At 28.1% G+C, this 71,092-nt stretch overlaps 1 protein-coding gene across 10 annotated transcripts; it reads left to right on the top strand.

Moving 5' to 3' along the window:
- The first annotated feature begins 11,896 nt into the window (after nt 1-11,896).
- bbx (bobby sox) lies at nt 11,897-51,134 on the top strand. 10 transcript variants are annotated; one of them, XM_016049001.4, is made up of 9 exons: nt 11,897-12,025; nt 14,702-14,817; nt 19,773-19,994; nt 22,577-22,733; nt 27,700-27,944; nt 33,680-34,911; nt 37,875-38,090; nt 43,369-43,453; nt 49,533-51,134. In XM_016049001.4, the coding sequence occupies exons 2-8, from the start codon at nt 14,815-14,817 to the stop codon at nt 43,448-43,450; spliced, it is 2,157 nt and encodes a 718-aa protein (XP_015904487.1). In that variant the 5' UTR covers nt 11,897-12,025; nt 14,702-14,814; the 3' UTR covers nt 43,451-43,453; nt 49,533-51,134. The 10 variants fall into 10 exon arrangements, with proteins under 10 accessions (XP_015904487.1, XP_015904492.1, XP_015904491.1 ...); XM_016049006.4 differs by having other exon boundaries at nt 19,773-20,007; XM_016049005.4 differs by having other exon boundaries at nt 19,773-20,031.
- Nucleotides 51,135-71,092: the final 19,958 nt, after the last annotated feature.

Here is a 71,092-nt window from a genome sequence, read left to right as displayed (position 1 = left end):
TTCAGAAGTAATTTTTAAACTTACAATGAGTGGTAGATTGCACCATACAGTACAAAATACATCGATAACAGGAAAAAAATGTGATTTAGATTTATATTATAATGAATCTGCACATAATGGTATCATAATAAGCGATTTTAGCTTCTTACAAGGGAAACTAGGGAAGTGTGACTCGCCAATTTTGAAATAAACTAGTGGGATGTATGCCTTATGAGGAATAATTTTAGGGGGTAACATTCGTTTTGGCCCATAGAAGGTCCTGTGAGAGATAAAAAATAATTCAACATATGAAAAAATCGGTATTTTATTACTTCAATGCAGACTATTAGTCATTTTAATTATCTCATACTCCAATTAATTTTGTGGTACTCTCACGTACTATATAATGCATATTTATTGTCAAAATTGATTTCGAAAATTTTTATATGTCTGTAGTTTTTCAGAAAAACCTGTTAGGTTAATTTAAAAAAAAAAAATTGACATCCAACTTTTTAAAATTTAAAAAATTTTTTTTTTTTCCAAAACTATTGGAGTATGTAATTACAAATCAATTAATTAATTAATTAATAATTAATTAATACATAATTAATTATTAATTAATTAATAATTACGTAATTAATAATTAGTTAATAAATTTGCCAATTAATTTATTAATTAGAAAAGTAATTAATTAACCAATTAATTGCAAATTAATTGGAGTATGAGACAATTGCAATAACTAATAGTCTGCATTGAAGTAATAAAATGCTCGACTTCGCGTGCAGGTCGTCGGGCTACCGAAGCGGGGGTGCCATCACCTCAGCAGAGGATCAAAATTGTGATGGCATGTCTTCGGATCATCCTCAGGGATGTTTCCCAGACCGTCGCCAACAGTCCATTGTACAGCTCTAGTGCGACGTAAATTAACTACAACAACAACAAGTAATAAAATACCGATTTTTCTACATATTGAATTATTTTTTATCTCTCATAGGACCTTCTATGGGCCAAAACGAATGTTGCCCCCTAAAATTATTCCTCATAAGGCATACATCCCACTAGTTTATTTCAAAATTTGCGAGTCACACTTCCCTAGTTTCCTTTGTTAGAAACACACCTCAAAAAATGATGTGAGAAAAAAATGTGAAAGTACAAAAGGCGTTTTAATTTAAATATTTTGTATTAATTTGTTGGTGCCCCCCTCTCTGGCAAAGTCTAATGATATTCTTGATCGTGTGAAAAAGATTCAAGCGCTTAGAAATCCTGAAGCCTGGTCACATTTTTCTGGCCTGGTCACTTAACATCACTAACATTCTTACTAATGTGTTAGTGCAGAAGTTCTAAAATATGAAGCCTAGTGGTCAAGTTTCGAGATTTAAGAAAAAATGAGGTTTCAGTGTTTGAGTGCGCCAATTCTAATCCCAAAAAAATCTTACCTTTTAAATATAAAAGGCAGTCCTCTGTTGAAGGGGATAAGTGTTTTGCCTAATAATCAAAATGTTATGTTTCATAACAGCTTTCTTGCATTTACAAATAATTTTTCTAAACTTTTTCGTATAGTGTCAGATATTTTTAGAATCCAAAGTATTAGAGAGGTAAGTCAAGAGTTCAAGAATTAAGAGGTCAAGAAGCAAACAATTCTAATTCTCTTCTTTCAAAATTTGTTCAAGGTGAATACTTTGAAGAATTGACTGTTTTAATGAAAGGTGAGAATGTGATAGTAAAAGGTAAAAGTAAATTGTCTTCTCTAAATTGTTTTATTGATAAAAAAAAGTCTCATGCGTGTTGGAGGTCATATTGTAAATCATAATGTTATACAGTCTATTGTCTTTCCCGCAAAACATCTCTTTTTATATTATTGTACCGAACGAAAAAAAAGAGGCGAGAGAGAGAGAGAGAGAGATTTGATTTTCACGTACTAAAGTGTCCATTTCAATAGTTCTGGGAGTGTCTGCAAATATGCTAATTAATTAGTACTAACAATTAATTAAGTTACAAAATAAGACTCAAAACTTACTTCATCTAAAAAAAAACACCGAATATTTGTTGCATAATTGAGCTGCAAAAAAAATGATATTTTCTGAAAAAGACCAGGCTGGCTAATTTTCATTAAAAAGACCCGCCTTTATTTCTTTTTTTAAAAACCCAGTCTTTATTGGCTTTTTTTATATATTATTATTCCAATGCATCCCATATATATTTAAATTTATATTATTGATGACTTTTCAATAAAAATAATGAAAGTAAAGTATGTTATGATATTATGTATCAGATGCCTAATATTACAGCAAAATGGAGTATTTTTTTTAATTTTTATAGCTAGTATGATGAAAACAATCAATGACTTTGATAATAGTGGTATTCAGAGATCTTTTCATGTATTTAAAATGCAGAAGTTTGACATATAATTTCTTAAAATAAAACTTGGTATACAGAAATGTCGTGAACAATTTAAGTTTTTATTTATGTACTTCATATATTACTTACTACTACTACTAATACTAAAAAAGTACATATGAGGTAGTTTTGAGTTGTTAAATATATTATTCTTTTTAAAAAAATAACAGAAACAGAAAAATATAAGCTGAAAATTTGAATAGTGTTTATACATCCAATGTAGTTTGGACATAAAAAAATAGAACTTCATCCTATATTTTTCATTAATAGTTTAATAAGACATCAGTAATTTTTCATCTGTATATTACATAATCTCAGTTTTAAAGAAAATTTAAAAATGAATACAATTATAGTAGTTAATTACAGAGATTTGTAAATTTTTTATAACATCAAAAATAAAATTATATTTGTGCTAGTTTTAATTTTTACTGTGTAGATTAAATTTACTATTAAGAATATTTCTCATCTCAAATTTGTTTCCTCTTTGAATGTTTATGAAGTTGAAATTTATTTGTTACTTTTTCTTTAGGGTATCTTTTCCATAAATATGGGCACTGACATGTAGTGTGAATGCTCCTTAGGTGGTACGTTAGTTTCTGTTTTAATTTTTAAACCGATAATAATATTTTAAGTTTGGAAGCTGTGTGGAACTCGAAATTGATTTAAACATAATACTAATAAGTAAGCATCGTGAAAATTTAAAAATAATATATTTGATGATGTAAATACGAAAAGTAGTAGGAAAGGGGAAAACATCGCAATACATTTCCATCCATCTGAGCAAAGAAGGGGAGGCCCAAAGGCATGAAATCCGTTTTGTCCACAGATGGCCATATTCGAGCGTTGCGATCACGAATTGTTTTGGTAATTAAGTCGAAATTAAAAAAATAATAATAAAAGCTTTATATAGGTATGGTTGACAGAGTGTAAGAAATAACGAGGTTCCTAAAACCGAAAGAAACGTAGAAAATTTGATGCTTTTCTTTCAGCTAATGTACGATTAACGAGTAAAGCTGGGTGATATATCATGGAATATCGATACTTTCTGAATATCTTAGTAACGATATTTTAAATAGGTTTCTTAATTACGATAAATATTGATGATTATCACCAATATAGCACAAAGTTATCCGCTGGATGTCAATTAGCCGTCATTCTTAACATTCACAGTGGTCCATGTGGTTCCCGCTTGGACGTTTAGTAAGCAACTAAACCAAATCAGAGGAAGATCCAGAGAAAAGTGAATATCGTACTGTAGACGAACAAAGTCTGACCGAGAATAGTTAGTAGACGCAATGGCACAATGCACATTTTGAATTGGCTATGTTACGCTTAATTAATAAAATTATAATAATTAAGTTTAAAAAAAAGTTTTTCCTCCATGTAAATAAAAGTAATCTAAGCCGACATTGAGAATCGGTTTGGAAGCATTTCGAAATTGAATGCAAATATTGGCTTAGGAAGGTGGGGGTGTGGAGACGATCTGCTCCAGGTTCCAACTCTGAGGGGGTGACACAAAATGCTATGATATGTTATATATAACTTGAATTTTTTACTTAGATTACGCTAAACTTTGATTTATGATGAATTAAATTTAATTGTAATTTATTCCCAGGATCCCCCCAAATCTTAGGGTGGGGTGATAAATACTTTTATTATATTTTTGTATTTAATTTGTATTTATTACTTATATTTAAATTCGAAATAATTTTTTTGAACTTAACTTAGGAGTGATGGGATGGGATAGGGTGAGGGCAGAAAAATACCCGCCAAATTTTAATTTATGCAGTACAGCTAGAAATTCTTTGCTTTAGGAGAGGAGTAATTAAGGTAATTTGCTTTTATTTCGACATTTTATTCGTCTTACTTTTAAAACTTTCAGTTTGATTTAAATATATAAATTAGCTATTTGTTACAAAAATTTAATAATATTTTATATCGTTCTGATACAATTATAACAATTCCGTCGAGCAGTTACATATTTTTTGGGGGAACAGAGGGAATATATTTTGAGTTGTCTGTCGAGAAGATATGAAGCCTAAAGATCTTTTTAAAAGACAAATGAAATGATCTAGATCCAACACTGAAATTCTCCAAAGATCGTATGGACAAATATTGACTTCAGACCAAAAAACAAAATGGTCAATGAGAATTAGACACACGTTACGTAGCTAAGGAAATAATTAACAAACAGATTTCCCCTTTAAGAGCCAAAAAATCTTAAGGAAACATTAGCACATGAACTCTGTATGAAACAAATTAGTGTTACCCAATTAGTGTTACCCAGCAAACCAAAAACACATGAAGGAGTTTTCAGAAAAAAATCAAAATTTCGAAAGAAAAGCACTTCATTCATATTCATACAGTTTGTAATTGAATAAAAAGTTTTTGATTTCCTTAATCTCAATTAGGGTATTAGATTTTTTTTATTCATTGTGTTTCAGTGGAGTCTTGTGAATGCCTTGGTTTAACTATGAGCTAAGCACGATTTTCAAAGTTGGCCATTGCTATTTTAACCATTGAAAGTATTGATCTTGATAAAACCGTTTCAAAATTTGCAAGTCTAAAAATTAGAAGAAATTGATTCTAAGCTTTCTTTCACATGACGTTACATTTATTTGAATCAATAGAAAACAAAATTTCCTTATAATTTATTTTTCAAAGTTTAAAATGTTAAGTAAAGCAATTAATTACATAAAAGCATTTCCAGGTTGCGAAAAGCAACTTCATTAAGTAATATATTTTCAAATGTTTGTTTTATTTCTTTCACTTTCTTGCATACGTAAAAATACATAAATTAATATAACAATGTCAAATTTGAGTTACAAATCTAAGTTTCTGATTATAAATAAAAGTTGAGTCTGGAGAAAGCATCGTCAAAATTTTGAAATATATATTTTACAATTTAAATGCGAAGAGTATTATAGAAGTTTTTTTTTATTATTTCCAATGGCAAGGCATATTACATTTATAAAAACAAGCCAATGCGAAACAATGAGCAAGCAATTACAAATATTGACCGAATTCATTGAAGCCTCAGGCGTTCTCCAGCTCCCCAATACAGGACGATCTCGGAGTCGGCAGAGCCACAAAGTGCCCCGCATCGACGCAGATGAGCTCTATTCAGAGGTTCTCCCAGATCGCATAATGAATAAAGAGGGGAGTCGAAAATACCAATTTTATGGAGATGTTCACTCACGCAGTCGTGTCCCGTAGCCAGCTAGAACAATGCCACTGCCTCACGTCTTGGACAGTCGGGTATATTAGCAAGATCTTCACTACTCCAGGTCTTGGATTTAATCCCATCCTTTATTTGTGTTTTGAATTTCGATTTCAAAGCTTGTTTCCAGAAGAGCTTTTTCGTGTGAAAAGACAGCCCAGAGTCATTTGTTTGGAGGCAGAAGAGTACCTTTTAGTGCGAGAAGATCTGCTTGATCATTCCCATAAATGCCGCAGTGCCCAGGGATCCGTTGTAACTTGATGCGTTTGTTTCCTTGACTAATATGACGAATTAACTCCCGGCACTGCAGGACCTCAACAGATGTAGGAGTCCCAGCAGAACCAATGGCCTGTATGACTGCCTGCGAGTACGAGAGTATAACAACCTTTTCAAATTCGTGTAGAAGGTCCAGAAGTTGCACCAATGCAATACGGATGGCTTCCACTTTCCATCTGCGATTTTGTCCCCTTTGAGTTTGTCCGTTTCTGTGATGCTTCTTTTAGTTTAATGAATAATTATTAAATAATAATAATTAGTTTAATAAATAATTATTGTTAAATTTTTTAAATAAATTTCTATTAGAAGTAAACTGAGACTGAAAAAATTTAATTCAGCTATAAAAAAAATAAATATGTGATAAAATTTTGTTATGCATACTGACTTTTAAAGAACGCTATGTAAAAATATTTGGAGGGAGGAGCAAAATATATTTAATATATATATATATATTACAACTTTGAAATATGTGAATTGTTAAGGAATTATCCGTCTACATGATTTTTTTCAACCATGAATTGTAATTTGGAATTCTCATAGTATCTTTTTGCATTGACAAACTTTTACATTAAACGATTTTTAAAAGAAGCAATTGCTTATTTAATACTTTACAGCACTTTTTTTGTAGACTTGCCACATAACAAGTAGTTATTTTCAGGTCTAATAAAAGGGGTTAAAGGGTTTTGCAATTTTAAATTTAAAAAAAAGGAAATATGTTATAGTTTGCTTGGGGAGATTTCCGTATCGTAGTGGCAGAATAATCGCCAAGTCATGGCAACTTCCGGGCAGCGGCCAGCAAGAAACTTAAAAAAACATGACAGAAAGGGACCAATTGGAAAAGTATAACTCGTAACCATCCCCGGGAAAATATCTGCACGTTTTTTTTATTTTTATTTTTTTAATTTTTTTTTATTTTTAAATTTGCAAGTTTCAAATCTATTTGGTCCCTTTGGCGATTGTAGTTGGCGCGACAGATCACGATACGGAATACAAATTTTTAAAAACATTTTCAAATTAAATAATTCAAGTTTCAAATAAATATTCAATGTTTAATAGTTTTAAACTTGTTTATTTTCATTTTAAAATCTAATTTATTTTCTTTTTCAATTTTGATGTAGCTCTTCATCTTCAAGAAAATCTCCTATGAAGATACTGTTGGTTTTCAAATGGCACTTCCAATGAAACTTCTTCTTGGAGCCGATTCAATTTTGCAGAGAACTGTTGGATACTATAAATGGAAATTGTTCATGTCACATTTACACTTAATGTAAAGTGACAAATTAATTTCTAATTTTACTTAAGCCTTTAATTTTTCTTTAAACGTTATTCCTTTTTTCAATTTGGCAATTTTATTTTTAACTTTCTTGTTGACCTTTCTCATGGTCGTTGCGGTCATCGCACTTCCTGTGGGGAAAGTCAACCAACCCCTCTATTCACGCCTTTCTTTTTCTTCCCTTTAATTTTAGGGGGGCTACCTAACCAATCTCTTTCCTTTAAATTTCAAACTCTCCGCCTCTTTACATTTTAATTGGTCGTAGTTTTTCTGGTCTACCCCAGTTAAGGAATTTTTTAAGTCATTTAAAATTACATTCTCTCTTTCTCGAGCCTTCGGGCAGGTTAGCTTTTTTTTTCTCCGAGATGCGGACTTTGGTCCGTATCGAGGGATTCCTTTTTTTTACATTTTTCTTTTCTTAACCTTTATTTTAAATTAAATCCGTAACTGTAATAAATTTCTGTAAAATTTAAAATCAATATTTTATACCTTTAATTTTCTTTAACATTAAAAGCCCTCTCAAATTTAAGTCTTCTTTTCATATTTATTTTTTTACGGTTAAATTACTCGTTCTTTTATATTTAACTTTATGCATGACGCCTTTGGTTTCGTTAAATTCTCTTGTCACCCATTTCTATTAAAGGTGTTTCTACTGTTAAAAATGGTTTTAAAGACGTATTTCCACTAGTTATGTTGTTAGTTATTCTTTTTAAATAAATCTTAAACGCAAGTTAAAAATGTGTGTTTCCTTTGGTTGTCTTTTAAAATGTCCTATGTGTACTGGGTGAGTACCTTTCAATTATTGTTATGGGCATGCATAAATGTGAATTTATTAGTTTTTCCTATTGGAAACATCAGCTTACTGTTTAAATCATATATATATATATATATATATATTGGATATAGCATGACTTTACCTTATTTATCTTTAATATTTAATTTATTTTAGTTTCGCCTTTTTTCCAAATTTGGTGATACCAAATCATCAAATTTGTTCAAACCTCACACTTTGTGACTCTTTGAACCTATTGGGTTAATGTTATCCCACATTAGCATTGTACTACCACTTTCCTTAACGATCACATTCCCCTTTAATTTAATTTAATTACCCTTTCATATGTTTCGGCCCTTAATTTATTCATCATGACATTTCGATCTTTTAACTATTTTTAATCATGACTATATCCAATTACTAGTACATATACCAAATATTTCAATATATTAATTATAATTCATAAATAACTTTGCTTTATACGCACCAAATATCATATTTTTTAATGTAACTCTTACAGTTCACTCTGATGGAAAGCTGGGAGTTCTAAGTTCAATCCTTACTGCGAATGAAGCAACCAGTGTGGATATTCAGCAAGGACCACTTTAAATCTGCCGTGGCGGAATGTCCTCATGTTGAAGAAAGATGTTGTCATGTTGAAGTTTGAAGAAGGAGGAAAGCTTGTGAGGTTCATCCTTGTTTTGTGTTTTACATACATTATTAATTGTTGCTGAATTACATTATTAACTGTTGCATAAAAGCATTTAATGACTGCTTGTAAATATATTTTTAAGAAAATAAAGACTTATAAATGGAAGGACAAACTCAAACTGTATCAAACATTTCTAAAGTTATGATTTGGTTGTTGTTGTTGTTAATTTACGTCGCACTAGAGCTGCGCAATGGGCTATTGGCGACGGTCTGGGAAACATCGAGGAGGATGATCCGAAGACATGCCATCACAATTTTGATCCTGTGCAGAGGGGGTGGCCCCTCCGCTTCGGTAGCCCGTCGACCTGCACTTTACGGTAGCACAGTTTAACGAGGACCAATACCGCACACCCTCGGTCCCTAAGCAGACTGATCCAAGTGGTCACCCACTCGCACACTGACAGTAGCCAGTGATGCTTGACTTCGGTGATCTGCTGGGAACCGTGTCTTAACGATCAGTCCACTGCGGGACTCTAAAGTTATGAAAAAAATTATTTTATTTAATAACAATGATGTATTTTTAACTTGTGTTTTAGCGAAAGATTATTAACGGTAATTTCAAACAATGAAGGTAATGTATTGCATTTACAATTGGATGAATTTTTTTTTTACAAGTGTGTTTTGTTTTTAAATAAAATTATTATGCTATGAAATAGTTATGTTTATTATGGATTTCTTCTTAATTACTGCATTGTGTAATTTATTTTCCACTTTGTTAATAAATCTTCAACATTTTAAAGGAATTTGATTTGCCAGGTATAATATTTGCATTGATAAAATTTTATGAAATATAACGTTAAAAAAATCTTTTTAGTAGATCGTGCTTTAAGTGTCATGAAAACAGTTGAATATATTTAAAATTTGGTTATTTTTAATCTTTCGGTGTGATATCGGAAGCAATTTTCCTTAAACACTGATTTTAAAGTATAGCTCAAACTCGTGAGAGTTTTTAATATCAACATTGTATTTATTATTTTAATTTTAGAAATTGTCAAATGATTATTCATTTGAAATTTGAGGCAAAGAGATGCCTTTTTATTTTAATCATTTTTAAAATATTATAATTGTAAAATAATTATAATCGTAAAAAGTTCTTTTGACTTAAAGCTGAATAACATTCACATTATGATAAAAATTCCTAATCATAACTTTCATAAACTTTCATTCACTTAGCAAAAACTTTCATCTGAAAGGTTCTGTATATTCTTTGAAAACATATGTGTGATTGCATCTTTTTTTTAAAAAGTCCCATTCAAGATGTTTACCTATAATGTCATGTTTGTTTTTACTATGTTCGTAATGCATAAACTCTTATCAGCAAAATACAAACAATGGAATTGATTGATTTTAAACAAAAATTTTGTGATGGCAAGGTTTTCAAAAAATAACTGATGGTATAGTCAAGTATGGATCAATACAAACTTCAGCTTAAAGTAAGAAAATATGTTATGTTTTTTCGTATCATTCTTTCATGATATTAAATGTTTGTGCAAATTTAATTCTGATAAAATTCAATATTTACTTCCTTTTTTTGGTTTCCAGATTTAAATGTTACCTAAATTTTAAGGAAATAAAAGTAAATAGTGCATTTAACTAATTATTGAATATTGAATCGGTAAAAATTTCTGATGTGCCAATGTAAAATTATTTTCACATTTACGAAAAATTATTGGCAAATTTTTTCAATTAAAATTCATAATGGCTTTTCTTTTGTTTTACTCCCTGTAAATATTTCTACAGGTACCTTTGGGTTTTGTTTAAAGTGTTTTGTAAGTAAAATTTAAGATTCTGAAAGGATAAAGTTACGTAAGTACTTTTCCGTTTAATTTCAGTGAAAAAAGAAGTTAAAAAATTTATGCAAGTAAGTAATTTGAATATTTTTAAATTTTCCTTATTATCTCAATTATTACAAAAAATAACAGTTTAAAAATCTGAGATATAATTTTATTTTAATATTTTCGTAAATGAATGACTTATAGTTATATTTTAAAAGGAAAAAAAAATAGGAAAATTTTCAACTCAATTCAAATGTAAATTTAACTTTGCAATTATGTAATGTGGTTTTCTTAATTTACAATTTCAGAATATGAATTGAATGATAATTGTGAAATTACAAATGGCTTAAGTTACACATTTTATAAAATATGTTTTACAAACTAGCAGATTCAATTGGGATTTTGATTAAATAAGCTTATTTCTGAAAAAATTAAGAGTACATTTTAAAATTAAAGACTTGAAAATTATTAATGATATAAAACTTGTCAGAAAACCCATTGTATGAAGAAGGAAAAAATATCAATAGAAGTTGTATTATTTCTGAAATAAATTTGAAATGTTCAAAAAAAATCAGCTGAACATAAGATGTACCTTGGAGTAGGAGGGAGGAAAAGGGAAATTAGCAGAGTTCGCTAAAATAATTTTATTTAATATTACTGTATTGCTTAGTAAATAATAAATGGAATGACATAAAACTATTGTTCTATGTTTTACTGCTTCGCAGCTATACAGAAAATTAAGTAAAATTATCTTGCCGAATTATTCTACTACCATCCAAATCTTCCACTTGATTACTCCAAAAATAAAAAGCAACTCAAGATAATATCAGAAAATACAAACTCTAATATTATTTAGTATCAAAACTAATGAAAAAAAATATTACAGTGAACGCTAGATAATATTAGTTTGCGTAGAATCTAATATTATGTAATGCAGAGCAAACAGCGACCTCTTGTGTCTTTCTAATATTAGAAGTTGTGCAAGATAACGTTAGATTTTTCCGATTTTCTGATGTTTTCTAATATTAGATGCTACTTGGGAAGGACTCTGCTCAGAACATGGAACCAGCGTTTTCTCCGGAATGGCGTATTTGAGCGTTGCGATCGCGAATATACAGTGCGGGATGTGGATGTCTCCTTCAGAGTCCGTTTCGTTATTAAAATAAACATTAGCCATTATTTAACCAATAGCACCATCTGTAGCTTTATACAGTTTACCATTCTAATACATAAACAGACTGAGACCTTTTTTCCAAGTTCCTTACATTGCCTACAGGTAACGCATGCAACTTAAGAAAGAAACTTCTGGATCTGTTTCATTATTAAAGTAAACATTCGTCTGTATCTGACCAATAGCGCCATCTGCAGGTTTATGCAGTTTACCATTCTAACATATAAACAGACAACGACCAGTTTCCCAAGTTCCTTACATTGCCTCCAGGTAACGCATGCCACTTTAAAAAAAACTGTTCGTATTTATTGTTAGCGATAGAAGCGCTTCCACGTCGATTTTTTGAACTAAAATCATTGAAAGTTGTCTTATGAAGTATCAAATCTGGTGCCGTTAGTTTCTTTTATTTTTATTTTTATAGGTAATTTTTAATATGGCGGATTCTGCACAGGTATGTTAGTAATTTTCAAAATTAATAAGTGTATTGTTTTGATATGTTTTTCGTTTTGGAATGGGAAATCGTTCGTAATCGAAAATGATGTTTCTGTATTTAACTATTTTAAAGTTAGAAAGCATTTCTGTCCCAATTTCCATTCAACTTTTTAGTAGTTTTGTTCTACTGTTAGCCGCTGTGATCAACAATACAGTTTCATTGAATGATTATTAAGTACATATTTTTTGACTCATTACTGAATTTTACAAAATTGGTGAGGTATAGTGTTTCTTTATGTTTTTCGTATTTACAAGTTTTGTGCAATCTTTATTATAAATATAGCAGATGCGCTTATAGTGTTTCATATCTTCATTATTATTCATTTGTAATTGTGTAAGATATTAAGATTTTATATGCTTGTTAATATTTTTTTTTTAATTTCAAACAATTATTTTGAATTCGACCTGAATTTAAAACTTTTAACAAATGTTGAAGAAATTAGCGTTTATTGTTGTAACCCGGTAGTGATCTGCACAATGAAAAAATACCGTTATTTTTTTTCTTTTTCTTTCTTCTCCAGTCAGCTGAAGATGTTATAACAATCTGTCAGTTTTATCGGTTGATTGTAGTTTATTGCTGAATTTCTGTGGTTTATATATTATAAAACGTTCCTGATATTGAATTTAAAATAGTTATTTGTTTGTTGGTATATATTAATGTTTACATATTTCAGGTAAGTACGATGTATGTTTATTCATGGAATAATGCAATTTTAATTAACTTCAGATGCGAAAGAAATAAAATTAATTTTAAAATATTTCTTATGTAGCAAAAAATTAATTGATGCGTTATTGTCATTGCAACATTTTAAATTTTCTTTTTGTCACCTTTTTCCCTGTGGGGAGCGGTAATGAATATGGGTCATCAGTTATGAAATCAACTTGAATTATATATTACCTTTTTGTCTCTATATGATTTTTATTAAACTATTGGTTATAATTAATATTTTTAAAATATTTGGTGAATTATGACATACATATTATCTGAATGTATATTGAGTTCAAGGTCATTATTGTTTTGGCAAATATGTGAAAGTAATGTATTAATATTATGCAATGAGTCAATGTTTGTGTTGTTTATCTGAACATATTTTAAATAGATGAAGAAAAATTTATTTGTATTGTTAAACTTATTGAATAAAATATATTTCATTAATATTTTAAAAACATATAAGTTGATCTTTTAATGTTGCTGGTGCTGATGCATCTATTGCTTTATTTTAAATTTTTTTAAAATTGTATATTTACATACTTAAGGGTGAGTCTGACACCCCTATAGAAGTAAATTACTTTGTTTCTGTGGTATTGTATACCACAATGAAATATTTGTTTTATAACATAAATATATTATGTTATATTTAACCTTGGCAAATTAAAATACATGGGATAAGTAGCTTGCAATCAATCTCATAAATTTTATTATATTACTCTAATATTGTATATTTTTGTTAAATTAATAATTTTTAATTAAGAAAATTACTGCGATTTAATAATTACCTCTTCTATATAATTTATGTAATCACGAATCAATTACGAATTATTAGCTTCATGTGTGAAGTAATGTATTATTTTTTCAATACGTTACTTCCATAATATTCGGTTAAAATATTTTAAATAACTTCTAATTATTTAAATAATTGTCTTTGAGAATTTTTTTAAAATTTTATTTTGTATAATTAATATTTATATGGTTTTAGTTTTAGTAAGTACAGAGCTCTCCTTAGGAATAAAAAAGGACAGGGCACTTCCTCTCTGAAAAGAGAACTTTTGAAAGGACACTTACTTAGCACCGTAAAAATTTATCAAGATATGTAATGTTATGTAATAATTGAATTTTGTCAGCAGTTTTTAAATTATCTTATACTTTTTCATGTGTATGTTTCAAAAAGTAATTCTCTCTCATTTTCAAAATATGAGAAAAATTTGTGGTTAATAAAAATGCATGCTAAAAGACAATCTCTGTGCGATTTTTTTTTTTTTTTAAAAAGTAAACTAATAAAAAATGATTAATTGATAAACAAGTTGAAAGCTTTTCTTCTATAATTTAAATTGAAAATTATGAGAAAATAAACATTTAAATGTGCATTTTTTAAAAATAAAGGTATTTATTTAAAAAATAAATTTAAAATCACTTAAGAAATTTATTTATATCCCTATTATTTAAAAAATAAATTAAAAAATAAATCTGATTTCCAGATAACGGGTTCTGTGTATGTAATTTAAAACAATTGTTTTTAGCAGACAAATTTTATATTTTTTTGTTATCTCATAATTTTTAAGAAATCATTTGTTACGTAAATGTTATTCGCACTAATGTTAATGAGTCTTTGAAGTAACTTTCTGTTTTGCATTTTGATAGCTATAGATAATATTTATGTATTGAAGTTATAGCAGAGGGACAAGTGATTCACAGTAATTCAGTAATCACTCTTTTTAAGTGTATCAGATTTAAAAAAATTGTCATTTAGATCTTTTTAGCTGACAAATTTTAAATTTTCTTGTTATTTTTTAATTCTCCCGAAATTGTTATGTTAATATTATTCACACTAATGTTAATGAGCATTGTTTACACAATTTTTGAGTTAACTTTTTGTATATTGAATTGGTAGTTATATGTAATATTTATGTATTGCAGTTATAGCAGAGGGTCAAGTGATTAGGGCTGCCTCAGTTTCTAATCGATGATTGAGGTTGTTCTTCATTACTTGGGACAAACATCGATTCCAGCATTCCTTTCTTTCATATGGAATGGTAAATATTTTTAAAGAAGCTTGATTTTTTCTTACAGATTTTCTGTGATTTGAAGCCTAAGGATCTACTAATTATTTTATTTCTTTAACGAAATGGTTATCTGAGTATTTGTTTATTCTTGCAATTATATTATTGAGCTAAACATAAAATTTGGAATATCAAATAATGTATTGCACAAACAAGTTGAATACCTTACTTTCTTCTGTTTACCAGATGATTTATGTATCAATCAATAATTAGACTGGCATACGACTCTTCAGCTAATTTGTGGAGTTCCACTAATCTAGAATTTTAATTTTGATTCTTATGCCAAATCTTGTTAAAGAAACATTTATTCCGTCCATAAGAGCACAGTCTTTTTTTCTTATGTTGTCATTTACGCTTAATATTTTTTTTATGTAGACTTGTTAGAGAAAAATGCAACTTTGGATAATCTTTGAGGAAAAAAATGCATTAGTAACTTAATCTAGAATACAAAGAGGCATATATTATCTAGAATATCATAGAGGCAAACACAAAAGTATAAAATTGGTAATCAAAAAGTAATTCCGAAATGGCAAACATTTAAAAGATTGTTCACTAGAAAAAATGGTGTTTGTACTGTTAGATGTGTCAATATATGAAGATTTAAATAGGGGGATTTTTTTTTTGTTGATTTTGGCAGAAAGTAAAAATGTAATGCAATATGTCTAATTGAAACAAAAGATGAAAAAAGGATCATAATAATTTTATAACTTTTATTTTGTTGTAGACCTCAGGGTGTATATATATAAATATTTCATTATAAATGTTCTTCATGTGTTGATCAAAAAATATTAGATAAAAATTTATTTCTTTTTTCTTTTAAATGTCTTATGTGAAAGAAAAAAAAGCACTAAAAAAGTACTTAAAAAAAACCTACATTAGGGGTGCGCAACCTGCAGCCCGCGAGACAAATGCGCCCCGCCAACCCTTGATGTGCGGCCCGCGGCAACAATCTGAACAAAATGAAAAAAAAAAATTCTTTTTTTGAAAAAATAAAAAGAAATCGGAAATTTAAAATGTTAATTTATTTAAAATTTATAAAGTTTTTGACCCACCTAATCTCAATCCAAGTTGTTTTGCTATTGCTTTTTTTCGAGGGTTTGTATGTATGTATTTAGCATAGTTTAGAAAATCCCAATATTTTTAATACAGTACAGAACCCGTTATCCGGAAATCAGAAAACCGGAAAACCAAAAATCCGGAGCGAAATTCGATAAATATTCCCGCTATTTAAAAAAAAATTTTTTTTTTTCCTCATATGATTTTAGGATTTTTCTTTCTTTTTTGAAAGATGTTTACCCTAGCATCATTTTGGAAATAATTATTAGTGTATTACTTCGTTTTTTCAAGATTATTTCCAAATAATTTTTTTTTAGTTGGGTTTTACAATAAAAAAAAAAACTACTTTTTGTAGCGATTCAGAAAACCGGAAAAATCAGTTATCCGGAATAGCGATGGTCCCGATCGTTCCGGATAATCGGTTTCCTACTGTACATCAATTATTACGATACACGAATTTTAAATTTTAGTTATCACTTTTGACGCTTTTCGTGTATGCCTATTTCATTGTAAATCCAATGACTTTTCGGTAGTTATTGCTACCTATTTTCTTGTAGTTTCTGAAATCCTAATTTTTGAAAGTTATGAAACGCTTTATTTGCGTAAACTTCATGACAAATCTAAATGACTTATGATCATTTTTTCAGTAGTTATTTCCACTCATTTTATGAATGGTTTTTAAAATATCAATATTTTAGTACAATATTATTACGAATTGCGAGTAAAGAATCGCTCATTTTGATAACCATTTTTTTGTCGTGGTTTATTTAATCCGATTTTATCACAAATCAAAATATTTTTCAATCGCTATTTTGACAATTATTGCTACTCATTTCCACAAGGTTTTTAAAGTCCTGATCATTTTTATATGCTATTGAGATACTTTATATTTCGAATCCGCGTTTAAGCACATAACTTTTTGACGCGCTTTATTTACACCGATTTTATCGTAAATATAAAAGGATTTTGATAATTTTTTTTTAGTTATTACTATGCTATTCCCCGTGATTTAAAAAAATTCTGATATTTTTAATTCTATAGTTACGGGAGTTTTGAATCGCACATTAAAATGATTACTATTTATGTGCTCTATTTATGCCGATTTTGACATAAATGTACGAGGTTTTTCGACTGTGTTTTTCGTTCCTGTTATTGCTGCCTTTTTACTTGTGATTTTGAATATTCTGATATTTTATCACAATATTACAACTCGTGAAATTCGATTCCATTTTAATTATTTATTTATTTTTTTGTCACTTAAAAAGTAATAAAGCATCTTAGCCAAATCGACAACTTCTGAAGAGATTGTAAAAAAAAAAGCGAGATGTGTATATTTGTATTAAACACGATTTCTTTTGCAAAAAAATAATTCAAAACATGTGTATATTTGTTTAGTCCCATGAACCCGTTCAAGTTTAACAACACTCACCCAACCTATTCTTTTTGTTGTCACATGAATTAAAAATCACATATCGCAATTCGTATTTACATGTTTTAAAAATCACACATTAGGATTCTTCTAGCAATTTAAAAGTATATATGTGATTCGTATTTACGCGATTTAAAAATTGTACATCGTTTTTCGTATTAATATTAAAAAAATTAAAAAATCATCCATCACGATTCGTATTCACGAGATTTTAAATCACAGATTGCGATTCGTGTTCTGGCATTTACTCATCACAATATATAAAAAATTTGCAAATTGCAGGATAACCAATAAAAAAATTTTTAAACCATTTTCTTCCAAGTTAGACCATTTTATATCATATATGATCATATGGTGGGAAATGATTTGTATTTTATTAAATTTTAACTGTAAAACAATGTAATCAAGATAAGCTTTGTAAAGTAATGTAAATTTTAATTGATTGTTAATTATATTTGTGTTAATTGAAAATAGTGTCGTGTTAAAAAATTTTTTGTCATAAAAAGTTGCAAACACAAGTATCTTAATAGTTTTTATTTATTATGAAAAATAATTTCTTCAAAATTAATGTTTTTTTTTTTTTTTTTTTCCTTCCCTCTCTCAGTCCCTGCCTCTTATAATTAATTTCAAATAAATGTTATACAGTTAAAGTGTATTCCCTACTACAGTGTTTCCTAAAGTGTGGTACGCGTATCCCCAGGGGTATGGGAATAGTTTAGCGGGAGTACGCGTTCTTATGCAAAATATCTTGTAACAAACGACAATTTCAAAATATTTTATTTAAAAACAGAGCTAGCCATTAAAATTTACGATTACGTATTTTTCTATTGGCTAATTTTTGCAGAGTTAACAGTTATTAATTAGTGGTGTCAACAGCCAGTTGTGATTTTTAACTTTTGTACAATTTTTTTATAGTAAATAATTCATTCATTTTTAACGTTACAAAAAATTTAGAAGGGGTACACAAAAGTCATAAGTTTGGGAAACACTGCCCTACTAATTTTAATAATTTTAATTATAATAATTTTAATTTAATTATAATAAACTTAATTTTAATAATTTTTTACCCTATAAATTTTCTTTAAATCAAAGTAATTTATTAAAATAACTTGTATTAAAATAACTTGCATTTATTTTAATAACTAGAATATTAATTTATTTTTAAATTTAATTCTATAAACAAATTTTTTAATGTTAAAATTTATGTTTAAATTGACTTCTGTATTATGTAGAATGATAAAAAAAAAATATGAATTTTCCCATAGTTTTTAATTATTTCTATTTATCTAAAAAAAAAAATTCTGATTCTGTTTTTTTCCTAAGTAATCAGTTTTGCAGTTTCTAATTTTAAACATTTTAGTTTTAAGCATTTAATTTTATGCAAACATATTACAAGGTTAACTGACAAAAAGAATTTAGTGCCCAGAACAACGGTGTTTATATAACGTTTACTACCTAAAATTGCTGTCAGTATATCTGTCTAAATACTTTGGCATGTGGCCCTTCATAGATCAATCTGCTGTTAATGTGGCCCTTCACTCAAAAAGGTTGTGCACCCGTACCCTACATGTTGAAAAAGAAATTCAGATAATTTCTTCTCCCAGCAGTAAGTTGTCTATTAGATTGAAATACAAAGTTGTGATTAGCAGAAGATACTAGAACTCTGATTATCTGATGCTTGATTATATGACACCTGTTCTGATGTCCAATAAATAGCACCCTGATACCATTTTATTATTATTCCAGCTAATATTACCTAATTACTGTTGCTTTTGTAGATCTTGTAGCTCGATTAAATTCAGTTACTTAACTGTAATGAGTAAAATTTTTAGTACTGTTGTAAATTTGCTTACCATAACAACATTTATTAAAAATATCAAAAGTGGGATTGTGGAAACGACCGAAAAAAACAAACAAATAACTGCTGAAAAACGATCAACAAACAGTGTGATATTATGATTAAAGCATTTCAAAATTTTAATAACTTAAATTCGAAATAATCATCAGAATGAGAGAGAAACAAGTGGAAATGAAATGCCTTATGTAATGTTTGCTTCTAGGAAAAAAGATTTTTTTTGTTTGGTTGGCTGCCTAGAGTCTGAATAATTATGAGTAAATATTTACTATATTTTTTTCCTTTTAGGGGACCTTGGATCATTAGGTCCATTTTCTTTTGAAAGACAATGGTCATTTTATTGAGTTACAACTGTATTAAAACTACTTAATTCAATACTTTGAAGTAGATTTGTTCTAAACAATTTTCATAGCCATGTGTATAGCAATTGAGACATAATTTTTTTTTTGTTTCAACAAGCAGCCTTTTTTTAGATTGCGCAAGTTTAAAATTAATATAATATTTTTGAGCACTTAAGAATACATTGTTTGGATTTAAGTGTCAATGCAATTGTTTTAACTGAAATGGGGTTATTTATTTTTTTTTTAGGATAATCCATCAGAAAATGAACAAGAGTTCAGTATTGAAGAAACTTTGCCTGGTGTACGAAGACCGATGAATGCTTTTTTCATCTTTTGTAAACGCCACAGAGATATTGTCCGAGAGAAATACCCTCATTTAGAGAATCGTAGTATAACCAAGATCTTGGGAGAATGGTGGGCAAATTTGGATCCATCAGAAAAATCCTCCTATACTGCTTTGGCCAAACAGGTTGTTTTACGAGGTTAATGACCTACCTTTGCTAGTGGTAAAGTTATTCATAATAGTTTAATTTATGGGAAACTTTTGAAATATATTTTAAGTGACAATTTTGTTGTAATACTCTGCTTGTTAGAGATAAAGGAAAGATCTGTTATGGTGCTAAAAGGGAAACTGACCTGTCTCTCTAATTTGTAAGCTAATCGACTTAAAATTCTTTGAAAATTTATTTATTGAATCTAATTACTTTTTGCCATATTCTGTTTATGATGGTAGCTGTGTTGTTGTTGCATGATTCATAATTTTAGTGAGCTAGGAAATTAATTTTTTTGCCTGTTGTGTTTCCACTTGGATATCTATCTAGCATATGATCAATAACATAAATAAATATTGTTCGTAAAAATCATGAAAGCTGGTAGGTATACAGTGGTATTTAAAGTAAAATAAGTGCACTATACAAAGATTTCATTAAGTCTATTATATAAATTTTTTAAATAAAACTGAGAAATAATTACTTATAAAATATTGAAACATGTGCAGTCCTGCCAATTCTCAGGCTTTTGTGTCCTATCTCAAGACCTCAAACCAACAAATATTTTTTCAGGTTCTTTTGTAAATAACTTCATAAATTAAGAGGACTGGGGCACATTTTCTATACAGCCCTCTAACTCTTTCTCCCAGATAAGTGATTTTGCAGTTCAAATAATATGTCTGGTTAGTCGTTAATTCTTTTTTAGAACCTTTTAAAAGTTTGAAATGTTTGATAAATCTAAAAAAAAGTATAATATTGTTTTTAAAAAATTGTGCATTGATGATTTCTGTTTTTAGATAAATATCTTAATTCTTGCTGAAATAGCTCAGAAAAAATTTTCCTGCTTCAGAATTTGTTCATATTTTTGATATGATCGCTGGAAAATAATTTAATGATAGTAGCAAGAAAAGAAATGCATGCAGTTTTTGGCCAAGTTAATGTTGGCAGTATGAATCATTTATCTCAGAGATAACCTGTGAAAGAATATTCAGCCTGCGTAAAATATTCTTAATTTTGGATTGATCATGGGTTAGAATCCCCTTGACCCTAGGCTAACTGTGGGGTGTTTTCAAGATTTTTCTCTTCGTGTTACCAAAATGTGGGTTAATTCCATCGAAAAGTCCTCCATAAAGGCTAGTTTATCCCAGTGTTTGATCCAGGAATTCCCTTGTCTTCTGCGTTGGGTTCAAAATTACAAAGCAATGAAGTTGAACCTCAATAGTTATAAACTCAGGGTGGACTGTGGAAAAAAAAAAAAAAAAAAACAGACTCAGGAAAAAATAAACAAACTCTGGAACAAAGAATCAAACTCACAACAAACTCTGGAGAATTTCGTTTTAAAATCAAACAAAAAAAAGTTGAAGTAAGTTTTTATCTCAAGTTTTTAAAAAATACTCTATCATTTACTCTGTCTGAGTTACTAATTTTTAAGGGTATAAGAATTACTTTAAACTTAATTTAGAAAATGCGTGATTTATTATTTTTTTAATTAATTTTCATTTTGTTTGTTGATTTATGACATTGTCCCCAAAAGACTCTGGCATTTTTTACATTGGCAGGTCTAATTTAGTATATTAATTGCATTTTAGGCTATTCAGAATTTGCAAACACTTAAAATCAGATTGATATAATTTGCTTTATTTTAAATAATTAAATATTTTATAATTAATTATTTTATAATATATTATTTTATAATATATTATTTTAATTAAATATTTTATATTACTTGCTTTATTGCTAACATTTTAAATTTTTTCTACACTTTTGTATTCAATTATTGTGACCAAATAGTTTTAAAATTCATAATTTATTCCTATTAATGCAGGAAACATTCTTATTCAGTTTATGCAAATATGTCTTTAAAAATTATAGGATTTATTTATTTTCTGTATCTTACCTCATATTGTTGTTTGCCTCATCTTGATAATTTTTTTTTTTTTAAATTCTCAGTAATTTAATAACTAAAAATGTATTCTCTGGAGTTTGAATTTTTTACATTATGTATTATGTTCAGGATGCTTATCATGATAAAGGATCACCACCATTTGTAAAGAGTGTTCCTTTTAACTCTAGCCCGCTACTAAGAGGTTTATTTTGTCTTCTGATTATACTATTTAAATGCATAGAATCAATGTTTTCAATGAGAATGAGAACCCATTTTCACTTATTTTATTGATTTTGTGAAGTTAGTGGAAACATACAAATTATCATTGTATGCTTCCTTAAATTGAAACTTGGCTTGAGTGTAAATACTTATCAATTATGATCACCTTAATGAATTTTAGAAAACTCTTAAGATGAACATACTGGTTGAAAAGTAAATTAGATAAGCAGGATTATTTTTATTGTAGAATGCATATGAGAAGTGTTTTTTTCCTTGCCATTTTCTAAATTTTTAAGGATTTGCTTCAATTACACTCTCGTAACAATTTTATGTTATATTGGTATCAATAAATTTCTTGTTAATTTCATTTTAAGCTATTTAATTCCTACAACCTATTTATTAATAGCTATATTAAATAACCATAGTATTTTTTCTAATGTTTATTTTTTATTGTCTTAGTACAAAGAAGCATTTATGAAAGCTCATCCAGATTTCAAATGGTATAAATTGCCTACTCCTCCTGCTAGAACTTTGGTAACTCGACCAACAAACAGAGTATTTCAGCAGAATGAGAAAAGTTCTGAAAATTGTGGTATAACTATAGGAAAATTAGTAGGTAAGTTGCTGAAGTTATTGTTATTAATTTCATTACTCTGTAACCTTTTTAAAGACTTTTTCTCTTGCCTGAGAATATTCTTCCGTTAATCTTTTTCACATATTTAAAAACACTTACGGAAAGTATTTCATATAAATATCATGGATATACTTAGAGCAGCAGCCACTAAACTTTTTTGATTATTGACCTTTCTTTGCATAAAAAATGATTTTTTAAAAACAAACAAACATACCTATTTCTTTAATGATTTTTTTTTATTTGACACAATCAAATTTTTACATAAATTAATGTGAAAGATATGCTTGATAAATGCTTGGCTAGATTCACAATTTTTCAAATTTTGTAAGCTTTAGTCTTTAATCCCATACAAACTCCACATTAAATTTATTCCTCTGCTTTGCTGAAATAGAATTAACATGACTGAAGCCAGATTCAACCATATATGAGCTTGGGAATCCAATTAAATGGAGAGTGCTGTATAACAAAGTTTGAATATTTTTGTGTAATATTTATATTTGTCCAAAATTTACTCACAATTGAATTACTAAAATGCATCTTTGCTTCAATGATCACTAATTCAACTACTTTATCTTGCAAATGATTGTAAATAATTTTAACTTGAACAGAAAGTACCGTGATAATCCTTTCTGGGATATCCATATTTTCAATATCTCCAAAACATAATTTAAAATCACCGCTTAATTTTTGAAGATGATTTATATAGATTTCCAGTTATTCATCAATTATATCTAATTGTCAAAAATGTGAACTTTTTTGAATATCTTTATGTAATATTAAACTCATGTTTGTGAAAATTGCAACACCATGAAGGACTTACGCGAGTGAGCTGAAATTTTCAGGAAATGCAAAGTAGAGCATGATATGCAAATGATTAGAATTTCAGCCCCGTAGAGCATGCGTATAGCGCCCTCTGAACGGCGAATGGGTCAGAATAAATATACGGCTGTAGCCAAGCGAGTATGGTTATCAGTGGTTATCTGCTAGTGGTAAATGTAGCTTAGTCATTACTTATGCCTATTCGACGAAAGAGAGCGAGATTTCAACAACTTACGGAGTTTAAACGGGGGAGAATCATCGGCCTTCGTTAAGCTGGATTATCTTATCGTGCAGTAGCCGCTCGTGTGCAGCGTAACAGCAGCACAGTGATGCGTGTTTGAAGGCAGTGAATGGACGAGTGTCTGACAACTCGGAAATGCGGGAGTGGACCCCGAAATGTCACGTCAGCTCGTGATGATAGACACCAGTTCGGCGTTGCGCTAACAGACCGTACGTCTCCCTCTAGACTACGTGTAGCACAGTGGTCAACAGCAACAGGTGTTTCATTGTGTGCTTTATCAATTCGTAGACGTCTGCTGCAGCGTGGACTGCGCACAAGGACTCCTTTATACAGGATCCCCCTCACGCTAAACCTTCGCCGCCTGCGACTGCAATGGGCCGACCAGCATAGGGACTGGCTTGCTGATTGGCAGTGTGTCGTGTTTTCTGATGAATCTCGCTTCAATTTGTGGTACCATGATTGCCGCATTCATGTCAGACGCTATGCCGGTGGACGCCATCTTCCGGAGTGCGTTATCGAACGCCACAGTGGGCGAACACCCGGAGTTATGGTCTGGGGTAGCATAGCATATCATGGACAATCTCAATTGCTACGAATTGTGGGTAATCTGAACAGCAACCGTTACATCAGTGAAGTTCTACAGCCCCAAACTGTTCCCTTCCTTCAAGCCTTGCCAGGTGCTGTATTTCAACAGGACAATGCCCACCCTCATATTGCTAGGACTGTTCAATCCTTCCTTAAAAGGCGCCAGGTACAACTTCTTCCTTGGCCAAACGTATTCCCCAGATATGTCGCCGATTGTACATGTGTGTGATTTTGTTGGTCGGCGTCTCGCTCGTAATGCTTGTCCCGTTGCTTCTACAGACAAACCTTGGGTACGCATACAAACAGTATGAAATTCTCTTCCTCAGACAGATATTCAAAGTTTGCCTGACTCCAGGCCACGTTGTGTAGCAGCATTTATTGCAGAGTGTGGTGGTTACACAAAATACTGATTTCGATCTCTTGTTATTGTTTGTTTGCTTTGAAAGTTTAATCATTTATTTGTACCACCACTACCACTCAACTGTGTATTAAATTTCATTTAATTATGACGATTCCTTCATGGTGTTGCAATTTTAACAAACAGGAGGTTAAAAACTTAAGCAAGTTTAATTTAACTTGGATGATTGAAATAATAGTTGTATATACTGTGTTATCAATAAATTTGTGATTGAATAGCATTGATATTCATTCAGTAACCCCCTAGATCACAGCAATCCCTAATTATACTATATATCCACACTTCTCTGGCAACCCCCGACTTATGGGCATATACAGGGTGTCCCAAAAGGTCGTTTACAAACTTAACGTGCTGGTCTGTCATATCATGATGAACAAGATTTACATAGGAACTTGTGTCCGAAAATTAAAACTGAGACCGCTAGAGGGCGATAAGTGCAGGTTTGGATGATGAGAAAAAAAATGATATCGATAGCGGTGTTAATATGATTTTTATTATAAAACACCATTACATCACAGCAAATGCTCAAAATTCCTTCCATTCACCACAATGCACGTTTCACAGCGTCGGCGCATGGATTCACGAACCCGTTCAAATTGGCCAGGAGTGCTGCCGCTTCCGCGATCCTGGCGATAAGATCCATGTCCGATGTTACAGGTGTCTCGTACTCTATGGACTTCATGTGTCCCCACAGGTAGAAATCCAGGGGAGTCAGGTCGGGGGATCGCGGAGGCCATGGGACTGGTCCGCCTCTACCGATCCAGCGATTAGGATAAATCCTATCGAGGTATTCTCGAACAGCGTAGCTAAAGTGGGCAGGCGCTCCATCATACTCAAGGTACGTCCGTGCCGCAGCTCGTCCATTTCCATCAGCTGCGCCGTATACGTTATGCATGTCGACCATTTCTGCGTTACTAAACGCATTCATCCTTCAACGTCCACGCCTGAAATGATTGTTTTTCCCACTGTCCCGCTTTCGTGCAATTATCGCCCTCTAGCGGTCGCAATTTTAATTTTCGGACACAAGTTCCTATGTAAATCTTGCTCATCATGATATGACAGACCAGCATGTTAAGTTTGTAAACAACCTTTTGGGACACCCTGTATTTACTGAAGAGGGAGAACCAAAGAGACAGGTGACAAGTTCATAGCTGTTAACAAATCTGCATTTTTCTGAACCTTTTTTTATTTTCGCTGTGTTTTCCATCATTCTGTGCCAAAATTAAAGTATTTTTCATAAATTCGTGCATTCAATTTCCCCTTTTTTCGTGATTATTCAAATGAGCATTATATCGCATTCCCCATGGCAGAATCGCGGTGACATTGTCGCAGAAGGTTACGGAGTTCTTGCAGAAAGATTTTTTCTTTGGGAAGTAAAATATTTTTCTTTTCTTTTATTCTTTTGAAATATGTCCAAAAGATGCCTTTTCCGCACATTGAAGTGGGAAAAAATGCTAATGATTTTTCTATTCTTATTTGAGAATAATAAAAAATAAAGAATGAAGGTAAAAAATTTGGTTTTCTTTTCTGTAGAAATTTTTGTTCTATTTTTTCATGCAGTTATTATTACTGATTTCCGCATTTCTTTTAAAATCTGATATTTTTAATCTGATATTATTTATTACAACAACTGGATCTCAAAATGAAAACACGCATTTAGTAATCCCTTTTGAAGAGTCAAATTTGCATGATTTCGCCGTCAATCTCTTTTTTTTTGGTAGTTACTGCTACAGATTTCACGATTTTTTTTTTTTTTTTAATGTGATGATGACTTACAAAATATGAAAAAGGAAAGAAATAGTGAGTTATCTTCCTACAAAATGTGAGAATATTGCCCATAATATCAGAATTTTAAAAAAAAATTGCATATTCAATTAAAAAATTATTTTATTTGATCCAATTTATTTATTTATATATTTTTTGAAGTTAACGTTTCTGTTACTTTAAATTAGTAACATATATATTTGTTATTTTTAAGTATCTTTCTGAAAGATGTTTAGTGTTAGAGAGGTATGTCAAAGAAGCCCGAAAAATTCTGCCACAGGGATTGCATGCTGTTTTATAATGAAAAAAAATTAGATATGGAAGCAAAATCCGTTTTTTGTGATTATGGCTTTTTTAATATGCAAGAAAACTTGCATATTTTTTTCTTAATTCTCATAAGACTATAATGATTGACATAAGTTAGCACATTTTTTACTGTTTTGTCATGATTAGGTGTATCATAAAGTGATTATTCAACTATGTGATTCAAAATTCACGTATTGCCATATTATTTTATATAAAAGAAACTGCTTTTAAAAACTATGAATATCTGTATTAATAACTGCCGAAAATGCAATCAATAGATCTTCTTAGATTTTCAATAAAATTATCACAAACAAAAGCCTGGTTCTTTGAGTGCATGATTGGAAATTTACTGTACAAACTATTATAGAGTTAAATAATCGATATTTTAAAAGTTATGTTAAAATCCCCATCTGTGCGATTAATGAAACCATGTGAATAAGCGGTTCAATCGTCACTAATCGAGAGCCTAAAAAAATTATTCGTGAAGTGGGTGGTTCGAAATTCATCATACAAAATATTATAATAAAACATTGACCTTTTAAAAATCGAGTCATATTAAAATTTTAAAAAGGTGATACTAAAACGCCTTACTTGAAATTTGAATGTTGTAATAAAATCAGATTTAAAAAGTTTTTCATTTATCTTAGAAAGTTTTTTATTTTATCTAAGTCTAATTATATGCATTCAGGTTCTTGAAGTTCGACTGCATTTTTAACTGTTCATCTAGATGTGGCTTTTGTATTTTACTTATGTAATTAGTTTTTTTTTGCATTGCTATTTATGCTCTAATTATAATTGTGTCCTTTTCATTTTAGATGATGAACAATTGGGAGGTTTAAGCTCTCTAATTAATACTTCTGTTTCTGGCACACAGACTGCTGATAGCATTAATTTAGGCAATTCATTAATGGCTCAAAAAGGAGTAGAAATAATTGCAAAGCCCCCTAAAAAACGATACTTAATCAATGGAGAATTCCAGTCTTATGCAGAGCCACCTCCTGATGATGGGCAAGATTGTCAATTGCAAGATGCATGTTCTACCCTATTAGAATTTGCTGAGGTTAGTGTAATTTTATTTTTCAATAATTTATAAAATAATTTTATTTTTTTGATATGTCTGTAAACTTATCTAACTGATGAAATAACTTGCTTAAATTTTAATAAAAATTACTAGTTTCACTTTAAAATTTGGTAGCTTTTTTTTAACCGTAGTACTAAGCATTTGATAAATTGGTTAATACGATACTATACTGAACAAACTCTAAATGTGGATTAAACAGGGTGCGTAGCGTTTGTAAAAAGTACTTAAAGGTGCTTTTTTGGGGATTTCGTTTTTAAAAGCTTTTAAAGGTGCTTTTTTCAGCTGGTGTTTTTAAAAAGTGCTTTTTTTCACAAAATTTTTTTCTTCTTCAGTGATATCTGGTGGATCCCATGCATTTAACGAAAAATGGGGTGTTTGCTACGTAATTATTGACGCGGACTTCTTGCCGTACCCACGTTATGACTTGCGCATGCGTGCACACCTAAAACCGAAACCCGAGTGCTCCGATTCGGATAGAGAATATCAGATCCTTATGAAATGTTTTTCTTTTTAATTTAATTTAATTTTATTCTTGTTTATTTTATTTTACTTCTAACACTTTTTTGACGTAGGGGGTAAGGGTACTTTTGTTCTGAGTTCAGGGTCAAGTTGAATTCACTCGGTGATGTGGGAAAGTACTGATTGTTTTGATTTACGTCCGTTTCTTTTTGGGTTTTTTTTTAATGCTAAAACTGTTTATAAAAAGTTTTTGTTTTTCAATAATATCATTGATTGAATATGAATTTTTTGAGTGCTTGAAAATGTTTGCAAAGTGCTTGAAAAGTTTTTTAAAAGTGCTTATTTTTGATTCAAAGATTTGGCTACACACCCTGTTAAATGTTTCATGCAATTTCTTACAAATTTGGGCAAGTTATCAATAACCAAATAAATGCCCCCTGCTACTGCCTGCTCTTGCAAGCAGATATTATTTTCACTACTGTGTCAAGGTGAATTTGCTTTAGCGAGAAAAAAAACAAATCAGAGTTGCAAACTGAAGAAAGAGGGTAGGTGAATGGATAGTAGAGAGATAAGAAAGAGTTTTGATTTATTAGAATTATTCTCGGGAATGGGGGAAAACCTGGTGTAGCATTAGAGAGCATAGTTTCACTCTCCATTTTAGAGAAGCAAAGGTGGCTTGTTTCATTCCCGGTTAGTGAATCATAAATCTGGAAATCTATGATCTTATTGATGAGTGTTTTTGATAACGATTTCAATTATTCTTTTGGTGCTTTTGAAGATAGTAATTAAGTTTTATTATAAGTTTGAATTAGAATAAATTTAATTACATTTACCATAATTTTGAAAAAATACACCGCCCTAGGATATATGCCTCATCCTCAGAATGCATCCTTTACAAATAACTTCATTTATAAAATATATGATTAAGTTGTTAAAAATAATTGAAATAATTATTAAACACAATTCATGAATAAACACCATCTTACTTTAAATCTGAAATGATACATTTCAATAATTTTCATAATAACTTTTTTAAAATAGCACATTTTGTGCAATTCAAACGCATAATCTGAAATGTATTATGTCAATAAATGCTACTTTAAGCTATCCCAATTTTCTTAAAAAGCTAAAAGTAATGGGAATAAGTTATTAAAATAGAATAAATTAATGAAAACTTTAAATTGTGTCATATAGAATATTAATCTCTAATTAAATCAAGGGATCACATCTTAAAATTTTGATGTTGAGTGTTTGTCATGAGTGGTAACATCACCAAGCTCATTCGAGACTATGATAGCATGAGTTAGTGTTAAGCCAGTTACTACTCTACTTTTTACTTTTATTTTTATGTATGCAAAATGCTCAGTTGTGTAATTGGTTGCTGATGCCTAATCTTGATGTTTAAAAGGTCGAGACTTAACAGTTATCTCTGCTCTCTCATTATGTTTTCTTAAATTTTTGCTACCATATTATCTTTTGCTGAAATGAAATCTATGCTGTGTCATGTTTCTGGTAGTATGGATGTTTTGTTAATGTTTTATTTAATCATTTGTACTTTATTTCACATATTCATGGTTGTAAAATAAAAGTTAATTTATTTCACAACTTTCTGCTTTATTCATTTACCACTTGTATTTCACTCTGCAAACATGATTGACGGTTGGTGAGAAATAAAAATCCAACCAGCACAATTGTAATAGCACATCTTTTAGTTTTAAATACTTAAACTAATCAAACAACTAAAAATTATTACTATAAATTCAACAAATAATAATAACAATAAATAAATAAAATAAAATGTGGTTTTGTGTAAAATTGTACTATACGGAAGAATCACAAACATCCTGTTTCTGCTGGTTGGGTTTTTCACCTATCATGGAATGAGTATGCAGAAGGTTTGACTTGGTGATTGAATGAAACAGAAAGTTCCAAACGAATAAACTTTTAACATGATGTCAAACATATTTTTATCAGTATCTCATTAATAATTAGGTTTCCAAAATTTTAAACCAGTCAAATGATGAACAGCTAAGCATCCTTGAAATAAGTTTCAAAAAATAGTTAGAATAAGTAAATAAATGAGCTTTTTTGCTTAAAATTTAACCATAAAATCATGATTGCATTATCATTATATTGCTAATGATTAATTTATAATATCCCAATTATAAATAAATCAAATGATTGATGTGCTAAAAATTGCTAAAATAAACTTTATATAAGGATTAAAAATATAAAAATGATCTTTCTTTAAATTAGCAATAAAAAAAAAAAAAAAAAAAACAGGATAAAAGCAGACTTTCAAAATCTAATACTATACAAGTTCACGCATTCTCCCTTCCATTCCCTCCATTAACCCACATGCCAAATTATGTTGCATAATTTTACTCAAACATCTTCACATTCCAAAATCATACTTTTCAAAGAGTAAAAATAATAAAGATGACCTTCAGCTGAAAGTGTGATAACGTTAAAGCTTTTCACTTCACTCTCCTCCATTGGAAAATGACTTAAATATTTCTCTTTCATTGTTTCTTTCTCTTCTTCACATCTGTTGTAGAAGAAAGAGAATTCTAAAAATAAAGGCTTCTATAGCATCAATAGCATTGCTTAATTTTTTCAATTAAAATAAAGATGGATTGACATATGTAAAAAAACATTGTCTTAAAGTAAAAACAAACACAAGCTTTATTTTGATTTTTTTTAAAATTAAAAATGACTTGAGATTTTTTAAAAATATTAATAAAACTGTTACAAAATATTTTACATATATTATAAATTTACAAAAAAGAGTAAAAGACAAACCAAAGAAATGTTCACTTAAATAAAAAATTTTAAAAATTATTTGTTGAAAAAAAGGTGCTTTTGAAACATCGTTAGACCTTTTTTAATTACTTATTTAAAAAAATAAAGTTGTATTGACTAATGGTCAAATGGTCTTAATAAGTGTGAAAATAAATGTAAGTTTATTTATTATTATTTCCTTTTTTTAAAATGAATTCGACTAATGATTTAAATGTTTAAAAATAATACTGACTATCTAACAAATTATTAAACGAACAAGTATCGAAAGAATTTTTAGGAAAATTAAAATATCTGTATATATATATATACTATATTTAAGAGCACTATTGTTACATTATTGAAAAGTGCTAAAACATTGCTTAACTTTTTATTTAATTAAAAAAATTGTCAGTTTAACTAACAGCTAAATTTAAAAAATAAATGAATAAATAACGCCAACTCTGTTTCAATTTCCTGAAAAATAAAAGCTTATTAAATAAATTTAGGCTTTGTCTTAATTTTTTTTAAAATTAAAAACGACTGAAGATTTATTGGTTTATAAACAATCAAATTCTATCAAATTATTACACTTATGTGCATTAAATAAATGAAAAAGAAACTAACTTTTTATAACAAAGTATAAGTAACTTAAATACAAAATATGTAAAATATTAAATTGTATCACTTTTAAAAAAAATCAATAAATAATCTTTTTTTTTATTCATGATTTCTTTTCATTAATAGATTTAGTTCAGAACGAAAATTTAAGAAAACAGCGATTGTGCTGCGATCGCCACTTAACAGTAGGTCTACTGAAAATAATTTCCGTGAAATGTTAAATACCGTCCAAATAAAACACACAGCTATTACAAAATAAGTCCCGTTCAAAATAATCTTCAAGAAAAGTAAAATCCCAAGGACAAAAATGGCGCTTAAAGAAACTATGCATCACATTCATATTTCAATGCTGATCCTCACTTTTCGTCATTCAACATAACGAAACGAACATCTTCGTAGCTCAAAATCAAAATTGCCTTCATCGGCACGGTAATAGCGCTAGTATAGGCAAGAATCCTTGCATGTTAAACCCGGAGCATAATCTTAAATCAGATTCCTGATGCGTCGCCTAGAATCAAAGTCGCTATATCGGCCTGTTGATATATGCGTTAAATCGATAATTCACGATACATTGATTTATCGTCCAGTCCAACTCTGTACCAAAATTCATTTTTATTTTTCAAAATTTTGGGGAGTTGCTTAATAAGTATTTTAGTGTGGCATCATTTTTCATTTGTTTTAACTAATAGTATATTTTAAATTTTATTTGTTAGAAATCATGCTAAAACCATATTTAATTATTTAAAAATACTGATAATGAAAAATTGAACAAATAAAAAAGCAATAAGAATTTAGAAAAAAAAATTATTTCTTGTTTTAAGTAGATAGACATTGATTAGTTTCAATTAGAAACATTATAATTAGAAAATTTTTCAACATTCACTCCATTCACTTTTAAGACTATGCTTGGTAGCAAGACACATAGCCAATTTAAAGTTACCAAATGTTAGTTTTTGTTTTATTGCAAAAGATTTGTATGAAATCCTTGTATCGGGCTATAAAATATATTCTTCATCAGTGGCTTCAAAAAAATCTTAGCCCCAGTCCCCTGACTACATAGTAGCTTTGGTCTTCAAGACAGTTAAATTGACAGAGTATTGATTTTCTTTTATTGTGACTTGCAAGTCAGTTTTTTATTCCACCGCTTTTCATCATGTTCTAAAATATATTTTAAGTGTTTAGATCCTTAATTCTTTAGTTACTTAGTAACTGAGCCTAAATTCTTTAGTAATAGAATCACTTCAGTTGTCATCACCTTTGCACTCCAAGTTCTTTAAAATGCTATTTAATGAGTGTAAGCCCTAAGTAATTTAAAATACATAATATAATATTTTTGTGTAATAGCTGAGAATCATAAAATTATTTGGTTACTAAGCATTAAGTTATAGAAATTCGAATTTTCTGAGTAGTGACTTTTAATATCCGATCAGAGAGGACATGGTAGTAAAGGTAAAAAAGGTTTTAATTTATTATGAACAAGGGCCTTACTTAAAATGTCTTTTTAATAGGATATAATAAAACACTATTCTGCAATATATGAGAGGTTTAGTAGCTGACAGTTCATTTTTGAAATAAGAAAAAAAAATCGTTTTATGTGAAATATGCAACCTGTTTTGTGCTAATGGTTTTATTTTAGAAACAAAAGAAATAGGATTGTGTTATATTTAAACTAAATGTAATTATAATTCATATAGATATTAAATGTAGAGTGATATGTGTAAACTTAAATCTATTGGACATAGTATATGTACTATTCATATTATTTGTTTTATTATTATGGTAGATACAATCTTAAACTTGTTTTAACTTTTGTCAGTGGAAGTATGTAAAAATTAAACTTTACTAACCATTTTCAGATTTGTACAAGTAATGCTGTTCGTGAAAGTGCCACTATTGCATTTAGCTCATCTGAAGGAATACCTTCCATGACATCTTATGATTCATCTACTTCAAACCATTGTGGCTTTTCATCCAATAACGCTGACTCATTTGCCAAGTTTGAGGAGACGAAGCTTGAAGAAGGATCTCAAAACTTACCTTTTACTGCTTCAAGTCAGGCTTTTAGGAACAATGTAAGCAAATCTAATGCAGATTTTCTGACTCAGGATCAACCTCTTGATTTATGTAAAAACAAAGACAAAAATGACATTTCTGTAAATAGTAAAACCATCACCACTAGCCACCAACAGCTAATTGAACATTTTGTAGATAAATTTTTGTGTGCAAAACCTGTGCCTCCAAGCAATTTTAAATCAGACTTTCTTGACCCAGTTCTATCAAAATTATTCTCTAACAAATCTTGTGATGTTCCTTGTACAGTGCCCAGCATTGAACCTTCCTCATTTACTCTCTCTGTTGCTATTGAATCTGCCGTAGATAAAGCATATAGTTCTGATTGTGTCAAATCTCCTGTAAAAGTATCACCTAATGTTGACACTTTAAGAAGTACAAGTTTTGAATTAGATACTCGGTCCAAAGAAGATTGTGACAATATTGTAAAGCCAGAACTTAAACAGCATGCCAAATTTGTTGAACAAAATTGTGTAAAGCTCTTCTCTTCAGATTGCAAAATTAAGGATATAGCTAATTCTAAGGAGCGGAATAATGTTCTTTCTTTGAATGCTAAAGTTGAACTCTCCAAACAAGAATCAATTGAAGCAAATATACCTGAGTGTAGTAGTGGCAGTAGTAGTAGTAAATATTTTTGTAAATTAGTTTCGCCTCCTAAAAAGTCTAGTGTGTGGTGTAATCTTTTTATGAATGAACAATTGACTAAAAATGATAGTAAGACTACTTCAAATATTTCTAATGACTCAGTAGCTGGTTTTCAATCTCCTACCAGAAGAAGTTCTCAGCGTACGTGTAAAGGTAGACGCTATCAAGCTCTTATTACTGAGGGACTATTACAATCTGCTAAAGAACGCAAACAAAATAACAATAAGAAGTCTGTACTCTCTAACAGTAAACTGAAAACAAAGGTTGAAACTATTATTGAGAATCATGTTTTTGGTTCTAAAAAGAAAAGAAAAAAAGAAGGCCAATCAAAAAATAAATCCACAAAAATAGAATCTCAAGCAGCTGATGAAAGGTAATATAGTTATTTTTCAGCCATATAAAATAAAGTTTTTATTTATTTTATTATATTATTTTATGTTGCCCACTATTTACTCTTGTCTTTTTACTTTAAAATTAACTTCCTATTCATCAGCGATGAAATTTCTTTCATTGCAATTCCCTTAATGAGCATGCTACTGTATTTTATTTTTGCATTTCTTCTATAAATTTTAGTTCTGAGTGATTCAAGTTAAACTTGGTTTAATTGAATCATCTGGTACTATTATTAGCACTTAGTATATTTACTTAAATCATTTGTTTTGTTTGAAACTCCTGTAGAAAAAAACCCAATGAATACTCATTTCTGATCTTGAGGAAATGAATGGCATACTAAAATGAGTTAATTCTAAAAACTGTTGATAATATAAATAACGTGGTGGTGTATTATGTCTTAAAAGGCATATATCACTGTTTTGTAGGGTTCTGTATAGAAAAGTAATGAATATTAAGTCCTTTAAATTCTTTGCCACTGATTTTATTTCAAACCATGAAAATGGTAGCTTATTTAGCTTAATTATTTTAAAAAGTTGTGTATAAAAAAACTGTTATAAGTATGAACATGGACAAATAATTTGATATCAACAGAAGTGAGGATTCAGATTTTTGCTCATGCAATAGTACATTTATGCAAGTCTGGTGTTTTAAATGTCGAAAATTTGGATGCATGGTGTACCTAATTTTCACTTAGGTTTTATCTTTCTAAAATCAATTTTACTCTATGAATATCTTCTGACTTTTAATATATAACTCATAAATTTGGAAATATGACATCCATTGGTGTTCTCTACAAGGAATCTTTCTTAATTAAGGATACTTAAGTTTTAATCATTCTGTGCTTGATCTTTTAGATTCAGCTCTCAGCATATAACTCCCGAGTTACTCTGAAACAGTAGTTGTAACAACAATAAGCAAAATGTTAATAGGTCATTTTCATTTCTTTTTTCTATTTTAAAATAAACTGTGTGAAAATGTTTATTCCACTTTGTAGTTGATTAATAAATGTTTAAAATTTTACATTTTAAAAATAAATAGTTTGCAGTTAGGGTGATGCAATCATAGCCTCAAATTAATGTGCACATGACTGTTTAAATCATTTATTCTTAATAATAAACTTTTAAAGAAAATTAACCAAACATTGTGTAGTTAATCATTAACCCCTTAACTGCCGAGTAAAATCTACGTGATTCACTCCCCAGTGCCACCGTGTTTCGCTCAAGTGCACCTTCTTACGCGGTGTTTTGGTGGGGTAAAATGATGCACGCTTTGCAATTTAAAAACAGTTTACTTTTACAAGACAAGAAAAAGGAAAGAAAGAAAATACAAAATTTAAATTAAATAATAAAATTAAATAAAAAAGATGCTAAAACTTAGCTGTTGTATGCTAAATCCTGAAACATGGTTGGACACATAAACCAACACCACATTCATCGCACTGACAGCGGGATTCACGATGAATTTTTTTTCTTGAACAAACAGCACATTTTCGCGATGCATTTTTCTCTGAAGACGTTGATGGAAAGAATAAAAAGCACCAAATACATACGGAAAACAAAAGCGAAAAAAGAATAAACCCGAACTTACTCAAATAAATACACACAAGCGATTAATATAATATCACTTTTCCATAACATCCTTTTCCCATTCCAAAATTAGTAATGCATTCGCAAAGCAAACACTTTCAAGGCCATTTTACTGCATTCTGAAGTAGGGGGTGTAGTTCTATTTATAGCAGCGCAATGCAAAGCATCGTACTTCAGGAAAGCGTATATATACGCCTGCGGCAGTTAACGCATCGTCTGGCCGAGACGTATATATACGCCCGCGGCAGTTAAGGGGTTAAATACCAAGTTTTATGTTATAACAAAACCAGCATTATAGTTGCATTAGAGTGTCTAAAATGTCAGAATAATATAAGTAAAACATAATAATAGAAAAACATTTTATAACAGATTTAATAATTAAAATTTGATTAAATAACTAAGGTTTAATTAAAACAAATAGTAGATTGTAAAAATTAGCTTAATGCAAACTAATTAAATACAAACTTAAGCGATTTATTTAAAATAGTTCTATCATTCAAAATAGGTAAAGTTTTTTACCCACATAATTATATCAGTAAGAATCATTTCTCTTGACGCTAGATTTTATTCATTGATCCGGTTTTCATAACACCAATACAAGTGGCGTTTTCGCACCAAGAAAATGACGCTGACTTAAATTAAAATTGTTTGCAAAAAATCATGTACCTTCGATAACATTTTGAAATCAATGGAGGTAACCTCTGAGAACAAACAACCTACCTTAACGACTATTTTACTGTGGAACAGAGAGTGGTCGCTCCTGAAAAGTTTCACTGTAATTGAGCTAAGTGAGTGGAAAAGTACAGCTCTGATAGTGTTAGTGATATAAAATGCTGTCTTGACATTTTTTTTTTCATATGCTTTGTTGATTATTCTTCAGTTTAAAGTAACAGTTTAATTAAACAAATATACTTATCTTTGCTTTACAGAAAAGAAGTGTTCACATATAATCCTTATTTGTAAGCTATATTTACAACTTATGGTTTTCAGTGTTTCTAGTTTGTGTGTCAGTTTTGTCTGCCTTATTTTTTCTAACATGTTTACAGTAAAAGGTTTAGAAGAATCATTTTGACAACACTATATTGATTTTTTAAATCTTGAAAGCATTGAGAGGTTGAGAATTTTTTTTACATGTTTTCTATTATTTTTATTTTTAGAGTTTAAACTGACATAAAAAGTAAATTTAATGATTACTGCTTTATAAAAGTTTAATTTATACTTAAATTAATGTGTTATATTCTTCTAATATATTTGTTTTATATGTATTCCATTTTATCCATTTATAACAGATAAAATGGAGTGTTTGATACATTTTGTTTTGTAATTTGATGTAATTAGACTTTTTATTTATTTATAGTTTGTTCAACTTGGAGGAAAAAATTGCTTCATTGCCTAAATGCAATTTCGAACATTTAAATAAAAAGAAAAAGATAATATTAGAAGAAAGCATGAATATTGAAAAGCAGAAAAACTTAAACATTAATTCTACCCTAACACATGCAAATGTTCAAGTGCCATCTTCTGCAATTTCTGAATGGACACCAGTTTCTTCTAGTGGGAGATATAAGACAGGGTATGTATATCTGAATATGTGCATAAATATGATTTTTTTTTTGAAGAAAGGTTAGATGTTTGAATAAATGTAAAAGCTTGAGCAATGATCTCTTGCTTTTTATTTATTAGTTTCAAGTTTTTTTTTTAAATAATTTGTGATAATCATGCTCCTTTGACTTAAATTTCTAATTTCTTATTTACATTTAATGTTATTAATAAAATATACAAATGGTTTTGCTTATTTTGAAACTTAATAAAAAATTTAATGATTTTTTGTTTATTTTAAAACTTAAAGAAAATATTTTTTTTTCTTGTTAAAAACAGTATAATCTTTTGCAGTAAGAAGGTCTAATTATATTTGGAAGCATCATTGTATTGTTATAGTAGAAGGTTTATCTATAGGAAAGGAAATAAACTAGTCAATAAAAACTTTATTTGCTTCATTAAGTAGTGAAAAACCTACATGTTTTCAGTTCTCTAAAACAAGGCACCCCTTTTTTGAGACAAAGTCATTTCAAAGCTTGACATTTGTTGTCAGCAGGGTTGGAAGGTTTTTGACATGTGACAGTTTTTGACGGTTTAAACCATGGTTTAAACCGTCACGTCAAAAACCTCACTGTCAAAAATATCACAAATGTCAAAAACCTATATTCATATGTGAAATTTAATTAATACATAAAATTTATATATTTTTTTATAAAGGATAGTGTTTCTAAATATGTTCTAGAAAAAATAAATTTAAAATTTTGAAGAAACACTTATATTTTGAATAGTAACCAATGTGCCTATAGGAGCAATGTGTAATATAGGAGCAAATGAACTAGACTATTGAATTTTGAATTAAATTTCTACTTTCATCATTTTCATTTTGATTATGTAGTGTGATGCATGTTATAATTTTTAAAATTATGTATTTAATTAGGATAATTAAAAAATTTCCATAATAATTTGTTTAAATATTTCATGGATCAGTGACTGTAATGTTCTTCTGTTTAGTGTGACTTTTGTGATTGGTTGTTAATTTTTCAGAAAAATCAGTAATTCTGAATTTAAAATTTTCAATTTTTTTTAATTCATAGTTAACATAAGACAATACAAATTTAAGTGTTTTCTGTTAAATACACAGAGTAGTTAGTGTCGACTTTCAGTATATTCAACATTTACTATGCTGAAAATTTAGTTTATCCAAATACTTGTGAATTTCATTTTGCTTAATGCTATATAGTTTTGTTGAATATCTAAATATTCAGCTGTTGAATAATTACTTCTTGCTTTCAAGATATACATTATTTGTATTCTTAATACAAGTGGGGGAAAAAATTAAGAGATAAAAATTGTTTTAAAATGATAAGTGTTATAATTATAAATAAATATAATAAACAATATGAATTATATTTATCATTATTCATAAATATAACTACTTTTAAATTCAAATTAACATACTGTATAATAAAGATATTTGATAAAACATTAAAATTTTTTTTTATACACTTGTATCAAGTTTGTATTTATACAACATAACTTGTAAGTTCCTTATAAATATTAATTATATGTTCCTTATATGTCAAAAATGCATAGTAATAAACTTTTAATTTTCTTAAATATCAAAAAATAAAATTTATTTTCTTCGAAATATAAATATTTAAACAATTTTTGTGCAAAATTTTTCTGCACATGCATTTGAATATAAATTTCTGAGATTTTAAATCTGTTATTTTACCTTAATTAATCTGTTAATTAAAAAATATTTTAAAACCTGCTAATTTCAGTATAATGCATGGCAACTGTTGGTAGTTTTGAAGTTTATATATTTTCTTGGCAAACTTCAGTTTTTGACGGTTTAAACCAGTATTATACCCTTGTCATGTCAAAAACCACTTTTTGACGTCAAAAACCCAACCCTGGTTGTCAGTTTTTCTCCACTTTAATTGTGAAGATAATTAAATTTCCATTGACGGGTAGATATACCTGCTTCAGACTCTTTGGATTATCACTTCATTTAAACTTCATCACTTCATTCATTATTGGCTTCTAATCCTTGATTCTAAGTTCTAATTCCTTAATAGATCAAATTTGGAGGTTATCAAGATGTAAATCCAGCTTCAACTTAATTCAGTGAAATAAATTTCTCTTACTTGAACCAAATTGAAAAATACATTTGGTAGTACAGTAGGGAACCGATTATCCGGAACGATCGGGACCATCGCAATTCCGGATAACTGATTTTTCCGGTTTTCTGAATCGCTACAAAAAGCCGTTTTTTTTTTACTGTTAAACCCACTAAAAAAAATAAAAAATTTGAAAATAATCTTAAAAAGAAGAAAAAACGATGAAGTAATACACTAATGATTATTTTCAAAATGATAGTAAGGTAAACATCTTTTAAAATAGAAAGAAAAATCCTAAAATCCTATGAGAAAAAAAAAAGTTTTTTTTTTTTTTGAAAATGGCGGGAAAATGTATCTAATTTCGTTCCGGTTTTTTGGTTTTCCGGTTTTCTGATTTCCGGATAACGGGTTCTGTACTGTACAAAATGTTTTCTTTCTTTAGATAGGCCATTTCCCTTCTCTTTTATTGTATTTTAAATAAAATTACTAATATTTGAAAATGCCTAGAAGACTAGATCTTTGATGTTGAGCTTGTAATATTGAAGTTTCATTGCATAATAACAAAAAATAATTGTTTTTTCTTTCTCAATTTTTTTAAACTTTTTTACTCATAATTTGAAAAAAAATTCTTTAAAATGCATATAATTCTATGTCTTTCTTGAAAGCAATTTTAATTTTTAAACTATGGTTCTAACTGAATATTTTACAAGGTGGTGCAAAAATCAGGGCTGATTGTGCTCCTAAAAAAAGCCGGATTTCCGGATTTTTCGCTAACCGTGATCCGGAAGTTTCCGGAGATCGAAGGTTCAGACGTTTCAAAAAATCATTGATCACAAAAGCTTCTGGCAATCAAATTTTCAAAGGTAGAACTTAAAAACACAGTTTATTTTACTTGTTTGTAAGGGAAAGCCAGAGAGATACTTTATAAGCTTATATTCAAGATTAATATTCATTTTTTATCAGTAAATAGCTCTTATAATCATAAACACAAGAAAGAAAGACATAGTATTTGTAAATTTCAATTACTTCTCCAAGTCATCATAGGTATGTGTAAAATTTTAAATATATTTTAAGTAGACAACGAAATATTGAGAAAAAAAAAAAAAACCTTGTTTAAATTTTTTTTTTTTTTTTACTCAAGAAATTTTTCGAAATTTTGACTTGGGCTCACAATTACCCCTAAAAAATATAAAGGTTGGTAGAGGGGACTTAAATAAGCATATTTCATAAAAGAAATGTGTGCAGATATACCATGTTTAACCAATAGAGACTGCTGATGCTTACTAATACAACAATCAATGTGCCACCTTGAATCTCGTGTCTCTGTTGGTCATCACTCTTTTGAGCAGCTATTGTAAACTGTAATTGATTGTAAACTGTTTGATTTTGTATAAGAATGTAAAAGCAAAAATGCAGCTTAAAAGCGCTTGTAGGTAAAGCAGCATTAATCATAAGTTAGTAAAAGTTCAAGTTAGAAAATAAAAATTGATGTATGATAATTTTATTTTTAGAATTTAGTCCTTGATGCAGGTAGCAGAGTTGCCACTCTTCAAAAATCAAAAGACTACATTTTGTAAATATTGCATAGTTGCAGTGTCTGAAATATTTAGTATACAAAATTTATATGTTGTTTGCAAGGAAAAAAACTGAATACCTAAATAAACGAATATTACGGTAAACATTAGTGAATAACTTCTTTTAGCTGTTTCAAAATTTTATTGATTTTTATTGGATTTAGTCCTTAGAATTAAAAGAATTGGCAATCAAGTATTAAGTAACATCATTTTATATTTTTAGAGAATTAAAACTATGCATTTTTGCTTAGATCATCAAACTGTGTAAATTTAAACACTAAAAATATATAGGGGAGAGAGTTGTACCTTGGAACAATTTTGACTTTTTTATGCAGAAAATAATAATTCAAGTAACTTGGACATTTTGTGGAGAATTCATTATACATTTGTTTATTAATATATTTGTAGAAATTCTGTCTGTACACTTCCAAATACAGTACAGAACGCGTTATCCGGAAATCAGAAAACCGGAAAACCAAAAAGCCGGAAAGAAATTCGATAAATTTTCCCACCATATTTTAAAGAAATTTTTTTTTCCTCATAAGATTTTAGGATTTTTCTTTCTTTTATTGAAAGATGTTTACCATACCATCATTTTATAAATAATCATTACTGTATTGCTTCATCGCTTTTTCTTCTTTTTAAGATTATTTCCTAATAATTTTTTTTTTTAGTTGGGTTTAACAATAAAAAAAAAACGACTTTTTGTAGCGATTCAGAAAACCGGAAAAATCAGTTATCCGGAAAAGCGATGGTCCCAATCGTTCCGGATAATCGGTTCCCTACTGTAATAATTAAGTAAAATAAAGTATTATACAGTTTATCTTATCTTACACTACTACATGTTTTATCTTCGACCAGTGGATGTTACTCCTTGAATCACCTATTTTGAGATCTTTTCTTTTAATCTTATTTATTGAATTAATTGTGATTTTCATGCAATTAAATTATATTTTTTATGTAGCTTGCATAATCTAAAATAAATCATTAGTGAAATACCAAAGAATATTTTATACTAAAAAATTTTTTTTTTCAACACAAGTTTTTTTTTATAGTGTACACAGGGAAATATCTGTGTTATCTAGTCCTGTTGTACATACCTTGAACCAGTCTATGGTATAACAAGCACATTTTTTTTATTTATTTTGTTAGGCCTGATAAAAATAAATTTTCTTAAAATTTGATATTTTATCTTTTTTGCAATTTGGTACATACTTACTTTAGTTCTGTTTTTAAATGTAAGTGTTATAAGATTTAATTTTCCAATCAAATGATTAATAGAAACAAATATTACTCTAAAGTTCTATGCACATGCCTGGAAAACCAGAAATATTAGTCTGGTTTTGCACATAAAAATTTACCTACAAAATGTTCAAAAATACCTGTAATATAAAACCTGAAATATCAGGTATCAACTACATATGCTTTCTCCATAAGTTGGCTTAAATAATTTCATTTGAGGCACATGCTCTCCAAAGTACAACTTTCTCTCTATTTATTTAATTTTAGATAAAATTTGATTTGGGAAGGATGAGGATAAAATTTAATTTTTAATTTCAGGATAAAATTTAATTTTTAATTTCAGTCATCAATTATGTGTTTTATTTTATGACAGGACATTTGATTTAGAGCAACAAATTGCCTCACTGCCAAAATGTAATATTGAATTATTGAATAAAAAGAGGAAAAAGGAATGAAACGTAAGTTTCTTTTTATTTTAAATATCTTACTTAGCTTATAAAAAAAATTTTTTTGCCTCTTAGTTTCAAAATTTGTAATTTTTAAAAATTTTAAACAGCCAATGGTTGATAAAATTTATAAATGGATAGTGTTTTCTACAGCACAGAGCATTGTCATTTCTTGTTCTGTTCACTTCTGTGTTCTTTATCTGTTTTTATATGTCACTATATTTGTATCCTGTTAAGTTAAACTAGACAATAACAAGGTCAAAGTAGCAGTCAGTTTAGAATTAACAGTGTAATTGATATCAGTTTTTAATTCTACATTTATTTTAACGAAGATCAAGTGTGACATTTCTGATAAAAAAACTGATTAAGGATGTTAATTTTATCTATTTAACTGGATGCAATTAAAGTTTACTTTTAAATTGTAAAACAAGAACTGTTATGCAATTAAATGCGTATAATTAATAGCTTGATGAATTTATTGCTTTTAATTGCTGGAGTTCAATTTTAAAATGCATTAGTTTTAAATTAGGTAGTGAACAAAATAATGGAAACACTTCTACGCTAACACATTTCTTGATATTTTGATAATAATTTTTTGAATTTTAAGTATTTTGGTTTGGAAATTTCTCATACTTATTAATAAAGTTTAAGGCTTTTAGAGGTTTGAGGGACCAACAATAAATTACAAATGGAAAATAAGTTTTTTTAAGTACCTTATGCACAAAAAATGTAGCAATAAATTTATAACAATTATTTTGGTTATTATATTCGATAATTGCTCAAAATTTCCTAAACCTGCTTAAATATTTATGGAGATATGGACAATTTTATTAATTTTTCTTCTTCTTTCTTATAAGTTTTTTTACTATAACTATATAAATATTCAGTAAAAAATAAACATAATTTTTGGAACAATTCAAAATTAATTACAAAAGAAAACAAATATTTTTGAACACCCTATGCCAGAAAATCAAGCAATAAGCTTGTAACTTGTATAGATTATTGACTTTAGTTGTTATTTTTAATAACTGCATAAAGTTTCGTAAACTTAGAGTAAATATTTATGGTGATCTGGAAATTTTTATAATTTTTTTTTTTTTTTGCCTTATGTTTTTTCTTATAATTTTGTAGGTATTCAATGTAATTAATCAAAATTTTTGGAGCAATTTAAGATTAATTACAAAATTTTAGATTTAAAATTTAAAAAAAATTCATTAAGAACTGCAAATTTTGAGCATTAATAATGCTAGTTCTTTTATACTGCGCATGCACTGAAAATTTTTTTAAAAGTTTAAAATTTAAAAAGTTTCCAGCAATTTTCCAGTTTGTTTTTGTACTTTTCAAAAGAACGGTCCAAAAAATCAGGTGTATTTTACAAATTTTATTTTGTATCACTAGACAAAATTTAATAATAAATGATAATACCTTACAATAATCGTCCGAAACTGAACTTTGATGGTATAGAGAAAGACTTGCATACTTTTATGGGGGAAAAAGAAAAATACTAGAAAAGAAAAATACTGTGGTGCCCCACTGTGCCAGTTTTTTTTTAATAAATCATATTTAATAGTACAAGAGGAAATTTGTGAAAAAGCCCTTATCATTTTGAACTTTCATTTAAAAAGTACAGAAACTACTTAGAAAATTGCTTAAAACTTTCTAAATTTATTAGATATTCAAATTAAGCTTTTATCATTAGTTGCCAAATATGATTTTCTTTTGTAATTTATTGTAGGTCTTCCAAACCTCTGAAAGATTAAAATTTTATTGCGAATTATGAAAAATTGCAGGAACATAATACATCTAAAGTTACAAAATAATCCTTAAAGTATTTCTTGAAAATTTAAAAAGTGTCAAAAACTGAAAGTGTATCTTCCATTATTGTAGGGTAGTGTATATATCAGGGTTGAGATTTTTCTGCTTTTTTCTCTTGTATCTCTCGAATGTCAGCTTTTTTATCGAAAACTCGGATTATCTAAAAGTTTAACTTTTTCTTAATAAACATTCCGCTTTTTCGGAAAATTCAGCTGTTGAAATAAAATAATTATATTTAATTCCTACTAAGATAAACAGAAAATTCAAACTGCATAGCTGCCAACCCTTCCGCATTTTTACTTATTTTAGCTACTTTCTCTGCTTATAAGCCTAAAAGGTAAGATTTTCTGCATTTTTACCTGCCTGCCAGATAGCTTGTATTTTCGTAATTCAGACATCGCTGTTTCAAACGAGCCTTTTAGAAATTCCAAGCCTGGAATCACGCGAGTTTAAAATCCAATGTCTGATTTGTTCATGTGGTAATAATATCAAGCATCGATTTTCATATTTATACGTGATTTTAAAATAAGGGATTGAGATTTACCTTCACGCGATCTAAAAATTATGAATTGCGATTTGTTGTTGTTGACGTATGCCTGTTTAGGCAGAGGGGGTGCGATTGTTCTTGTTTTCCAGTGACGCCATCTATGGCCAAGAATTCGACTTCTGCCACACCATATGTCACACCAGTTTATAGGGCAGACCCATTCATTCATCCACAGATCGTAATTTTGACCTGAATCAGAGAACGATCAATCTCCAATCCAGTACCCCCAGAGGCATTTATTTGTTATGGGAACATGGAGGACTTTTGTGACTCGACAGCTTTAATGTGCATCAGTCACGTTACTACATGGGGAGTCTTCGGCCAGCAGGGTTTGAACCCACGAATTCTCGGATATGGGCCCAGCGCCCTGCCGACCAGGCTATCCCCCCATTGCGATTTGTATTTACGCGATTTAAAAGTTCTATAACACTGTTTGTATTTTCCCATTTTTAAAATCGAATATCGAGTTTCATATTCATGCGATTTTAAAATCCAAGATCGCGATTCTTGTAAGAAGTAAGTTTTTCTTTAATTAGTTACTATAAATGTGACTGTTTTTCTATCGCCAATTATTAGTATATATAGATATATTCAAAACTTACATTTTGTGCCTGCGAAGAAGAATGTGACACTGGCAAGTAAAGAAAGAAAAAATAGGATTTGTTGCCTTAAGTTGTCTGCCTTACGAGGAGAAACAACAACATATACAGCAGTAACAAATTTGACTCATCTTTTACCGAATGTTATTTCTAAAGAAGAACTACCTCTTATAGACTCAGAACTCAGAGAATATCAGATAGATGATACTTATAATTCTATCAGCAAGGTAATGGTATTTCTTTCTAGAACCACATAATACAGCCAAAAAGTTAAAATGTACTTAAGTATCCATTACTTTCCAAAGTGGTAAAGGCAGTTTTAACTTGTTTTCATGAACCTTTCGTTGAAAGCACTTTCAATTATATTGATGACATTGTGACTGACAGCAGAACATCTCTAAATGTTGAAAGTTTAGACTCAATTCAAACTGTTAAATATTGTTTGAACTCTCTGGGTCAAAGTTCAATTGATGTCTTCGGAACTAAAGATCCAGTTCATGAACCTATGAAAAGAAGTTCTGGATGAAATTTATTGAGTAGCTGGAGAAGCTACAATCAAGCACTCAGTTCCAAGAGTGCTACTACTGGTCCATCAACTAGCCATTCAGAAGCGCAGGAGTCATCTATAGTGGCAAAAAATATTCTGGACAATGAGGGTAGCCAGCGGAAGAGAAAAATGCACAGGGCAATAAAAATAAAATAAAGCAAACAAAAATAGGAAATTTTTTAAAGAAATGATGACTTAGAGTTTCATTGTAAATAATAGGATTTTTTTTATAAATATTTATACGGAAGATTTAAATGAGTTTCGTTGTAAATAATAGGATTTTTTTTTATAAACATTTATACGGAAGAATTAAATACGAAGTGTGCTCAACTTTAATGTGTTGTAAATAATAATAGGATATGGATTTATTTACTTAGCTTTTTTTTTGTTGATACAGAAGAATTAAAAAAAACTAAGAGCATTTTTAAAGTGGTTCATTTCATTGACCTTTTTTTTTTGTGTGTGTTCTTACACAGAATTAATAAATACCCTTCATGTAACTGATATTTCAACATTTATAGTTAAAACAATTTCAAGCTCTTTGGATTTAGATTTATGCCAGTCAAGAGTATATAATCAGATTTTGTGTTTTTATATGTTTTTTTTCTTTTTCTTTTTACATGTTATTTTCATTTGAAATCGTAACAATTTTAAATACAATAAGGTTTGCACTATAGTGACTTTCAGGGTTTCTTTATATTTCATCCTTCACTTTCAAGGATTTTGTTACTAAGTCACCATCACCCCTGTATGTGATCTAATAACCACATGGATTCTCTACAAAGATGTAGTACTTGATTCAGTTTTATCAAGAGAACATGTTTTATAAACTGCTCCATACTTTCAAGAATAGGTTCCTTTTGGTACTAATTTTAATGGTGAACTATTGTAGTTTTCTTTCGTCGTTTATTTTTATGAATATGAATTAATGTTTTTTTTTATCATCATTTTGAGAATGCATAGCTGCAGACTTCTGATTTTTAAGCCTTGTTCCGAAAATACGATTTTAGGTCAAAATGTTGATTTTTTGGTATTCTAGCGCCTTTTCATTCTTTTAATCCAATACATGTACGTGTATCTAAACTTATAATGTCATGAAATTTTCAAACTTTTTCTAAGTCTAGTTAACAAGACATTTACATACATATGATTCTTCCGCAAATTAGATTTTTCTGGTTTGGCGGATTTTAGCCATTTTGAATATTTGGAACTGCTCCGATATTTGCTAATATTGCGATTCTTATTCACACTATATTAATATCAAACATCAATACTCGTATATACTTGAGTTAGAAGTTACGCATAGCAATTCATACTTACATCGCGTACATCGCGATGTACTAAATCGTACATCGCGATTCCTTTTCATGCGATTTAAATATGTAATATTGCGTTTTGTATTTACACATTTTAAAACCCAATGTCGTGATTTATATTCACTGTTTACTATTAGCGGCAAAAGAGCAGAGTAGTAGAATACGTAGCTAAGATTGAAGACTAAGTTTAAAATATAAATCCAAATTCAAAAACTTTCAAACAATTAATTAAATGTTTATTCGTGATGTACTGGCTGATACCATCAACTACATATTTGCCCTCCGGCATCCAACTATCTAACCTACTATGAAGAGTTCGACCAACGTTAAAAGGGAAAGACTGAAGAAGATTGCTTTGGAAACACTTCCATATATACTGAGTAACCTCCCTGAAGCTCTTGACGAGCATCAATCGTTGATAGGCTAAGAGTTGAATCACTGCTATCCGGCGTCATTACTACCTCAAGAGTTACATCGCTCCCTATCCATGCTGTTCAAAGCATAAACAAACATCCGTAACTAAAGCTGTTGAATTGAATTAAATATTTTATTGAATTGAGCTTAAAAATATTCTTAATAGGAAAATTACTTAGTATTGAATTATTGGGAATTACTTCATATAGAGGATAGGATTTACATATTAATTGCCAGCATTCACACATTTTTAAAATCCAATATTGCGTATTGTATTCATATGATTGTAATATCAAACATCGATTTTCATATTTATACGTGTTCACACAGTCTAAAAAATTAGGCCTCGTGATTCTTATTTACATGATTTAAAAATTCAATAACGCAATTTGTATTTTCACATTTTTAAAATCTGATATCAGGATAAAATTAAATCTTTTTTAGGATAAGAAAAAATTGTGAGAAGTAATTTTTTTCTTGAATTAGTCACTATAAAGGTACAGCAATCTTCTTTAGTGAGTAATTTAATTAAAAATGTTAGTTAAAGCAATTATGTTAAATATCAAACAGGTATGGGATATAAATTGATATCTTGATATCGATTTTTTGCACATAAAACTTTCCTATTTTTGTTTTTAACAAGTTGGCAGCTATGATAATGGTTCAGCACTTTTTACAGAAAACAATTATTTAGAATTCACTGATTCCCTTATTTTACTGTTAGATAAATTATATTTATTTTAAATTTTTCCTGTTGAAGTGTTACAGTATTCACAAAAGTATGTTTTCTCTAGTTATTAGGAAAAATTTTTAATCACCTTTCCAATTTTTTTAATCACCTTTTTTTTTTCAGGGGATTATTGGATCTGTGATTGAAAATTTCTCAAAATTACTTGATCAAATTTTTTTCGAAAATAGCTGAAATTTGGTCAAGAAGAGATAAGATTGAAAGTTTTTCTTTCTTCACTTCATGCTACTTTAAACATAAGGTTTCAATGAAAAAAAATTTATCCATATTTTGATTTATGTTGTATAAATTTATCTCCCAACTACCCTTGTTCTTGTTTCTTTCCTAGGATTTTTTTAAAAAACATTGTATAGTGTACAGTTTTCCTAATTAGGAGTTTTTTACTGTCTATTGATGTGTGAGTAATTGTTTCAGCTAGCTATTTTATTTAATTCAGAAATCTGTTGGAATTGATCTAGTTAGATAACCAATATTACATTACAAGTTAATTTTAAAAATATTTAAAGCATTCCCCAAAGCTTAAAAGCATTTCCATATTATTTAATTGTGACTGATTATAAAGCATTTGCATCTAATTAAGAGTTTTTATTTTAATCAGACATTAATTCCTAAATATGTTTTTATTTCATTATAATTATTATTTGTTAAAGAATATGCCAAAAATATCAGAACTCTGCTACTCAATCATTAATAAAAAAAACTAGTTTTTTTTTAACTAGATTATGTATTAAAAAAAGAAATATCTGGTATGATCATAATTACAAAAATATTCTATCTTCTCTCTCTTAAGAATTTTAAATATATGCTATAAATATTTTCAGATCTGTAATCAACATGTAAAATGGCTTCATATGTGTGCATACATTTTCAATAGTTATTGATATTTTTTCATGAAGTTGCTTGAAATTATACTCAATGTGAGCAATGATAACATTATTTCATTGTTAAAAAACGTGTTGCAGCTTATATAATTGATAAGTACACAGTATAAAGAAAATGAACAACTTGAATAACTTTTGGTGTAATAATCCGATTTTTACGTACTAAGACTCAGTCTTATTGGTTCTTTAGCTTAACCCAGCAATTCTCAATCTGTGGAGCCAGAGCTTCGCTGGGGATCATGCAATGAGACCAGAAGCACTGTGGCATTTTTGTTTTACAAGTGATTGTATCCTTTCGAATCTTCTGAACATTGAACGAGCACCATCAGTGCATATTCCGTCACATTTTTTTATCCATTCTATGTTTGCCTCGTTCATAAAATAATTTAAGATAGCAAAAGGTGTGAGTGCTGCTTTGAGTTTTATTGGTTTGCAGAAAAGTAGTTTTACTACTGACATATAAAAAAAAATCAAGCATAGGCAAAGAAATGAGCATCTTTATTAATATCTGTTTGAGCTGTATCAAAAACAATTTGTCATACAACTTCTAGAAAAGCTGACACAGTACATCTTCAGCTATATCACCAATTCGACGGGCAACAGTATAATTTGAAAGAGGCGTGGACTGCAATTGTTTTGCAAAATTATCTCCTAACATCGTTTCTACAATCTCATTGCTGCTGGCGAAATAAGCTCTTCATCTATGGTGCGAGGCATTTTATCTGGTTATTTTATATGGAACTTCGTAAGAGGCAATTAAAGCTTTTTCATTTACTGACAAAGTTTTTTAAAAAAGTGATTTATGCTTTTCATGTTATTTTAATTAGAAGAATTGTCTGGGTTTGTTGATGCCACTGTGACGTGTTTCCAGATGTCGTTTAAGTTTATTAGGTTTCACGCTGTCTGCTGCCAACATTTTTGAGTAAATGATACGCAGGGACCTTTCTTCTTCATTTACTTCAATACTGGTAAACCCAAAATTTAAGTATTCTTGAGAATATTTTTTTGATTTCATTTTCGGAAACACACTCAACTGTATACTTGTTGATGCTTGACTATTGTCTAATGCTTGCTTACACCCTCTTAAAAATTTATCCACGATTCTGCTTAAATCTGCTGCCGTGAATATTTAAAACTGTGAATTGCAATTAACACAAAAATATATACAATATACACATTAACGATAGATTCGATAGCGATAGAAGGATCAACTCAAGAGACTGGCTGGAAGTGAAACTGGCATTATTGAACATTCTCCTTCTCCTTATGAGAAAACATTTGCTCACATCTCAGCATCTTGTTGACATTCCAGAATGTTCAGGACAAATCGGAGCTTCTCGGGAAACAGTGAAAATGTCCGCTTGGTGGACACAAGAGCAATAAAAAGACACTGAGTTCTTATTTTGTTTATGCTTAGGATCAGTGTTGCTAAATGTAAATAAATTTCCGTATTCTTGGTAATTTGTAAGGTTTAAAATTAAAGTTGCCAAAATACTCAAAATACATTATTATTGTATAAATTTTATTGAATGCGGGAGCGCAATGAAAATTATGAATGGAAATTTGTGAGCGAATACTGAAAGGTTGAGAAACGCTGATAATAGAAGTAGCCGCAATTTTAAAAATGTTTCAATAATTTAGGTTGGAGAGCAGAACTTTTTAAGCCAATTGAAACATTTTTGCAAACATCCATATAAAAATAAATACTTTTTTATTACTTTATTTAATAATAGTAGAAAAATTTTTTTATTGTAAGGAATACAAATTTCTATATTATTTTAAAGCAGGTAATTTCAAATGACAAAGCATCTGAACAAAATTGTTCAAATAATTTTCTAGAAGTAAAATATATAAATTTTGATAACTTAAAAACTATTTGATAAATTTTTTGCAAATTTCGTCATTTAAAATAACATACTTTAAAATTACATAAAAACTTGTATACATTACAATTTAAAATTTCACTATTATTAAATAAAATAATAAATGTTCCTGAAAATTATTTTTTACAAGGATTTATCTTTTCATAAACTAATTTTATAATTGGATGCTCAAAAATTCAGTATAAGTTCATTGTGATATAATAAAATAAGCAAAAAGTGAATTTGATATTAATAGGATCAAACTTCTTCCTAAAATATTGGGACCATATTTTCCAGGTTGTGACTTAGAGGGTCATACAAATCCGCTGAAAAGAAATTATCCAAAAAAGTATGTACTTGTGGCTAATCTCTTGACTTAAAATATTGTCTGTGCTAATAAAGATTGAGTTTTAGTACATAAAAATCTACAATTGTATTTAAGATATGTTTTTGTCCACTTTATTTTCTACTTTTAAAATACAGAAAAAAAGAACCTTCTGATAAGATCAGGAAGTTTTCATTGAACTTATTTTTTTAGTTATTATTTGTATCTTCAAAATTAAATTATAAATGAAGGCAAGTTGAATACTTTTTACCTCTTTATTTAGAATTGTATGCATGAAATATGCTGAAATCTATTGAATTGCATTAAAAATATTGTTGCTTTGTAAATACGATGTGTTGTCATTTTTGCTTGCAGCATATCTATGTGTTTAATGAATTATATTTAAGATGGTGTAATTTATAGTCCGTTACCAATCATCTAGTCATGCCCAAACCGAAAACAGCTGCAAAATATTAAGTTGTAAAAATCTAAATCATAAATTTTTTGGTGCTTCAAAATGTTTGACTATTGCTTTTATATTAATGTATCAGGTATGATTGCTATGTTTTATGGATGCAGTTTTAGTTAAGAGCAAAACCTGGTCACATTATAAAGGGAAGTACACATGTACTTAATGTACACAGAAAAATAGAATTACAACTGATTATGAAATATTATTTTAATATTAAGGTTAGTGAAGAAGTTTTATTTTTGTATTGAAATTATTTTAATTCATGTATATTATGACGAATAAAAATTCTTATTTCTATTCTTAAATGTAAGGAAATGTCTCCTCAAGAAAATATGTAAGTTTGATAGAAATGCTAAATTTATTACCAGTAACATGCAACTGTAATTTAACATATTTCAATTAAACTGTATAGCAAGTCATATTAAATACCCCTGTCATGTATAAAAAATCTATTTAGCATGTTTTTTTTAACAAGCTAACAAGCATTTGAATCTATTAGTTTTTTCTTGAAACAGCATGAAGAGTGAAATGCTCTTTGAGCTTATTTGGACATTGTAGCAGTTCTCTCAAATAATGAGAATACTCTTCAAATCTGGTAGAGCGATCTATGAGGGGAGAGGGTAAATAGAAAACTTCTTCACTTGCTTTATAATTAAAAAGTTGCTTTTGATATTCTTATATGTTTAAATGATATATTCTACAAAAAAATCTCTTAAAACATGTCTTAAAAACATGTTATCTCTTAAACATGTGAATTGTGTCATATTTTGAGGTGCTAAGTTTTTAACTCAATTGAGTCTTGTTAAAGAGTTCATATTTATTTTTGTTTGTACATTCCATTTGTTTAATTGGTTTTTGAGGGTATTTGATTTTTTTACTAGTCTAAACTACTATGAAAAAAGGTTTTTTCTCTTATCTAAGCGAAAAGTATTTGGCACAATTTCAGTGATCTTTTAATTTATAATGGGTTTTTGATCTAAATGATTTTTTTAGTAGTAAAATTCAGTTATTTTGGAGTTATATAAAAATAATATTTTGCAGTCATAGAGAAATGTTTTAAGAATAAATATATTAATTTTAAGTAATTTAATAAAAAATTTAAACAAGAGGACTAGATAATTTGAATAAATGTTAAATAATGTTATTATTTTAAAATGTTTAAGAATATTATTATTGAAACATGATCTTAATGTGAATATTATCTTAATATAAATATTGTCTTAAGAGTATTTTTTAGATATCTTATTATTATGAGTGTTAAATAATAATTTATCTCTATTCATATTTCCAAATGTAATGGTAGGTACAGCGCTCAATAAAAATGTGAACGTCCTGAATTGAAAAACTTTTGATCTAATGATTGGGTTTTCATGTACCAGGACATAATGGTTCAAGAGCCTAGCTTTAAGCATTAGCCTTAATTGTGCTAATTTGTTCTGACAGTATTTTAAGTTACAAAATCAAACGCAATAGCAAACTTTCTCAGAATAAACTTACCTTTTTTGGAATGGATTTGAATTTTTGATTCTCAAAATATGGGTGGTACTATCTTTTCCAGATTACTGCTACCTTAAATATTAAAAGGGTCAAAAACCTGAATCTGTCACCAAAAAAAAAAATCATCTAAAGAAGGTAAATTTTTGTGTTTAATTTATATTTTTTTTGTTTGCTTTATTATACTAATTCATGTTCATAAAAGAAAAATTAAAAAAAATTTTTAAACTTATTTCTTATTTTAATCATTGTTTCACAAATATGCTTTTGAATTTTTTACACAGTTCTCTTTCAAATTATTGTATTCCCCCCCCCCTAGTTCTGTAATTTATATGGAAAGATGTTTTTTATTGAGCTTGTTCAAGCAGCCTTTTGAGTAACAGTATTAATATATTTTTGTTTATAGTGTTGATATTTTTGCAGCCTTTTATGCATTAATAATTAAGTTATACCTTTGTTTCAATTTTGCTTGAAAAATAGTTTTGTTTTTAATAGTTATGAGTTTCAAAATTCATATATTGGGCATAGCAAATGCCACAGGGCAAACCTTTGAAACTCGTCGTGAAGGCAATCTAGTAAATCAATAATTAAAATTTGTTGATGAAATTTATTTTATGTGTGATATAAGTTTATACTATTCTAGTAATTTTGGAAAAAATCGAAAATTAGGGATAATAGAATTCAGTACCTACTAAGAAAAATAAAATTATTCTAAAATTTAATTTAAAAATAGCAAGTTTTATTAAATATTCTACTTAAAAAGATAGGAAAAAAAGAAAATAATAATAAAGCTGCAGAGCTTTTGAGCATGCATTTTAGACTGATTTAGGCTTGATAGTTTTTTTTCTTCTTTTTTAACTTTTCTTTCTCATAAATTAAACAATTGGAAAAAAAGTTTGATACTTGTGTCATCCTCAGCTTGTATAATAATTAATGATAGTGCACAATTCAGTTATTATTTTATGTTTGTTTCTAATTTTAGCATAAATTGTTTCATGTTATTTAATTTAAAGTTTGACTTTAATTGTGACTTATTTGTTTGTTAAATTGTGTGCATGAAATGTTTTGTTATTTTACTTTGCTATGTTTGCTTGAAGCTAATATTGTATTAATAGTTTATTCTTTAATTTATATCTGCAATAACAGTCATTAAGAAGAAAAAAAATTTGATTAAATTAAAAAATTTTATTTACTGTTAAAATTTTAATTTCTGTCAATTAAGCTAGTTAGTTCAAAATAATGAAAACTTTTTCAACTTCTGATTATTAAACAGAATAAATAATGGAAAAAAATATTTTTATTGATCAAGTTAATAGAATTTTTTATTTATTTATTAAATAGAATAAACAAGTTTTATGATTGTGTGCAAAATATGCAGAAAGTAAAATTAACTTTAAGGACTTTAAGCCACTGTACTGACTATCGTTTGGGATAAAATTTTCATATTATAGCTAATCTCACCCTCCTTTATTTTGAATGTCAAAAATTTTAGCTGTTGAAAAAACCTTTGTTTATTTAGAGAAAGAACATTATTGTGTTGGATATCACTGTCTTAAATATTCTCCACACTAATTAATTGGCATATTTCATGCATAACCCTTAAACTATTAAGTTCAAGTTATTATTTGAAAAGTGGATTATTATATTAAAATTATTAAGGGTGATAACTTAATTTTGCTCACTATAAATGAAATTCAAAAACTTTTAATTTAAAAAATTGGCAGCCAATTTGTTATTTTTAATTTTTGCAGTTATAACAATTATTCATTTTTCTTTTTTAATAAGGCATATTTTTCATTCTGATATTTCTGCGTAATTGGTGAGTTAAAGTTTGATACGTACCTTTTAAAAAAAAGTTTTTTTTTTAATGAATATTTCCAAATTTATTATGGTGAAGATTGTAATTTAACTGTACTAATTAGTTTTTGTTTTATCAAGGGTATAATGACCATTCATATGTGAAAATTGGCCATTTTTAAGTATTAGTATACATGCTCCAACTGTTAGACTTTAAATAACATAAAATCCTTTTTTAGGGCATTGTACTATATAACTAAATTTGTTTTAAAAATATATTGTTTGAATCGAATTTTATGTGAAAATTTTATATTCTCATTGGTATTTCCTTTATATTCTTTTTTTATTTTATTTTTATTATGATCAAGCATGTGTGTGTATCTTAAAACTGCAATATAGTTTTAATATTCCAATTAAAAAAAATTGCTTTTATAATTGAAACTATATAACTGGTGTATCAAACGGTGTGAGTTTTTTTTTGTTACAGAATTTGTTATGTTGTTACAGTTTTTTTTATTTTTAGTTTACACTTATGATTACATCGTGATTTACTCTTATCAAAATTGTGTACAACCTTAACTTCAGGTTTTGTTTGTTTTTAAAAATATTTATTATATATTAATATTTATATCACTATGATTAATTTATTTAATTATTCTTTGTTGATTTACTTGTTAGTATTGTTTAATGTTTATTCATAAATCAATGTATTTACCTCGAATATATAAAAAAAAGCTATTAAATGTCAGAAAGTAAGAATAGTGCAATGTACAAATCAAATTTTTGTAGACTTTATCTTTTTAATATTTTAATTTCAAACAAAAAGATTTTAAGCTTTCACCAAGGATGATAAACGGCATGTTATTAGGAAATAATTAACCCTCTGTTTAGGCTAGATAGGGAAATCCAGGTTTGAAGTTTTATCAGCTCTGAAGAGCTAATTTTAAGAGTTGTCCAATGTCCTTAAGTGTTGGGTACTTTTCAATTAATTCATCTGTAAAGTGAAATACAGTACCAAAAAAATATTGTTTTAGTACTAAGAAGCTTGTGCTAGAAGCTAAGAAGCTTCCTTTACATGGTGGTTGAAATATTAATGAATATTTATATAAAAAGTTTATCCAATTTAGTGAGTGAAGGTGGTATGCAGCATTATTTCAAACTATTATTTTCAAAAGCTTAGCTTTTTTTTATGCATAGAAAAGATTTGAGTTAATCCTGTTTTAAAATACCAACAAAATCAAAAATCACTTGAAATTTAATTAACAAAATAATTTAATAAAGCTGGTATGTGACAGAATGAAAGACTTAAATATCATTTCAGAATTTTCGTCTCATTACATACCTTTTTCTTCTACTCATTCTTTCAACTGCTAAATGTGTCATTTGCAGCCAGTCTAACATCCTTAGTACAGGCTTATTTTTTTTTTAAAATTAAATATTAAAAAATGTTTCTCATATAGCTATTGTACATAATATTTCTGTCAGTGGATGTATATTTCTCAGTATTTCAGTAAGTTTAGAATAAGGGCGAATAAAAATCTAATAATTGAATAAATTATTTTTTTAAATACTACAATCGTATACAAAACTTGATTAATGTTTTAAATTTTCTTTGAAAAAAATAGGAATTATGATACAAACATATGGTCTGCAATATTTATATAAAAAATTTTGCTATTGTCCTGGTGTTGTGTAAATTGTACACATATAAATTATTGTGTATAGAACTTCTTAAATTGTATTTGAAAATATATTTGTATAATATTCTCTATTGTAATTCATTTCTTGCTGTTTTCTTTCATGTACAAAACAGGCAGTATTATTCATTGTTATTTGTATTAAAAAATCGTAACCTGCCTTGGTTTGATTGAGACATCTGTATTTACATCTGAAACAACGTTCTGTTGAATACACACTGTACTAGTGAGATAATAAAATAAATTGTTATAATACCTATTTTTTTTCATGCATTAAAATAATTGTGCCCAAAATATGCACAATGTATACTGTGTTTGTAATCCGTAGCTCTTTAAAAATCATGCTTACTTGATAACTCTTTTTGAAAAAATAACTACAATATTAAAAGATACACCAAAGTGTATAAACATTTCAAATTGGAGTCACCATTTCAGTTTATCCTGGTACTGAATTTCATTAAATTATGGAGTAGACAAGTGCACGTTTTAAATTTAGGACACATAACAAGTAATAGAAATAGTTAACTGATATTTTTGATTAAAAGTGCAGGTCAAATGCAAAGGGTATGAAACTTTATAAAGATTTGTAACCATGGAAAATATTTATATCTTATAAGTTTCATGGTGCATATTCGTGAAATTAAGTTTTTTAAATTCTCTTAAAATGTTAACGAATTAGACATGTTTCTCTCTTTAAAAATCTTTTTTGATGAGAAGTTACAGGTCAAAAGGAATGGCACCATTTTAATTATTGACACTGGTAAAAAGTGTTTATGTCTGAAAAATATAGATTTCATGATATTAATTTGTGAAGTTTCTCTTGTTTAACCTTTAAAAAAAATAGTCATATTTGGATCCCGTAAAACTATATATTCTACCAGTAGCATTTAGTATGGCAAGAACGCTGTTTTGGAATTTAATTCTGAATATTGTTATTTATGTTAAAAACTTAAACTTCTTTCTTGAAAAGCAATATTCCTGTGCTCATAGTATCATACATTTGATATTTTACATAGTAATGTATGAATCGATACATAATGAGAATAACTGTAGGGGGTCAGTGGTTACAGTTAATAAATTTGTAATTAAAGGAAATTAACATAACAGTGTAGCATAATAATTATGGAAGTTAACTATAGAGGGTCGAAATTCAGTGGACAATAAATTTTTTTATTTTCATACCTAACTTATTGGAAATTCTCCCCTGAAACCGAAAATCTGATTGTTTTTTTCGACAAATGTTAATTTATTTAGTTATTAAACATTTAAATTGAGCCAAAAGGCCTCCGTAAGTGATGCAATCAAAAACGACTCCTGATTGGTTATGACGTCAAATGTGCCGAAGGGAAACGTGCCATCTTCATCCGCTAAGGCTATTTCAATGCTCTTTTAGTTTTGATATCACGTATACCGTATGAACATCCTTTGTAAATTATCAGTAAAAATTTTGTGAATTAAATTTACGGTTCTGAGAGTGTGTGCAAAATGAAAGAAAGATTTTAAAACTTCAAACGTTGTTATTTATCATTAAAATATCTGAAGAAATGATTATGTAGCTCTTTACAGCGAATCAACATTTCTTTTCGGCTGAAATCAGTAGTGTTAAAGTTCATAGAAAATACTATTTCATTCCACTTACTTTTAAATTAAAATAATGCTTCATTACAACCTAATTGCTGAATTAAAATAAGTCGCAGATTGGATAGAAATTTTATACATTTTGATATAGGATGGATGATTTTATAATTCGTAATTGCATTAAAACAAATCAGTATTTTCATAAATCTAGTCCATTGAAAAATATCAGTCCATCATCGTTACAATCTATGTGCTAATGATCAAAAATTCAAATAATGTAATTTAATGTTGCTTCTTTAATTTATTTATTTATTACTAGAGTTGAAGGATTTTCCTTTTAGGGAAATACTTACTAATGCAATTTATGTCATCTTTTTTTGTTTGTTTCACTATGTATTAAATATTTAAATACACATTAACGCTTATATTTATTATTCCTAGCTTAAATCGGAATTCCGTTACAGTTCGAAATTATTTTTATTTATAAATTTTAATTCCTTTTTCTGCAATATAGAGTATTAATAAAGTATGGTTATTGTTAATTTCTCTCCTTATTTTTGCAAGCTATTTGTCAGTACTTGCAATGAAGAATTCTAAAATAGTAAAGTTAATACATTATACATTTTTAATTTAAAAAAATTTAATAAAGTAGTTTTAAAAAAAATCTCGGGTTATGCATACGGTATAGCCGAAAACGTATCAACACTTTCAAGAATCTAGTCCATTGAAATATATCTGACCATCATCATCACCATAATCTAGTTATACTTAAAATTTCACTTAATTTCTCCTTAATCCATATCTAATTAACTTATTTATCCACAAAATTTCAGCGAATATCATTAAGCTGGAAGTTTTTGTTTCACTGAAGCTAGAGAACAAAAATAAAAAATTAACTTATACAAAATGGAAAGAAATTCTAATGCACATTCTTTATTATTTATTAAATAATTAAAAAATAAACAGTAATGTTGATATTTTTTCTCAATATTTTTATTCTTTGAGTAAATAGGAACTTTGGTATGGCGAAAAATTATTTTTATATGCATTTATAAAATTTTATTCATATTTCTGCAATAAAGAACTAAATAAATGCATATGCTTGATTTCAAATACTCTTATAACATAGATTAAGGCAATTAAAGTAAAGTTAATAAAATCTGCAGAAATATATATATATATATATATATATATATATATATATATATATATATATATATATATATATATATATATATATATATATATATATATATATATATGAATTTAAAGTTTAGCTGGGATCACAAGTTTTTTAAGAGGCTACTGCTATGAATACAATTACATGCTTTGAATTCACGCTAGAATAAATAGATAAAAATTAACAATAACTTAAGCTGTCCTACATTTTAAAATCTAAAACTATTTATTCTACATAAGAAATTGATCCAACATTTCTTTCACTTAAGATGAAAATAAATCTTCCAAATGAACTTGAAGTATACATTAAAATTAAGATTATAGTTTAAAAATGAAAAAACGAAGTTATTTTGTATTTATAACGCATCATTTATAAGCAATACCATGCACTTTTTTTATAGAACTAAAAAATCTTAAATATTCCGAGCTACAAAATTTTGTCAAGTATTAACAATGTTTCAGTGGGTACCACTGAGATTTAACATTATAAAAATACGTTATATCAAATCCACATTTTTATTAAGCGATATTAAGGCGCAATTTTTTATACGGATAGCTTTAGACCATCTAAAATTGTTGGATTTAATTAGAAAATTTAAACGAAAGCAAGAACGTATTGGTTTTCACAGCACGGCTATTATAAGTGAACGGCAGATGGACACGTGTGACGTCAGTTCGTGAATAATCACGTGACTCCCCGTTTCAGGCGAAAACGAAAGTAAGCGTTTTTTGATTGAAAATAACTAAATAAATAACCTTCTTAGAAAAGTAATAAAATGTTTTCTGGGAGTTTTAAGGGATTCTGAATGCATTAAAATTAAAAAAAAATTTGACTGTAATTGTCCATTATCAGGGATTTTTTTTTATACTGGAAAAATCAGGGAAATATGGATAAAAACCTGGAAATTTTAAAGAAAGGCTGGAAATTTTTTCCTACATATTTTTTTAATTTCACTAAATTAAATTATTTGCTAATTTTCTTAATTTAAATTGTTTCATCCAACCCACATTTTTGAGACGGAAATGTATCTCCAAATAGTTAAAATATCATCAACTTACTTTGCTTTCATCAAAATTTGCTCCATTATAACCCTGTTAAACTAGAATACAACATAAAATTCTCCCATGGTTGCTAAGCAAATGTAGAAACCTTTGATCTCTATGCAGACTATGGGACTGTGCAATTTTGGAAAGGCAAAGATTATGGTGGGATATTTCCTTTGGTTTTTAAATTCTGTCCGTGGGTTTGTTCACAATGATTCAAGTTAGTTCGCAATTGAGAGTGGTAATTATTTTCTATTTTGACAAAATGAGTCAATATGTTTTTGTATTTTTAACTTTATTAAATTCTCTAAAAATTAGTTCGTTATAATTTAATAATGATAGATTTTATATTTCACTCTTTTTCTGAAAGCTTTTGAACTCAAAGAAATCTGTAAATTATTTATTATCAGCAAACCAACCAATCACACATTTTCCCCCATCACTAACAGCAATGTTTGTCGACAAATTTTTACAATTTTTGCATTAATGCTAATTTTTTCTATTTCATTTTAACCTTTTATAGTATATTTTTATTTTGAAAAAAGTTTTTTTTTAGAACTAACTATATATTAATATCAAATTTTACGGTTTTGTAGGTAAATATTAGTTTTTGATTCAAAATTCGAATTGTATAGTTATTAAAATATCGAAAGTTCGTAAATGTTGCTTCCATTCTAGAGATGATATTTCAAAACTATTCCTCTTTTTTCCTAAAAAAGCTGACAATGACTAAGGAATATATAGGAAACATATCATATTAAATGATGTATATACATAAAATATAATTTTTTTTATTCATATGTGTTTAGTCAGGAGAAGGAAAACGAAACTTAGTGCTTCAGTTCTGCACTGTACAAGATTCCAGTTGTTCAAACAAAAACAATTAACTATGCTAAACTAAAAAACTGTGTGTTTAGATTGGAATTCTTTAAATGTTTTAATTTCAAATAACAAAAAAAATCGAAAAAGTATAAATTTTAAGGAATTTTATCTATTTTTTTTTTCTTCTATAGAGTATAGAACTAAAAATTAGACAATTTTACATTTCTGACATTTATTTTTTTTTTTATACTGAATCTCTTAAAATAAAAATGCTATTTCAAAATAGTACCATTATTTAAAAATTTGACTTGAGATATTGGTTTAAGGAAAATATGATCAGTGAATTTTATAAAAAGCACTGGTAAGATGAAATACAGTATAATGCAGTATACAGTACAGCTTTATATTGAAATGTAAAAACAGTGATTCACAAAAATGTTGATACACTTATGACTTTCAATGAAATAAGACTATCCATTAATTAAAATGAATGTTTCAGAATGTATATTTAATGATAAAAAATGTGTTCTAATCTTAACACAACTGAAATATTTTAAATAACAATATGAAATATTTTTAAAACAAAGGAAAAGTTTATTTTTAAGGAATCAACCATTAAAAAGTGACAAAAACTTTATCCCACAAAAGTCATATTAGTAAATCTAATTTTTCGTTAAATTAACATTTAGTGGAGTTTCCTTTAGCATCTACAATAGCTTTTAAAGGTTGAAAATACGTGTAACTAGTTTTTTTTTTGTCAGGTGAAATTCGTGCAGAATAGTTTTTTAAAATTTTTACAGAAACTTTTACAACACTCAATTGCAAATTTATGAATTTTTCCACAAAATTTATAATTTTAATCTCTGATATGAAGTCCTTCTTTTAAGCATTTTATCACATATTGCACAGTTCAATTGAATACAATAAACTAATTTAACATATTCATTACTGATTTACCTCTTATGAAGACAAATAATCAAATTTGGTCTATTTTATTACGACCACAAGTCATTTTTAAAAGATAAAATAAAATATTATGGAGTTAGCAAGCAAAAATTAAAATATAATTTTGCTATTATAGGTTTGATACTAAATTGCTAATAAAGAAATAAAAAATTAAATGAAAAATAATTAAATAAAAAAAGCAATTGACAATAATTTTAATTCTGAGATCCAAAACATTTAAATGTACGATGACTTTCGTGGGGTAACATTTTTGTTACTATTTGATTAAAAAATTTACTTTTGCTTTGTTTTTAAAATATTCCGTGCAGTTTTGCTAAGAATAGATTATACATCTTATTATCAAATACCCATTGTGAAATATTCATTTTAATTATTGAATTATTATTTCCTATTTCAATATAAGTTATAAGTGAGTGAGCACTTTTGGGAGCCACTGTAATTATTAAAAATTATTGATATATAATCACCTGAAACGGTTTTCTTTTCCTTAATGAAAATATATTAAACAATACTTATCCAAGGTTTTATTGGTGATTCTGATTTTGTCATTTTGTAGGTACACTTTGAGCAAATACTACTTAAAGTAACACATTAAATTCAATGAAAACAATTAAAATTATTCAATAAAAACAATATATTCTGCAAGCTAAACATATTTTCTCCACTTCGTAATTTTTTAAAAATTGATGTTGTACCAGAACATTAAAAATATTAAAAAAATTAAAAATTTTTCAAGATATGTTTAAAATTTTTTTTTTTTGAATAAGATATTTTATAATACAGAAACTTTTCTTGTACACATCCTACACTTTATAAGAATAAAGGAAAAAAACACAAACCTGAAATTTTAAGATTTTTACCTGGAAAACCTGGAAAAATCAGGGAAATTTGAAATCTGTTTTTAGTGGCCACCCTGAAATTGAAAGCCTTTGAGGAAGAACATTTATAACGACATAATATTTTATTTATGAAAATCAGCGTTAGAATTTATATAAGCTTTAGCATCATGAAGTAATAGGCAAATTATGTTTTTGCTGAGAAAATCGCATAAATTAAAAAAATTGTCAGAATAGAGCAATATTTCTAACTTACTATGGGCTATACAATGTTTTTGCGCTCAAATAATTCAGCATCAATTTATTATAACTCGAGAACTTTTTTAGCATATTGAAAAAATTTCTCACGTAATTATAAAATTCTTCTATTCAAAGATATAACAAAAAATAACTTTTTGTAAATATTTATTATTATTTTATTTAATAATAGTCAAAAAACTTATGAATTATTGGGTATAAAATTTTTTATATCATTTCAAAGAATGCAATTTTAAATGGTAAAATACAAAATGTGAGCGAAATCGGTGGTCGAATAGTTCCCGAGAAATCGAATATTGAAAAAATCATATTTTTAAAATTTAATTACCCAGGAACTATTCAGTAGAATTTAAATTAATAGAAATGGAGAATTTAAAAATCATAATTTTAGAAGATCGCGAATACGCTAGTTCTTCCGCAATTATGTTTCACATATGTTTCATAACTTTATATATATATATATATATATATATATATATATATATATATATATATATATATATATATATATATATATATATATATATATATATATATATATATAATATACACGTACACAAGGGTGGAACAAAATAAAGGAAACACTTTTATACTAACGTAGAGACTCATTTTATAAATTTAGAAGTGTTTTGATTATGCGATTTTTCATACATATCAATGTAGTTCATAGCTTTTAGAGGCTTGAGAGATAGACAATAAATTACAAACAGAAAAAAAGTGTTTTTGAGCTTCCTATGCCAGAAAATGCAGTAATAGTTTTGTAACTTGTGACAGTTATTTTGGTTATTATATGAAATAATTGCACAAAATTTTGTAAACCTTGTTCAAATATTTATGGTGATATGGACATTTTTATAAAAACAAATTTTTTTAATCTTACGTTTTTTTGCTATAACTTTAAAAATATTCAATAAAATTAAGCAAATTTTTGGAGCAATTTAAAATTGATTACAAAATTATTGCTTTAAAATTTAAGAAAAGTTTGTTCAAAACTGCTCAAGATATGAGTAATTAAAGTAATTATTTTATACTGCACATGTGCGGGAGAAATATTTTTTCTTCTTAATTTTATAGGGATTCGTTATCGGCTACTAACAAAAAAAACCTCATTTGAATATTTTAAAAAACTTCAAGCATTTTTCTTAGTAGTTTTCGTACTTTTTTAGAAAGCTCAAAGTGATAAAGAGTTTTCCACAACTAATTAAACAGTAATACTTTTTATTATTAAACAAGATTTATTATAAATGACCCCGGCATTGTTGAGGATCATACCAATAAAAAGTGTCCCTTATTTCACCTGTTTTATTTTCTTATTCAATCATATTTTGGTATATGAACGTACTATTTGTTGAAAATCTCTTATCTTGAGCTTTCTTTTAAAAAGTACAACATCTACATGGGAAATTGCTTAAAATTTTTTAAATTTTTAAGATATTCAAATCGAACTTCTTCATTAGTTGCTAAACACGGTCCACTCCAAAATTATGAAGGAAAAAAAAATTTGCAAAATTTTTTCCGCTCATGCGCAGTATAAAAGAACTATTTTAGTTACTTATATACTGCAAAGTTTCCAGCGAATTTTTTCTTTTTTTTTGAAATTTTGAAGAAAAAAATTTGTAATTAATTTTAAATTGCTCGATAAATTTTTTTAAATTTTATTGAATATTTTTGAAATAATAACTAAAAAAAAACGAAAGACAAAATATGTTTTTATAATTATTTATAAAAATGTCCATGCCTTAAATATTTGAGCTAAACTTACGAAATTTTATTCAATGATTGCATATAATAACTGCCACAAGTTGCAAACCTATTTCTATATTTTTCGGCATAGAGTATTCAAGAACGTTATTTTCAGTTTGTAATTTATTGTCGGCCCTTCAAACTTCTAAAAGCTTTAAACTTCAGTGGTATGTGTGAGAAATCGCATGTTATAAATAGTTATTAAATGATTCTTTAAGTATTTCTTGAAAAATATGAAACAATTTATTAGTATAGAAGTGTTTTCATTATTTTGTATATATATATATATATATATATATATATATATATATATATATATATATATATATATATATATATATATATATATATATATATATATATATATATATATATATATACTAGGAGGCTTCGCCCCCTGCTCGCTGGCGCTCACCAACCCCCGAAACTGCTTTCGCAGTTCATTTCGGATTGCTTCGCAATCCGATGCTCTCTTTGCTCGCTCATTGGATACGTTCTTAACGTCTAGCTTTTGTATACTTTTTTGAACACTGAAGTTCCGAAAACTTTTCACTGTAGAAAATTCTAAACCTGTGCATTTCAATATTAATTTGAAATTGAAAACAGTTCGCATATTTTTCTTAATCACACTATTCTAAATTTCAGTTGTTGAGAAAAGCAACTGTTGTAAGTTTTGTTTTAAAGTCTTTCCCACCAGAGGGCTAAAACCATGTGTTGTAAAATAATATGAAATAGTACTGATCGCCGGATGTAAAGCATCGGCTTCGATGAAGATAATTTTGTGAGAATGTTTTTGATAATTCGGTGAGAATTCACCCGATTAGACATATGATACTCACTACGTGCTCTTGCGCGCCGAATCCAATCAATTAAAAATGAAAACTGTTGCCAGCGCGAGAAAAGAAATATCATCGGTTTTATTGATACATACGTACGTATTAGCGTTTTATATAATATATATATATATATATATTTCTTTACTTGGTTTTGTAAAAATTTCTTCCCTAATGCATCGACTCTTGTTATTGAAGCGCAATATCACTGTAGAATTTAGAAGATAGTCAAACAAATATTGCAGATTGATTTTGCGTGTATCATTTGTTAAATCTAAAAAATAAATAATAATGCGTTTTAATGATGAGAAAAATATTTCTGTACTTTTTGTGACGAAACTTTTTATGCTATATGCTTTATTTAAACTTAAACGACTTTTCTTAAATCATTCGAAAGTTATTATATTTTATAAACAATCAATAAATCATATTAATTTAATACTTTGGTTATTTTTTAAGAAATGAACGCAAAATTCGTGAATAAAAAGATGAAAAAATGATTAAAGAATTTAATATATTGAATAAGTTAAGAAAAAAGCATTATGAAAATCTGCGTTAGTATACCACATCGAACTTTACAATTCAAAATAAAGCAACTAAAGTCAACAATAATTAAATATGCTCCCCTAATAATTTTTCTCCAACATTTATAACAGTTCTTTTTCGTTTTAAAATTGTAATTGAGAATTTAACTTAAAAAACCTAGGTGACATAAAATGTAATTTTAAGATGATAAAACGAAAAAAAAATTCAAAGTTATTGAATTTATAGCAATAATTTTCAAAATAGTTGTTTTTCATTAATTGTTCCGTATTACAAATTAACATCGGTACTAGAAGGTCGACTATTTAGTATTCCATAACCGAAAAAAATAATTGAGAACCGCTGATAGACAATGTAAATCGGCTTATATACAGTAGAATTATCATAGTTGCACATGAACAACAATAAATTTATCGCAATGTAATTTTTGTTCGCTTCTTTAGCATAGCTTAAATTTAGTACGAAGGATTAAAAGCACGAAATGGTAAATCTCACCAAAATAATGCTGAAATGTCTCACCAAAAATCACAAGCTCTCAATAACTAATTATATGAAGTTAGCTTCGCTTTGAGGATGCGTTCTGTGACCTGGTGCCATTAGAAAATTACTGTCTTGCCATTGATGTTTCAATTTGTTTATTTTTATCTGAGAAAATTTATGTAAGAAAAAAAGAATGAAATTACGGATAATAGATGAAACAAAACAGAAAGCTTTTGAGTCTTTTAATATTGTGTAATTTAGTTTTAGATTTATGTTTAAAAGATTAACAAATGTAAAAACGCCTTGTATTTGGAATTGTCTTGCGGAATTTTTAATATATTTATCTCCAAACTACATTTTTTTTAAAAATTTGATCGCAAGATATCATGCGAAACAGTTTACGTATGTATATACAATTATATAAGGTTTATGATTAATCTCATTGCTGTGGGAACTACACTCAAGTCTATGGTTTTGCTAAAGTGCAATAAAAAAAATGATGAAATTTTGCAGTGAAAAAAATTTTTAGTCATCAATTTGGTAGCTTAGTATATTTTTATTATTTTTAACTCGCGCGAAATCTTATCAGAGAAATCCAAATCGCGATGGCATGTCTTCGGATCATCCTCAGGGATGTTTCCCAGACTATCGCCAATAACCCATTTGTGCGACTTAAATAAAATACCTACCAACCTATTTCTAATCAAGAGCTCTGTCAGTCACATTACCGAAAACTGCAGAGTTCACAAAAAAAAAGAAAAAAAAATTGAAATTTTGAAAATTTATTAGTTAAAATCCAATTAAAAAAAGTGCTTCAGAAATTTCTAATATTTTAAGTAGATTAAAGCTAGGCATTTATCAAGTGTTGAAGAAAAAATATGATTTCGATCGAAAAGCGAGATGTGGACGACCGTGTGCGACGAGTGTTCGGATCGATAGACGAATTCGGAAATTAGTATCAAGGCAAAATATGTCAAATAGTCAAGTAAATGAAAAACAATATCGTTGTTGCAGTATCTAAAGGAAAGTATTCGTGAAGGAAAATATGTCATTTTGAAAAAAAAAAAATATCGCAAGACAGGTCCTAAACCACAGCACATGCAACCAAGAATGAATTTGGCAATAAATCATATGTCGTTTGGTAATACATGGTTATTTACCACTCAGAGACGAGAAAAAAAATTAAACTTATATTGGCAAGTCCTTTGAAATGGGCTAAGGAATTTCTTCAGCAGGCAAATCTTCAATGGTTTGGGGAGTATTTGGATTTAATGAGCAGACATCCCACCATTTCCTTAAGGCAAGACAAACATTTAAAACTTATCAAGGTATACTGTAGCAACATATGCTACCTTTTCAAGATTTCTTAGGAGGCACTGATTGTACATTTCAAAACAAGATAATGCCTCGATGTAAATATATACTTCGTGTTGGAAAAAAAATTGGCTTTCTCAACAAAATGTTCAGGTACTAGATTGGCTTACCCTGAGTTCAGACTTAAATTCATTTGAAAACGTTTGGGTCATTTTAACCCGGGAATTATATAGAAATGGTAAATATTATGGGACTGTTCAAGATCTGCAAGAGTTTATTTGAGAAAGCGTGGTATTCTTTTCCTCAGAAATATATCAGAATCTAATTAATTCAATCGAAAAACGTATGTTCGATATTGAAAATATTGAGGAATCAATATCCTAGTAAGATTATTTTAAGTCTGTTAAATGTTGTAGTTTTAGCTCTTATGCTTAAACTTTTGAGACAGCGTATTATATATTTTTTGTATTTTATTTATCAGTCTTAATAAAATAAATATTTTTCAGCAAATTATTTGTTAACTCTTTTTAATTAAATCACATAAAAATTTATTTATTGTTAACATTCTGTTGTTGCCTTTAAAAATCAAAGTTTTTCGCTTGTGCTTAAATTTTTGAGATGGAGTGTATAATTATTAGTCTTAATTTTGCATCTTCAGCGAATTATAAGAAAATATTTATACCTATTTATTTTATCTAATGACTACTTAAAGGTAGCCAATTTTTTTAAATATCAATTATGACCAAAGTTTAATGTAAAATATTTCTATATGGCCTTAATTATGAATAGAAACATTTTAAAACTATTCACTAATTAGTGATATTATAAAGAAATTCTGAGATTGAGTTTTTGATCGTAAGTTGTATGAATACTAATTAAATGTTATTTTTGATTTATTCAGAGATAGTGACTTTAGGCAGGATTGATTACCTACAACAGAAGGCTTCTTTACCTGGAAGTGGAAACAGCAAATAGGTAGTTTATGAAGATGGTAATTAATTGCCATTCTTAACTGCAACTATCTCTTTTCTGATTGGTGGATTAAATGCCTGTGAAAAAGTTGGGTCTCGTGATCAAGTGGGATGAATGTGGAAATTACTTCTCTGAGAGCTTAAAAACTTTTGAGATGAAATTGGTTGAGTAACGCTATCGAATTTAAAATATATTTCTTAAATTAATGAACTAATTAGCACATAGTGCACGTAGTACCTGGATGCTTATGTAAAGAGGACTGCGCAAAGCTTAACAAAAGGCTAGGGCCCTCAATTTTTAACATTTTTTAAAAAGTAGGTTTATCATCTTAAGCTCCAGTTGAAGGGTTCATTCTGAAAAGGATTTTCTTTAATAGTGAGCTATCTTATACGAAATGAGTGATTACTTAAAGTATTACTTGTCAAATCATGCTCGCCATAAATTTACGCAGATTTACTTAATAATAAAAAAAAATATTTTTATTGTCGCGACTCATAACTGAATTTCTTTTGCGTCTATTTTTTTTCCGTTTCTATTAAGCTTAACAATTTTACTTTGAATGTTTCTGA

This window comes from Parasteatoda tepidariorum, chromosome 11 (genome assembly GCF_982258835.1).
Source record: "Parasteatoda tepidariorum strain Cologne lab strain chromosome 11, Ptep-v5.0, whole genome shotgun sequence".
In the NCBI taxonomy this organism is placed as follows: Eukaryota; Metazoa; Arthropoda; class Arachnida; order Araneae; family Theridiidae; genus Parasteatoda; species Parasteatoda tepidariorum.
This window is presented reverse-complemented; position numbering and strand designations above follow the sequence as displayed.

Bases quoted from the DNA above. Each gene is read 5' to 3' on its own strand.
- bbx (XM_016049001.4), top strand. The intron at 27,945-33,679 runs GTTAGTGTAATT...AACCATTTTCAG, and splicing joins CCCTATTAGAATTTGCTGAG to ATTTGTACAAGTAATGCTGT. The intron at 38,091-43,368 runs GTATGTATATCT...ATTTTATGACAG, and splicing joins AGTGGGAGATATAAGACAGG to GACATTTGATTTAGAGCAAC.